Genomic DNA, 61,018 nt, shown 5'->3' with positions numbered 1-61,018 from the left:
GGCTGCAATGAAGCAAAGAGTGAAAAATTTAAAGGGGTCTGAATACTTTCCGTACCCACTGTATATATTTATTATCATGTTGCTTATCCTCAGCCATATTTCTTTCTGTATTAGGCACGTTATGCGTTCCTCCACATATGGTGAATCAGGTTAAATTTCTATGCATTTTATTTCTGCTTCCTTTACTGTGATTCAACAAAATTCTCCATTGTGGCATTACCTAATTCTTATGTACAAGCACAGGCACGTCATACATTCTATGTATTTGTTTTATTTTGTATATGTGCTATATAATATATTTTACATGATTATGGTAATATTTCCCATCCCTAAGAATTATATTATTATAACATTGTTCTATGTGTCCATTGTGACTTTGCTTTTAATCATCCCATCCTTAGTTTAATCATGTTTGCATCTAATAAAATATATACAATTTTCTTTCATGTGTGCTATTGAACGCTATTTCTCTATAGGTTATTATTATTCTTTTGAGTTTGCTCTTATTACTATATATACATATTCCATCAGTGCTATTATAATACTACTGTGACTGCATAAACATATTTTCATATGTACTATTGTTCTTCATTGGAGTATTCCTCTTGGAAAATGTAGCCGACAGGTAATTCAGGTTATAGACAATAACACACCAAAGGGTAGGCTGAAGGTCAGTCCTCCAAGAGTTATAACGTTTTTATTTCTCCATTGACCCCTTCACGCTAAGGCCATTTTCTGTTTTTCTTTTTTCGTTTTCGTTTTTTTCCTTTCCTTCTTCGAAGAGCCATAAATTCTTTATTTTTCCGTCAATATAGCCGTATGAGGACTTATTTTTTGTGGTACAAGTTGTACTTTTGAATGACACCATTCATTTTATCATGTGATTCATTGGTAAACCGGAAAAAAATTCCAAAATTTCAAATTGCAAAATTGTTTATTGTTTTATTTTTAATGGGACAAAAGGGGGGAGATTTGAACTTTTGTGCTCTTTATTTTTTTCATATTTTAAAAACATTTTTTACTTTTCCACAGTCCCCTTAGGGGAATTGAAGCTGCGATCATCTGATCGCTTGTGCTTTGTATAGAGAAAATCACAATCTCCTATGAACAACAGCTTTCACAAGAGGATCGTGATGACGGGCACGGGGGTCATCAGCAGACCCCAGGTGCCATGGCAACACATTGGCACAGCCTACAATCACATCAGGGGCACGCCGATGGGCGGGTGGAGTGACGTGCCCCTTGCCGGCTCATGTTAAATACCGATTTAGAGATTGTCAGATGGTTTAACAGGTTAACAGCCATGGGCAGAGCTCCACTCCACCAGCGGCTGTTAGACGTACATGAACCAACTTCAAAGTCAGGGAACCGGCATATGTCGGATGTCGGTAAGGGGTTAAAGGAGTTTCCACTACTAGGACAACCCCTTCTCAATCCGTATGACATAATAACACTTATACTCTCTCCCATGGATCACATGTCACGCAATCCTTGTGGCCAGTCTGCAGCCTCTTCACTCTCCCAGCCTACGAACGCATCAGATCCATACGGAGGAAGTGAAAGAGCAGCAGCTGTATGTGATTTGTCCGAAGGCGGGGAGAGTGAAGCCAGCGCTGATTGGCCAAAGGGATTACGTGACATAATAATGTCATGCAATCCCAAGGAGAGCCAGTGCCCACACCGCTACAGACTGAATCGGTCTGTAGAAAAAAAATTGCAGCATACTAGGAGTGGCTCAGAAAAACGGAGTACGTGTACCCGTTCAAGTCTATGGGTGCGTGTGAAACATTGGACTGCACTTGGATGCCATCCGAGTGCAGTCCAACATGTGCAGACTCAGACAATGGAGAACTTAATTTCTCCATACTGATACTGATCAGTCATCATGTGCTTTTAACATCCGTGGGTGGAGCGGTGCTCCGCCCATGGCAGTTAACCAGTTAAATCCTGCTGTCAATCACTGCATGCGGCGGACGGAAGCAAGTCATTCATCCTGCCCATCGCCGCCCGTCACGTGCCAATGGGTTGTCATAACATTCCGGCATTCATAGGAGATTGTAATATCTGTATACAAAACAGCTATGTACAGTACAGACCAAAAGTTTGGACACACCTTCTCATTTAAAGAATTTTCTGTATTTTCATTACTTTGAAAATTGTACATTCACACTGAAGGCATCAAAACTATGAATTAACACATGTGGAATTATATACTTAACAAAAAAGTGTGAAACAACTGAAAATATGTCTTATATTCTAGGTTCTTAAAAGTAGCCACCTTTTGCTTTGATGACTGCTTTGCACACTCTTGGCATTCTCTTGATGAGCTTCAAGAAGTAGTCACTGGAAATGGTTTTCACTTCACAGGTGTGCCCTGTCAGGTTTAATAAGTGGGATTTCTTGCCTTATAAATGGGGTTGGGACCATCAGTTGTGTTGTGCAGAAGTCAGGTGGATACACAGCTGATAGTCCTACTGAATAGACTGTTAGAATTTGTATTATGGCAAGAAAAAAGCAGCCAAATAAAGAAAAACAAGTGGCCATCATTACTTTAAGAAATGAAGGTCAGTCAGTCCGAAAAATTGGGCAAACTTTGAAAGTGTCCCCAAGTGCGGTTGCAAAAACCATCAAGCGCTACAAAGAAACTGGCTCACATGAGGACCGCCCCAGGAAAGGAAGACCAAGAGTCACCTCTGCTTCTGAGGATAAGTTTATCTAAGTCACCAGTCTCAGAAATCGCAGGTTAACAGCAGCTCAGATTAGAGACCAGGTCAATGCCACACAGAGTTCTAGCAGCAGACACATCTCTACAACAACTGTTAAGAGGAGACTTTGTGCAGCAGGCCTTCAAGTAAAATAGCAGCTTGGAAACCACTGCTAAGGACAGCCAACAAGCAGAAGAGACTTGTTTGGGCTAAAGAACACAAGGAATGGAAATCTGTGCTTTGGTCTGATGAGTCCAAATTTGAAGACTTTGGTTCCAACCACCGTGTCTTTGTGCGACGCAGAAAAGGTGAACGGATGGACTCTACATGCCTGGTTCCCACCGTGAAGCATGGAGGAGGAGGTGTGATGGTGTGGGGGTGCCTTGCTGGTGGCACTGTTGGGGATTTATTCAAAATTGAAGGCATACTGAACCAGCATGGCTACCACAGCATCTTGCAGCGGCATGCTATTCCATCCGGTTTGCATTTAGTTGGACCATCATTTATTTTTCAACAGGACAATGACCCCAAACACACCTCCAGGCTGTGTAAGGGCTATTTGACCAAGAAGGAGAGTGATGGGGTGCTACGCCAGATGACCTGGCCTCCACAGTCACCAGACCTGAACCCAATCAAGATGGTTTGGGGTGAGCTGGACCGCAGAGTGAAGGCAAAAAGGCCAACAAGTGCTAAGCATCTTTGGGAACTCCTTCAAGATTGTTAGAAGACCATTTCTGGTGACTACCTCTTGAAGCTCATCAAGAGAATGCCAAGAGTGTGCAAAGCAGTCATCAAAGCAAAAGGTGGCTACTTTGAAGAACCTAGAATATAAGACATATTTTCAGTTGTTTCACACTTTTTTGTTAAGTATATAATTCCACATGTGTTAATTCATAGTTTTGATGCCTTCAGTGTGAATGTACAATTTTCAAAGTCATGAAAGTACATAAAAATCTTTAAATGAGAAGGTGTGTCCAAACTTTTGGTCTGTACTGTATACCACGAGTGATCGGACGATCGCAGTTCAAGTGTCCTAAGGTGACTATTAAATAAAGTAAAAAAAAAAGAAAAAGTTTTTAAAAATATGAAAAAATAAAAAAACACATTAACCCCTTAACCCCCGAGGGTGGTTTGCACGTTAATGACCAGGCCAATTTTTACAATTCTGACCACTGTCACTTTATGAGGTAATTACTCTGGAACGCTTCAACAGATCCCCCTGATTCTGAGATTGTTTTTTCGTGACATATTGTACTTCATGATAGTGGTAACATTTCTTCGATATCACTTGCGTTTATTTGTGAAAAAAACGGAAATTTGGCGAAAATTTTTAAAATTTAGCAATTTTCAAAATTTGAATTTTTATGCCCTTAAATCAGAGAGATATGTCACACAAAAGAGTTAATAAATAACATCAGCACAATTTTGGAACCAACATTTTTTTTGTTAGGGAGCTATAAGGGTTAAAAGTTGACCAGCGATTTCTCATTTTTCCAACAAAATTTACAAAACCATTTTTTAGGGACCACATCACATTTGAAGTCACTTTGAGAGGTCTTTATGACAGAAAATACCCAAAAGTGACACCATTATAAAAACTGCACCCCTCAAGGTGCTCAAAACCACATTCAAGAACTTTATTAACCCTTCAGGTGCTTCACAGGAATTTTTGGAATGTGGAAGAAAAAAATGAACATTTAACTTTTTTCACAAAAATGTTACTTTAGACCCAATTTTTTTTATTTTCACAGGGGTAACAAGAAAAAATGGACCCCAAAATTTGTTGTGCAATTTCCCCTGGGCACGCAGATACCCCATATGTGGGGAAAAAACACTGTTTGGGCGCACGGCAAGGCTCGGAAGGGAAGGAGCGCCATTTGACTTTTTGATTGTAAAATTTGCTTGAATAATTAGCGGACGCCATGTTGCGTTTGGAGAGCCCCTGTGTGCCAAAACATTGGAGCTCCCCCACAAGTGACCCCATTTTGGAAACTAGACCCCCCAAGGCACCTATCTAGATGCATAGTGAGCACTTGGAACCCCCAGGTGCTTCACAAATTGATTCGTAAAAATTAAAAAGTGTTTTTTTTTTTCACTTTTTAATTTTTACGAATTAATTTGTGAAGCACCTAGGGGTTCCAAGTGCTCACTATGCATCTAGATAGGTGCCTTGGGGGGTCTAGTTTCCAAAATGGGGTCACTTGTGGGGGAGCTCCAATGTTTGGGCACACAGGGACTCTCGAAATGCAACATTGTATCCGCTAACAAATTGAATGGAAAATCGGCTCAAATTGTTAGCGGACACCATGTTGCATTTGGAGAGCTCCTGTGTGCACAAACATTGGAGCTCCCCCACAAGTGACCCCATTTTGGAAACTAGACCCCACAAGGCACCTATCTAGATGCATAGTGAGCACTTGGAACCCCCAGGTGCTTCACAAATTGATTCGTAAAAATGAAAAAGTGAAAAAAAAAACACTTTTTAATTTTTATGAATCAATTTGTGAAGCACCTGGGGGTTCCAAGTGCTCACTATGCATCTAGATAGGTGCCTTGGGGGGTCTAGTTTCCAAAATGGGGTCACTTGTGGGGGAGCTCCAATGTTTAGGCACGCAGGGGCTCTCCAAACGCAACATGGCGTCCGCTAACAATTTGAGCCGATTTTCCATTCAATTTGTTAGCGGACACCATGTCACGTTTGGAGAGCCCCTGATGTGCCTAAACAGTGGAACTCCCCCACAAGTGACCCCATTTTGGACACTATACCCCTCAAGGATTTTATTAAGGTGTATAGTGAACATTTTGAACCCAGAGGTACGACACAGAATTTGATAACATTAGGTCATCATATTGAATAAGTTGTCATTAGTCTTGAGCGCAAGTGCTCGCTACTTGAGTTTGCATCGGGTACTCAGGTATGCACCATGTACAGCGTGTGCTCGAGTGACATGCTCGAGTCCCTGCTCCACATGTTTCACGGTTATTAGACACCCAAAAAAAACATGCGGGGATCGCTCGTGCACGGCAGGCAATCCCTGCAAAGTTTTTTTGGCCGCGAAGCATATGGGGCGGAGACTCGAGCATGTCACTCAAATACCCACGATACTCAATGCATACCAGAGCACCCGATGCAAACTCAAGTAGCGAGCACTTGCGCTCAACACTAGTCGCCATATCGTCATCTTTTTTTCTTACTTTTGAAAAAAATCCCAACCACATCACCCCTAACCCCAAACCCAGCCCTAACCCTAGCCCAACCCTAACCTGAGAGTTTATTTTTTACGCCGTTCCTCATGCGGTATAAGTGATTAGACGACTTTATTCTTTGGGTCGGTGTGATTACAGCAATACGAGAATCATATAGGGTTTTTATGACTGACAGCTTTCACACACTAAAACGCATTTTTTGTAAAATCTAGTTTTTGCATTGCCATATTTTGAGAGCTATAATTTTTCCAGATTTTGGCAGACAGTCATGTGACGGCTCGTTTTTTGCGGGATGAGTTGACGTTGTTATTGGTGCCATTTTCAGGCACGTGACATTTTTTGATCGCTTTCTATTCCGATTTTTGGGAGGCAGAATAAACAAAAACCAACAATTCAGGAATTTTTGTTTTTGTTTTTTTTTATTCTGTTCCGCGTGTGGTAAAATTGATAAGGGAGCTTTATTCTTTGGGTCAGTACGTTTACAGCGGTACCACATTTATATCGTTTTTCTATGCTTTGCACTTTTACATAATAAAAGCAATTTTATAGAAAAAAATATATTTTAGCATAGCTTTATTCTGAGAGCTATAACTTTTTTATTTTTCGGCTGATGGAGCTGTATGGTGGCTTGTTTTTTGCGGGACGAGATGACATTTTCAGCAGTACCATTTTTATTTATATTTGTCATTTTTATCGCGTGTTATTCCATTTTTTGTTTGGCGGTATGGTGATAAAGCATTGTTTTTTGCTTCGTTTTTTATTTTTATTTTTTACCGTGTTCACTGAAGGGGTTAACTAGTGGGACAGTTTTATAGGTCAGGTTGTTCCGGACGCGGCGATACCAAATATGTGTACTTTTGTTGTTTTTTTTTTTTTTTATAATAATATTTATTGATGGGTACATTATATTTTTATTTTTGGTGGATTATTTTTTTTTTTTTTTTTAAATATTTTTGCAATTTTTTTTTTTTTTTTTTTCACTTTCTGATAGTTTTTATACTTTATTACTTTGTCCCACTATGGGACTTTCACTTTTCTTTCTCTAATTTGCCTGCATGGCACAGGAATGCAGCACCATCCCTGTGCCATGCAGGCTGTCAGCGCTGGACAGGGAGAAGATTGTTTGGAGATGCACTGCGCATGTCCAAAAAATCTTCCTGCTGTCTGGTGACCCGGATGTTGTCATGACGACATCGGGTCATCATGGCAACACCCTGGAAGCCACGGCAGACAGCGCTGGAAGCCGGAAGAGGAGGTGAGTATCTGCGATCACCTCCCCTTGCCACCGCAATGCTGCGATCGACTTCGAGCGCAGCATCGCGGGGGTTAATGTGCTGGGAGCAGTGCGTGACCGCTCCCTGTACATAGTACCGGGTGTCAGCTGTGACAATCAGCTGACACCCGGCGGCGATCGCGCCCGCACGATCGCCATGACGTACTAATACGGGTCTGGCTCTTAAGTCCCAGGGCACAGACGCTTATTAGTACGTCAAATGTTGTTAAGGGGTTAAAATCCCCCCCCTTTTGCCCCATTAAAAATAAAACAATTTAAAAGCACTAACAAAAAAATCCCCACATTTGGTATTGCTGCGTTCGTAAAAGTCAGATGTATGAAAACATAAAATAAATGAATCCGATCTGTAAACGTCGAAATTAGAAAAATAATCAAAATGGGAGAATTACATTTTTTTTTCCAGCTGCAACATTGCAAACAAAAATTCAATAAGAGGCAATCAAAACATTGTATATACCCCAAAATGGGATCAATAAAAATGTCAGTTCAAGGCGCAAAAAATAACCCCTCACTCAGTCCAAGATCATGAAAAAAGAAAACGTTATAGGTTTCAGAAAATGGCAACACAAGCATAATTGACCACTTAACTAAAAAGAAAACACCTACAGTACAGACCAAAAGTTTGGACACACCTCATTTAAAGATTTTTCTGTATTTTCATGACTATGAAAATTGTACATTCACACTGAAGGCATCAAAACTATGAATTAACACATGTGGAATTATATAATTAACAAAAAAGTGTGAAACAACTGAAAATATGTCTTATATTCTAGGTTCTTCAAAGTAGTCACCTTTTGCTTTGATGACTGCTTTGCACACTCTTTGCATTCTCTTGATGAGCTTCAAGTGGTAGTCACCGGAAATGGTCTTCCAACAATCTTGAAGGAGTTCCCAGAGATGCTTAGCACTTGTTGGTCCTTTTGCCTTCACTCTGCGGTCCAGCTCACCCCAAACCATCTCGATTGGGTTCAAGTCTGGTGACTGTGGAGGCCAGGTCATCTGGCGTAGCACCTCATCACTCTCCCTCTTGGTCAAATAGCCCTTACACAGCCTGGAGGTGTGTTTGGGGTCATTGTCCTGTTGAAAAATAAATGATGGTCCAACTAAACGCAAACCGGATGGAATAGCATGCCGCTGCAAGATGCTGTGGTAGCCATGCTGGTTCAGTATGCCTTCAATTTTGAATAAATCCCCAACAGTGTCACCAGCAAAGCACCCCCACACCATTACACCTCCTCCTCCATGCTTCACGGTGGGAACCAGGCATGTAGAGTCCATCCGTTCACCTTTTCTGCGTCGCACAAAGACATGGTAGTTGGAACCAAAGATCTCAAATTTGGACTCATCAGACCAAAGCACAGATTTCCACTGGTCTAATGTCCATTCCTTGTGTTCTTTAGCCCAAACAAGTCTCTTCTGCTTGTTGCCTGTCCTTAGCAGTGGTTTCCTAGCAGCTATTTTACCATGGAGGCCTGCTGCACAAAGTCTCCTCTTAACAGTTGTTGTAGAGATGTGTCTGCTGCTAGAACTCTGTGTGGCATTGACCTGGTCTCTAATCTGAGCTGCTGTTAACCTGCGATTTCTGAGGCTGGTGACTCGGATAAACTTATCCTCAGAAGCAGAGGTGACTCTTGGTCTTCCTTTCCTGGGGCGGTCCTCATGTGAGCCAGTTTCTTTGCAGCGCTTGATTGTTTTTGCAACTGCACTTGGGGACACTTTCAAAGTTTGCCCAATTTTTCGCACTGACTGACCTTCATTTCTTAAAGTAATGATGGCCACTCGTTTTCCTTACTTAGCTGCTTTTTTCTTGCCATAATGCAAATTCTAACAGTCTATTCAGTAGGACTATCAGCTGTGTATCCACCTGACTTCTGCACAACACAACCGATGGTCCCAACCCCATTTATAAGGCAAGAAATCACACTTATTAAATCTGACAGGGCACACCTGTGAAGTGAAAACCATTTCCGGTGACTACCTCTTAAAGCTCATCAAGAGAATGCCAAGAGTGTGCAAAGCAGTCATCAAAGCAAAAGGTGGCTACTTTGAAGAACCTAGAATATAAGACATATTTTCAGTTGTTTCACACTTTTTTGTTAAGTATATAATTCCACATGTGTTAATTCATAGTTTTGATGCCTTCAGTGTGAATGTACAATTTTCAAAGTCATGAAATTACAGAAAAATCTTTAAATGAGAAGGTGTGTCCAAACTTTTGGTCTGTACTGTATATATGTTTAGTATCTGCATACTCATACTGACCTGGATAATCATAATGCCAGGTCAGTTTTATCATATACCGTAGTTAATAGTTAACATGGAAAATAAAAAAAACAACAAAAATCAATTGTGGATTTTTTTTTTCCAATTTCAACACACTTGGAATTTTTTTCTCGCTTTCCATTGCGTCACATGATAAAATGAGTGCAGCATTCAAAAGTTCAGATTGTCGTGAAAAAAAAACAATCCCTCATACGACTAAGGGGACAGAAAAATAAAAAAGTTATGGCTTTTGGAATAAGAGGAAAAGCACAAGGTCATGAAGGGGTTAACATCGCCATATCAGAAATTGTGTTTTGAATGACACCATTCATTTTACTATATAATATACTGAACAATGGGAAAAAAATTCCAAGTGGTATGAGATGGGTAGCCAAACACAATTCCACCACTGTTTTTGTTTTACACAGTTCATTGTATGGTTAAAATGACCTTGAAACATGGTTCTCTAGGTCAGTAAGATTAAGGCAATAAAAAAAAACTTGCCAAGCTTTTTTTTATTTAAGTGATGAATAAAAATGTCAAAGTTTGTAATAAAAAACAAAGACAATCAAAAAAAAAAAAACAGGTAACTTTTTTTCTAATTTTCCTATCAAAGGAAGTGTGCAATAGCTTCTTTTTTTGTGTGGTTCTATTCAAGCCAATTTGGGGTAAACAAGATGTTTTACCACTTTTTAATGTATTTTTTCAGGGAGGTGTGGTGCCAGAAAAAAAAAAAACATTTTGGTATTTTGATTTTATTTTATTTTTTCATAAAATTTACTGTACAGATTAATGTTATATTTACCACCATTTTAAATAGGGGAAAACGAGGAAGAATCAAACTTTTATATCCTGTAATTACCTGTTCAATATACTATATCTGGAATATAGTGTAAATCATGGTCTCCTATGAAGCCAGCCACAGACACCACAGAGATGTTACACCCAAGAGCTGTGCAATGGAGAAGTAGAGCCTAGATACAGCACAGCTGAGCAACATAGTAATAGAGACTTGATACAGCAAAGATGAGCAACAAAGTACTAGACACTGATGGTTACTTCCTGACAGGGGCGGCACTAGGGTCAGAAAAGATCAGGGGCCCAGCCCCCGAGGCAGGTGTTTTGCAGAGCGCCCGCCACCAAACAAAATATCTAACACCACTGATAAGGCCTCTTTCACACGTCAGTGTCTCCAGTAGGAGTGGTGACAGTTTCCACACATACCGGAGACACTGACACACGCAGACCCATTCAAATCTATGGTTCTGCGCACACAGTGTGTTTCCACAGACCGTGTGTCCATGTGCTCCACTCCATTCAAGTCAATGGGTCCGTGTAAACACGTGCCACACACGGATGCCATCCGTGGGACACGCATCGGCGCGGGGGAATCAGTGTACAGTTAGTGCTGTTCCCAAGCGCCGGGTGCTGAACCCTGCCCTCATCATAGTCCCCTGCCGGCGCTGTGATCGGCACCAGCAGGGACAATGATGAGACTAGTAGTGTCTGCTCCCGCAGTGTCCACCTGTAAAAATAAGATTAAAATAAAAAATCCTTATACTCACCTGTCCTAAGTGTCCCCCGCTGTAATCCATGCGACCAATCCGCAGAGGAGGCGGGGAGAATGATCCGCTGCAGCGAGCAGGCCCCGAAGCTGCACTCAGTGAGTGACAGGACACCGCTCCTGAGCTCAGCAGAGGTCCGGGGCCCGCTCGCTGCAGCGGCTCATTCTCCCCGACTCCTCTGCGTGATCGGTCGCTTGGATTACAGCGGGGGACACTTAAGGACAGGTGAGTATATGGATTTTTTTTATTTTATTCTTAGTTTTACAGGTGGACACTGCAGGACTAGACACTACTACCCTCATCACTGTCCCTGGTGCTGATCGCAGTGCCGGCAGAGGACTATAGTGAGGGCAGCGTTCAGCACCCGGCGCTTGGGAATAGCCCTAACTCTACCGCTGATTCCCAAGCGCAGGCACATGTGCTCCTGATATGGCACACGTGCCACACACAGATACGGATATCTCCGGTACAGGTTTTTCTGGTACCGGAAATATCCGGACATGTGAAACCGGCCTAATACAGTGATAAATTTCTGAGTACAGATAATGTAGTAGATGTCACCTGCAGTCCGTTGTAACACCACAGATAATAGTGATAAATGCAATAAATGTAATATCAGAGACTAGTTTCTCACCTGCATTCTGAAATAATTAGACTATGTTCATACGCAGCGTTTTTTCAGCAGCCAAAACCTGCTCTTTTGGGAGTAAGAAGAAAACCAACTGTTTTTTTCAGCTTTTTCACTGTTTTTTTTGTGCAGATTACTTGTGTGCTTTGTCTACAGTACTTGTAAGGGCTCATACTCATCTGCGCTTAAAACGGACGAGTGCAATCCGATAAAAAATCGGATTGCACTCTGACTAGTGTTAGTCAATGATTCTGTGCTCATCTAAGATTTTTTTCTCAGCTCGGATCAGGCTGAGAATAAAATCGCAGCATGCTGCGAGTGGTCGCGTATATTGGACAAGACTCGGCAATGCAAGTCAATGGGTACAAGAAAAAAATCGCATGTCACACGGATCATGCGCGTGCCGTGTGATTTTTACGCACACATCTCATAGGAAACCCGACACTTCATCAGCTGAGTACAGTAAATTCACAGCATGAACCATCAGAATAGATTAGATATATAGAAAGAATAAAATAAAAAAATGGCGTGAGGTCACCCTATTTTTAATAACCAGCTAGGCAGAAAGCTGTGGGCTGATATTAATAGCCTAGGATGTGGCCATGGATATTGGTCTCCTTCCAGACTAAAAACATCAGCCCTCAGCCGCCCCAGAAATAGCACATCCGTCAGATGCACCAATTCTGGCTCTTAGCCTCCGCTCTTCCCACTTGCCCTTGTGCGGTGGCAAGTGGGGTAATAGTTGTGGGGTTGATGTTACTGTTTTATGTCCGCTGACATCAAGCCCAGGGGTTAGTAATGGAGAGGCGTCTATAAGACCCCTACATTACTAACCCATTACTAAAAATAAAAATAATAAACCACATTATTCCTCACCTGTCCACCAATAATCCATTTGTCCCGCGAAGAAATACCCAACTCAGCTACATCTGAATGCATAGCTGAGCGGTGGCATGATGCTACCGCTCAGCCTTGCATCCAGGAGACATTGAGCTGTGCGTGAGAACTGCTGCCTATGACCGGCGGTAACCTCAATGACATCACCACCGGTCACACACAGCAACGTTCTCACGCTCAAGTCAGTGTCTCCTGGGTGCATGGCTAAGCGGTCGCATCAAGCCACCACTCAGCTATGCATCCAGTTGTAGCTGAATTGGTCTCTTCTTCGCGGGACAAATGGACAGGTGAGGAATACTGTGGTTTATTATTTATAATTTTACATTAATAAATGGGTAAAAGAGAGTGTAAGTGTTTACTTAAAATAAAGGACTGTGTGTTTATTTCAATTAAGGGACTTTACTCTCTCTTTATAACATTTGACTATGGTGTAAGTAATGGGGGTGTCTTATAGACACCTATCCATTACTAACCACTGGGCTTGATGTCAGCGGACATAAAACAGCTGACATCAACCCCAACCCAATTACCCACTTATCACAAGAGTATCTGATGGATGCGCCATTTCTGGGACGGCTGAGGGCTGATGTTCTTGGAATGGGATGGGGCCAAAATCCATGGCCCCTTCCTAGGCTATTGATATCAGCCCGCAGCTGTCTGCCTAGCCTTTGCTGGTTATTAAAAATAAGGGGACACCATGCCATTTTTTGCGGGGTCACCCCTTGTTAATAACCAGTAAAGGCTAAGTAGACAGCTGTCAGCTGATATTAATAGCTTGAGAAGATCCATGTTTATTATCCCCTTCCCAGACTATAAACATCAGCCCCCAGCTGTCAGCTTTCTCTCAGCTGGTTAAGAATAATATGGGGAACCCCACTCCATTTTTTTATTTTAATTCTTTATTAGCTAAATACATGGACAGTAAGCTACACACGCACTGCAATGATGATATATCTCACTGACATATTTCTTTCTATGTATCTATCATCTATATACAGGTGCATCTCACTAAACTAGAATATCATCAAAAAGTTAATTTATTTTAGTTCTTCAATACAAAAAGTGAAACTCATATTATATAGAGTCATTACAAACAGAGTGATCTATTTCAAGTGTTTATTTCTGTTTATGTTGATGATTATGGCATACAGCCAATGAAAACACAAAAGTCATTATCTCAGCAAATTAAAATAATTAACAAAAACACCTGAAAAGGCTTCCTAAGCGTTTAAAAAGGTCAATTAGTCTGTTTCAGTAGGCTCCACAGTCATGGGGAAGACTGCTGACTTGATAGATGTCCAGAAGGCAGTCATTGACATGCTCCACAAGGTCCTAGAGTTCCAATTTTCATTTGGAAATCAAGGTCCCGGAGTCTGGAGGAAGAGTGGAGAGGCACACAATCCAAGCTGCTTGAGGTCTAGTGTGAAGTTTCCACAATCAGTGATGGTTTGGGGAGCCATGTCATCTGCTGGTGTAAGTCCACTGTGTTATATCAAGACCAAAGTCAGCGCAGCCGTCTACCAGGAAATTTTAGAGCACTTCATGCTTCCTTCTGCAGACAAGCTTTTTGGAGATGGAAATTTCATTCTCCAGCAGGACTTGGCACCTAGGTGTCCACACTGCCAAAAGTACCAATACCTGGTTTAAAAACAACAGTATCATTGTGCTTGATTGGCCAGAAAACTCGCCTGACCTTAACCCCATAGAGAATCTATGGAGTATTGTCAAGAGGAAGATGAGCGACACCAGACCCAACAATGCAGACGAGCTGAAGGCTACTATCAAAGCAACCTGGGCTTCCATAACACCTCAGCAGTGCCACAGGCTGATCGCCTCCATGCCACGCTGCATTGATGCAGTAATTGATGCAAAAGGAGCCCCGACCAAGTATTGAGTGCATTTACTGAACATACATTTCAGTAGGCCAACATTTCGGGTTTTAAAAACATTTTTCAAGCTGTTGTTATAAAGTATTCTAATTTACTGAGATAATGACTTTTGTGTTTTCATTGGCTGTAAGCCATAATCATCAACATTAACAGAAATAAACAATTGAAATAGATCACTCTGTAATGACTCTATATAATATGAGTTTCACTTTTTGTATTGAAGAACTGAAATAAATTAACTTTTTGATGATATTCTAATTTAGTGAGATTCACCTGTATCTATATCTGTATAAAGCTGATGTTAAAAACACATTGCATATGGATTGCATACGCATGTCATACAGATGCTAGGTGAGAAAAATCACATTATACTCGCATGACACTCGTCCTACTTTACAGGAACAACATCGGACCGATTTTATTGACGCTGATGAGTGTGAGCCCTAATAAAGTTACTTTTATTCACCAAAAACGCTTCAAAAGCGTTTGTTTTGTTCTTTACAGCATTTTTCCACTTTTTCACTGCTTTCTATGGGTAAAAAACACTGCAAAAATGCTGAAATAATTGATGCGCTGCAGATTTTAAAAACTATGCAGTTCTCAAATTCAATCAGGAAAAAAAAACCTGTGCACATGAGATTTCTGAAGTCTCATAGCTTTTGCTCGTACTGTAAAAATCAGCTTTGAATTTGCACAAATAAACACTGCAAAAAAACCTGCTGCATGTGAATATAGCCTAAATATCTAAAATGAATCTGCTACATAACCGATACAAATGGAAGCAGAGGGATCCACTGAATATTATTAGGTGCTTCCGGGTTCTATTAAGTTCAGTTTTAGGACAGAAGATAACAGTTCTGCCTGCTGCTCCTTTTCTTCCATTCTAATTATGAAAACATAGAGGAACACAGACGCACCCCACAGTAATTAATGGGGCCCTTCTGCTTCCATTTGTATCAGTTATGCAATGGATTAATCTCAAAAATTAATTCCATTTGTTTGTTTCTAAAAACGGAAAAGGCGAAAGGTGTGAAGTAGCCTAAGGCCAATCGCTGGTCTCTTAACCTGCATTAACCCTTATAAGCTTACATGGGGCTGCTGAGTTTAGATCTGGAAATCAACAAATGGTCCAAGCATTGAGCTCTATACAAGGACTGTGATATACGGCTGTCTACACCTGGCCTAGGGCACACATCCTTCTTTTACCTTTTAAGGACCCGTGCATTTTTCTTCTTTCGTTGGTTCCTCCCCTTGTTCTAAGAGCCCTTACTTTTTATTTTTAGCCATATGAGGGATTGTTTTTCAGTGTAGTTTTGAATGACACTCATTTTACCATATTATCTATTGGAAACCAGGGGAAAAAAACAAGTGAGATGAAATAGTAGAAAAAAATGCAATTCCACAATTGTTTTTGGGTTTTGTTTTTACAGTGTTCTTTCTGCTGTAAAAATGACCAGGCAATATGATTCTCCAGGTCCGTACAAATCTCCCTGAGGTACTCTTGCTGTTTGAAATTTATATTTTTATGTCAGTTTTGTTTTTAGAAAATGTCTAAATAAAAAATTATTTTAATTACTAAGTAGCATGGTATTTGCACCAAAATCCCTATTCCTATGAATTTGATCACAGGGGTTGGCATGTATTATAATATATTAAGAGGATAAACATTTTGATAGCAGTGCTTCTGTAAGGACATATCTGTCTAAAACGAGTAGGCCGGTAATTCAGGCTCTGGAATTTGAATGGATCTAAAATAACCAGGACTTTTTATAAGGCTTTTTCTTTGATGATGGAATTTCATTTTACATAGACCTGGCAAAAGTTTATTTGATAAAAAAACAAACATGCTTTAGTCACTGTCCCCAGGTCCACCATCTAGTTTCCGTCACTAATCCCAGTATTTGATATTGGCTGTAGCACTGACATAATGTTGACAGTGTGGCAGCCAATCACTAAGCTCAATGGCTCGGCCTGTGTAGGTGGAACGCCCCAATCAGAGCGACTGAGTAAAGCACGGTTTGTTTTTCTTTATAACAAACTGCCCCTTTATGTAAGCTCTGCATTCATCCATGAGTATCAGAGGACCCCACTGTGTGTCAAGAGGAAACATTGTCTACATCATTACTCCACCTGCCTGAATGGTGACACCTGATTAGAAAGGATCATCAGTTTACATGGTTTGCTCCCAACTCTGACCCTTCTATCAGCATGATGGAACAAAAATCTGGATTCATCTGACCAGGCAATGTTTCCCACTGCTTTAGTGATTCAATTTTTGTACTCTTTGATCCTTGGAGTCTCACTTTTCTGTTTCAGTTAGACTGCAATAGTGCTTGAACAGTCTGCTGGGTGTTCTGATGTTGTACTCCGCCACAATTTCCTTGACTATGCACAGCCTGGTTGTTACAAACATTCTGACATTCTCTTCAGTTGTTGTTGTTGTAGTGGGGGAAGGCTAAGGCTGTGGAGGACAAGCTGCGGGACCTGAGGAAAGGAGAGAGAAGTGCAGCCCTCTTGCGTCCCTGGTGTGTGTATCATGTCCGTGAGATGGCGTCCCTGCTGTGTGTTTCGTGTCCGTGTGATGGCGTCCCTGCTGTATCGTGTCCGTGTGATGGCATCCCTGCTGTGTGTATCGTGTCCGTGTGATGGCGTCCCTGCCGTGTGTTTCATGTCCATGTGATGGCGTACCTGGTGTGTGTTTCATGTCCATGTGATGGCGTACCTGGTGTGTGTGTGTGTGTGTGTGTGTGTGTGTGTGTGTGTGTGTGTGTGTGTGTGTGTGTGTGTGTGTCATGTCCGTGTGATGGCGTCCCTGATGTGTGATGTCCGTGTACTTGTTAAAATTAGACAATTTTGTAAAAAGGCTACTTATCTGGCTCTAGTAGTTGTCATTTCAGTTAGACCTTATTGGAGAAGGCCATGTGATAAGGCATTTTTGGTCACCCGAGGATAATTCCCCCCAGAATCGATATACTGATGCAAGCCTGCTTTTACAAAATTGCTTCATTTACGACTCCTGATGAACCTTTGATAAGGAGAACCGCGTCAAGTTGATAAATGGGTTAATTATGGTGATTTTTCTGTCTTGTTAAACAAATGAGGTTTTCTTTGGCTTATTACAACAATTATGAACAATAGGGTTTTCATTGTGTGATATGTTAAAAGACGGACAGATTTCTGTATAAAGGACCACAGATATGCTTGTTGTTCATATCAAATTAATTTTTGCTGCTGCTAATTGTTCCTACCTCATAATATTTTTGCACTTTGCACTTTTAGAAAAGCCCTAAATTTGTTTTTGTTTGTCACTATACGGTGTTATAGGGCGAGAAGAGTGAGTCATCGGTGAGCGGGTGCGCCATTGCGCAGGTTGTAGGGTGCCAACCTCCGCAGCAAGGTAGGATCAGACAGTGTCAGTATAGGGAAAGGCAATTCCCACTTTCTTTTATCTTTTTTGTATTTTTTTTCTGCACCATTAATGTCGTCAGTCTTTTATTATATTATTGCATTTTAACAAGTATATATTAAAGGTTATATTTTAATTGTTAGAAAGTACAAGTTGATTTCGGTGAATTGTGAATTACTTGCGGTACTAGTGAATAGCAGAATTTTTTGTCCACGTTTCCCAGTACACTATATAGTAAAATCAATGGTGCCATTCAAAAGTCCAACTCGTCCCGCAAAAATCAAGCTCTCATACGGCCATATTGACGGAAAAATAAAAAAAAGTTATGGCTCTTGGAAGAAGGAAAGGAAAAAAACAAAAACAAAAAATGGACCAGGTGTGAAGGGGTTAAGCATAGTGGCTGTCCAAGTTCATCTCTTCATGGCAGCACTTTCATTTCAACAGGACAATGCACCATGCTACAAGGGTTGTACAGTAATGGGCTGCTTCCAGGATGGGGGTCTCTAATCAACAGCAGCACAAATCTCTGCTAATTTTCTACAGTATCAGTATAGAGCAGTGTTTCCCAAACTCCAGTCCTCACGGCCCCCCTAGGTCATGTTTTCAGGATCTCCTTAGTATTACACAGGTGATTGAAGTATCATCAAGGCATCAGGAATTCTCTCACCTGTGCAATACTAAGAAGATCCTGAAAACATGACCTGTGGGGGGCCGTGAGGATGGGGTTTGGGAAACACTGCTCTAGATCCAGGCTGTTTAGCATTGACTACAAAGGTTAAACTGTATCTACTTCTCAATGGCGACTTTGCACCCTCTGAACGTTTTCATTTACTGGCAGCAAAGTGATCTTGAAAATTTTATGGTCCTCTTCACCAATCGTGGCCAAAATTACAGCCATCTTATGTACTGTACACTAGTCAATGTAACTGCTGATTTTATGTTCATCTAAACATCATTGTCATATACAGTCATGGCCGAAAGTGTTGGCCCCCTTGAAATTGTTCCAGAAAACAAAGTATTTCTCCCAGAAAATTATTATAATTACACATATTTTGTAATACACACAAAGGAAATAAACATGTATAGGAACAACACAAAAAAAGTAAATTGGACATAATTTCACACAAAACCCCAATTTTCAGCCGCTGCAGCCTGCTGGAAGAAATCTGAAAGACTACAGAGAATAGTCTGTATGATGAGTATATGAAATAAATATGGTGGAAAGCTGGTGACGCTCAGAATTCAACCAATGGGAACTTGAACGTAAATTCTATGAACACATAGTAGTCCTCTTACTTTTTTTATTCTTCTGTCACTTTAACCAGTTTTTTTTTTTCGTTACGAATCTTATTCTTTTTTTCCTTTCTTTCTTTAGAGGTGGGGAGAACCTGGCCTAACTGATGTTATACATGCCACAGTTTTTCACAAGTGTGATGCCCTCTGGTGCACCAGTACATAAACCTACCATAAAGTTATGATTACAACACTCCAACATAATAAGTGAGAGTGATCTTGGAGATAATACTCTGCAGTTATGAATGAAAAAACCCAATCTCTTTAAATATATTTTATTATGAATGAATCATTACCAAAGTTCACAACTGTTCCTGATACTGCTCCTCACCCATACTCTATTGCAGAGTGAGCAGACATAGTAGTACATATCTTCTTCGCTATACGGAATCCCTACTACAGGAAGACTGATGGATACCGCAACATTCAGGATCATCTTCCTCATGTCAGTAGCCCTTTCTTCCTCGGAAACGTGCTCTGTTGTCCAACTATGAGAAACAGATGAACAAGACAGTTAGAGAAACCAACCAGCTAAAAGGAAATCTGATACAGGATTCAACTACATTTATTTTGGTGGAGTCGGCAATGAGGCATCATTCCACACAGTGAGGGACCCTGAATAGGTTCAACATCTAAAGAATCATTCTTAAGGCTCTTACACATGTCAGTGTGTCCGGTATGAGTGGTGACAGTTTCCACACGTCAGTGTGCTCCAAAAGTAGACATGTCCGTTTTTTACACGCTGCACAGTCCGCAAAATGTCCCACGCTGAACACACATGGATGTCATCCGTGTGTCATCAGAGTGACACGTATCGGCGCCTAGGAATCAGTGTACAGTTAGCACTGTTCACAAGTGCCGGGTGCTGAACGCTGACCTCATCACTGTTCCTTGCTCTCGCTGTGATCAGCATGAGGAAGGGGCAATATTGGGAGTAGTAGTCTGCTCCCGCAGTGTCCATGTGTAAAAATAAGAATAAAATAATAAAATCCTTATACTCACCTGTCCGGGGATGTCCCTCGCTATAATTCTCTGACAGATGACGCTGAGAAGGGGCCGCTCCAGCGAGCGGTGCCCTGCATTGAGCGGAGCTCACCGAGTGACACGACACCGCTCCTGAGCTCAGCGCAGCTGCGGGGCCAGCTCATTCTCCCCAGCTCCTTGGCGTCAGTGGTCAGAGGATTACAGTGGGGGACATCTCCAGACATGCAAAGATAAGAATTTTATTATTTTATTCTTATTTTTACCGGTGGACACTGTGGGAGCAGACTACTACTCCCAACATTGTCCCTTGCTCGTGCTGATCACAGAGCGAGCAAGGGACAATGATGAGGGCAGCGTTCAGCACCCAGCACTTGGGAACAGCGCTAACTGTACACGGATTCCCAGAAGCCGGTACATGTGCTCCTGATGCGGCACATGGTTTCCACACGTGTGCCACACATGGACACCTCCAGGACGCGTTTTTACGGTTCCGGAAAAATCAGGACGTGTGAAACCGGCCTAAGTTTGTAAAATTCGTCTGGATGTGTTTGGAAAAAGATCTGTCAGAGCTCTAGTAAATAGCAGGAGTCACAACATCAGCGTGAACAGAGCCCTATATATATATCCCCATAGGCAACTGACCATACCTTAGTAGAGAATCTTGTAGCTTTAACAGATGCAATCGATTATATCGATTTGTGCGTGTTTCCTTGCAGAAGGTGTTTATAACATAATAATAAGTTTATGCTTTACAGGAAATGGTACAACTCTGCTGGTGAAAGCAAATCTCAAGTATGGAGACCCAGCTGCAAGTTTATAAAGTGAAAAGCAGTAAAACACACAATAGCTCATCCTACACAAAAGGTCCTACATAAACAAGGCACTTACTATTGATCTTTTACATTCAAAAAAGGTGACCTGCAGAGCCTTGCAGTGGCCTTCTCTTAGACACTCCTTGGGGGTCTTTCCTTCCTATACAAAAAAAACAACATTTATAAAGAATAATAAAAGCTCAATATCTAGAGATCAGTGAACATTACAAACACGTACAGTACAGACCAAAAGTTTGGACACACCAGCTCAGTTAAAGATTTTTCTGCATTTTCATGACTATGAAAATAGTACATTCACACTGAAGGCATCAAAACTATGAATTAACACATGCGGAATTTTATAGTTAACAAAAAAGTGTGAAACAATTGAAAATATGTCTGTCTTATATTCTAGGTTCTTCAAAGTAGTCAACTTTTGCTTTGATGACTGCTTTGCACACTCTTGGCATTCTCTTGATGAGCTTCAAGAGGTAGCCACCGGAAATGGTTTTCACTTCACAGGTGTGCCCTGTCAGGTTTAATAAGTGGGATTTCTTGCCTTATGAATAGGGTTGGGGTCATCAGTTGTGTTGTGCATAAGTCTGGTGGAAACACAGCTGATAGTCCTACTGAATAGACTGTTAGCTGCTTTTTTCTTGCCATAATACAAATTCTAAGTAAAGAAAAATGAGTGGTCATCATTACTTTAAGAAATGAAGGTCAGACAGTGCGAAAAATTGGGAAAACTTTGAAAGTGTCCCCAAGTGAAGTTGCAAAAACCATCAAGCGCTACAAAGAAACTGTCTCACATGAGGACCGCCCCAGGAAAGGAAGACCAAGAGTCACCTCTGCTTCTGAGGCTAAGTTTATCCGAGTCACCAGCCTCAGAAATCGCAGGTTAACAGCAGCTCAGATTACGGACCAGGTCAAGGCCACACAGAGTTCTAGCAGCAGACACATCTCTACAACAACTGTTAAGAGGAGACTTTGTGCAGCAGGCCTCCATGGTAAAATAGCTTCTAGGAAACCACTGCTAAGGACAGGCAACAAGCAGAAGAGACTTGTTTGGGATAAAGAACACAAGGAATGGACATTAGACCAGTGGAAATATGCTTTGGTCTGATGAGTCCAAATTTGAGATCTTTGGTTCCAACCACAGTGTCTTTGGGTGACGCAGAAAAGGTGAGCGGATGGACTCTACATGCCTGGTTCCCACCGTGAAGCATGGAAGAGGAAGTGTGATGGTGTGGGGGTGCTTTACTGGTGACACTGTTGGGGATTTATTCAAAATTGAAGGCATACTGAACCAGCATGGCTACCACAGCATCTTGCAGCGGCATGCTATTCCATCTGGTTTGCGTTTAGTTGGACCATCATTTATTTTTCAACAGGACAATGACCCCAAACACACCTCCAGGCTGTGTAAGGGCTATTTGACCAAGAAGGAGAGTGATGGGGTGCTACGCCAGATGACCTGGCCTCCACAGTCACCAGACCTGAACCCAATAGAGATGGTTTGGGGAGAGCTGGGCCGCAGAGTGAAGGCAAAAGGGCCAACAAGTGCTAAGCATCTCTGGAAACTCCTTCAAGATTGTTGGAAGACCATTTCCGGTGACTACCTCTTGAAGCTCATCAAGAGAATGCCAAGTGTGCGCAAAGCAGTCATCAAAACAAAAGGTGGCTACCTTGAAGAACCTAGAATATAAGACATATTTTCAGTTGTTTCACACTTTTTTGTTAACTATATAATTCCACATGTGTTAAATCATAGTTTTGATGCCTTCAGTGTGAATGTACAATTTTTATAGTCATGAAAATACAGAAAAATCTTTAAATGAGAAGGTGTGTCCAAACTTTTGGTCTGTACTGTATATGAATGAAAAAAAAAACCTTGAGGTTTTCGAAGCTTCTCATAGAATTAGTAAGTGAAAATCAATCATCAAATAGATGCATCTCAGATGTCACCAATGATATGCTGTTCATTTTTTTTTACTGACCCATTCACTTGAATTGGTATATTGGGTCTTCAGACAAAAGTAGGAGATATCTCAATTTTTTATTTTTATTTCAGCAAACCTGATGTGTGAGAAGACGCATAGAATGTGATGTGTCAGTAAGCGGTCAGTACACGTATGTGAAAAACTGATGTGTGAATAAGCCCTGACATAAAACATATGAGCAATATGCAATTTTGTAAAATTGTAGTAACTTCAGAAACATTTGTAAATGACTGTGGATCTATATACCCCTGTATATGGACAGAAAACAGAGGATACCACTCCACTGTTGGAACATCCCACAATCTGATGTTATCATTGGGAAGCGATCAGCACATTCATATTTCTCAGGCAATGACTGCAAATCAAATAATGAATTTAAGAGTAGGCATTAAAAACAAATGGCCGCCATGTTATATAGGCTGAAGCCAAGTAACCTCTCACCCTCGGGCGATTTTCCATTTTAGTTTTGCTTCCCCTTCTTTTAAGAGCCATAACTTTTTTATTTTTCCATCCACATAGCCGAATGAGGCAGGGCTGTGGAGTAAGTAAGCCAAACCATCGACTCAGACTCCTCAATTTCACTGACTCAGACTCCACAGCCCGGCCTCACTACTGAGCATGTACATAAAGTGCAGCACAGATTCAGCTCATCTAAAAGTCTAGAGCCTTAGATCAGGAACAGAACAGACATTTATAGGACATTTCATAACTTTCCCAAACTCTAAGGCTATGTGCACACAATGCATTTTTACTGCGTTTCCGCGGCGGTTTTTCCGTGGCGGAAAAGCTGCAAAAACGCTTAATAGGTCTGCCAGCTGTAGCAATGGTAATCCAGATGTGCTGTGCACATGATGCGGAAATTCCCGCTCCAGATTACCATTGTGGTAAAAACCGCAGCATGACCACTGTTCAGGCGTCTCCGTCGCGAATTCGCGCCCAGTGACTTGCATTGAACCACAGCAAACCTGCAGTTATAATATCTATACTTGCAAATTTGTTGCGTTTCAATTAAAGCCAACGGGCGTGAATTTGCGCCGGACACGCAGTGCGTGTGGTGCTCGGGTTGGGAGAGGAGGACTACAACTCCTCTTATGCTTCCACTGATAACAGTGGCTGGGAGGAGCAGTAGTCTGCTCTGCCCAGCCCGCGGTCAAAAAAAAAAAAGTAAAAACAAATAAAAACCTTATACTCACCTGTCCGGTGGCCCCCGGTGGCGATCCGATGCTCCCGGCGGCCAGCGGAACACTGTGGGAGCGTGCTCGCTCCCAGCGGTGTACTGAGCTGCCAGGACCTGCAGTGACGTCAGCAATCAGCTGATCACTCACGTGACGTCACCGTGGGAACCTTCAGAAGAAAGTTCCCAGGGTGATGGTGGTGAGAGCTCACCAGGGCTCATCAGCTGATCTTGCAGCAGCAGCATGTATACTGACAGGGGTGATTTTACACCCCTGTCAGTATACAGTGTCGTCTTCTACAGCAGTGACATCGGTGACTGCTGATGTCACTGCTGTAGAAGTGACTCGGATCGGCGAGGGACAATCGTTGGCAGTAGGTGGACAGCGTCATTGACGGCGGACTGGTGAGGGATATGGTTGTATGTTATTTTACGTTTTTTTTCCCAGAAGATCGATGGCTTCACGGACAGAGGATAATAAAAAAAAATCGTAGAATCGTGTTTTATTATTTAATTTAAGTACTTAATTCTGGCCGTGTTTTTTATTGAAAAAGTGGCGACCATTTTACTACACAGTTAGTAATGGGGGCGTCTTATAGACGCCCTCCATTACTAACCTAGGCTTCACGTCAGCCGCCGATACAAGGCTGACGTGAACCCCAACCCCATTCGCCACCGTTACAGGGCAGTGGGAAGAGCGGAGGCTAAGCGCCAGATTTGGCGCATCTTATGGATGCGCCATTTCTTGGACTTCTGAGGGGTGATATTAATAGCCGAGTAGGAGGCTAGTATTCATGGCCCCTTCCCTGGCTATTAATATCAGCCTGCAGCTGTCTGTTTAGCCTTTGCTGGTTAGATTTTATAGGGGGACCCCACGTCAATTTTTTTTCTGGGGTCCCCCTGTAATCTAGCTAGCAAAGGCTAAACAAACAGCTGTGTGCTGATATTAATAGCCAGGGAACATTGTTGGCTAATGGTCCCTTCCCCGGCTAATAATATCAGCCCCCAGCAGTCGACTTTCCCTCTGCTGGTTATAAAAATGACGCGAGTACCCACGCCATTTTTTTTTTTTTTAAATTGTTGGCTCTGTACCCACGATCCGGATGTAGCAGCGCTTTGGATGCATATTTTTTCTGCGTCCAAAACGTTGCATTCTATTGAACGCAGGTAAACCCGCATGTTTTCACTGAACCATGCGGATTTACCACATGCTATACATTTTAGTGGTCAAATTTCTGTTACGGAGACTAGCAACGCCGAAGGGAATTTGACATGCTGCTGTACTGAAAGACGCGCCGCATGTCAGTGTCCACGGGTGATCCACAGCCTCTGATGCACGCATAGTAGACATGGGATTTCTAGAGATCCCATCCACTACGCTGTAACATCAGGACGCTGCAGGTTTGACGCTGTATAAACATGCAGCGTCAAACCTGCAGCGGCTCCTGATCGTGGCCACGTACCCAAACTCACCCGCAGTCTGTCAATTTCTGTAGCGGACATGCTAGTCGCTGCTGCAGATTTTGACCGACTGAAGTGTCTTTATATGTGGTGGATTCACATATACCAACATCAAAAGTGCAGCATTAGAAGACCGCATTTTGGACGCAACAAAAATACACTGCGACCAAAGCGCTGCTGAGTGCTGATCGGGGGAGGGGAACGTAACGCTAATGAAACAGCTGTGAGCTGTTAATTATAGCCAGGGACCATGTTTGCAAATGGCACCTTCCCAGGCTAAAAATAGCAGCTCACAGCAGCCGCATAAATTACGTGAATAGAAATGCTAATGAAGATTGGGTGAATGGTATTAGCTGACACCTAGCTCTTTTGTTTGGTTATGACAAGGTGTCAATCAGACCTTTTCATGACCAAACCTAATTAAAGTAAAGTAGAGTGTTAATAAACACAAAGACACAGAGTAATCACTTTATTTGAAATACAACAGGCACATTCTTTAATCATTTAAATTAACCAATATACTCACCCCAGTTCTGAAGGTAATCCAAGGGTTTAAGAAAATAACTTTATTTAGCTCCAAAAAGCATTCATTGATGTACAAAAACGCTTCAAAAAACGCATAAAAAAAGCAGAATTTCCACATGCATTTTTCCTTCCAAGGAGATGCTGAAACACGCAGGAAATTTCTGCTTCAAATCATGATAGTGCGCACATAGCCTTAGGAAAACATTTACAGCACATCCTGCATTGTACTACTGTTCCCAATTTATTATATATCTTAGGAGTCGGAGTCGATCCATTTTATACCGACTCCAACTCAGACTTCACAGCCCTGGTATGAGGGCTTGTTTTTTGTGTAATGAATTGTACTTTTGAATGACATCATTCAATTTATCAAATTTATCATGTGATGCACTGGAAAGTGGGAAAAACATTCCAAGTGTGTTGAAATTGTAAAAAAAAAGTGCATTTTCACAATTGTTTTTGTTTTTTATTTTTTTTTTATTTACCATGGTTACTATATGGTAAAACTGACCTGGCAATATCATTCCCCAGGTCAGTATGAATATGCAGATACCAAACATATATTCAATCTGTTTTATTAACCCTAGCATGTGAGACGTCACAAATCTACACTTTTACGTAACGGGGGCCTTTTAGGCAAATCATATGGAGAAACTCACATAAATAACTTTTACAAGTTTATTTCAAAATTGGAAAATAAGATATGAATAATGCACAACATTTAAATCATAATTTTTTGTAGAAAACACCAAAAAACATTTTCGTTTCCAAATTTCAAACAAAGATATGAAAAACGCACAAAGGTATATAAATCTAGAGTAAACTAGCTGCAGCTACATTTCTTTTCTAACTTTTTCTTTTCAATTTTATTGGTCTTCCAAACAATTTTCACGTTATCTTTTCTGAAGAATGTTCTTTACAGACATTTTCCCCACAAGTGGTACAATATCGCTCAGTTTTCCTCTCTAAGTTTCTTGGACAAATGAAACAACGCTATAGTTTTTTTTCTCCTAGCCCTGGAATATCCTGAAATTGTACGCCACACCGTTTCATTGCTTCTTTAGTTTGCTTTGGCAAGCATTTCATGTTGTAATGCCTCACATGGTGGAGTGAAGCAAGTTCATGGCAAAGGTCCTTCAAGAATAGGTGTCTCCTGTCCTTCCTCCTTGCATGGAATTCTGGATGAGTTTCTGTATAATTAATGAATGAATTCAGGGCTGCTACATCAAGCACATTTGAAAAAAATTCCTACAGGCCAACGTCTTGTTTGCCTCTTGCATGAATCTTCTCCCACCTTTTCATCCATTTTGTCTACCTCTCCTTTAGTTTTATTGTAATACAGGATGATTTCTGGTTTCAATTTCCTGTCATTGCTGTCAATACTGCAATCATAATGAATGGTACTGAGTAATATAACGGATTTCTCCTTCTTCACTTTGTAAGATACCAGTGTGGCTTTGTTGCTGAAACCAAAGACATTATCATAAAGTGCTCGCTGTGGATTGTGTTTCATTTCTTGAGGAATTTCTCGTCAGTTTGGCTTCATAGTTCAACAAGTGTAATAGCTTTCTCAAGCAGAAAATTGCCCAGTGCAACATTGGCAAAATAATTGTCCATGGTAATGTTTCTACCTGAATTGTATATTGGTACAGCAAGTGTTTTCACAATCTCAGACCCTAGATCTTTCTGTACTGGTGCATCAGCTTCTTTGCCACAGTAGATAAGCCCATTTATGCCATAATAATTTGCAGAATCACACATCCAGAAGATTTGTATTCCATACTTAGCTGGTTTACTGGGCATGTATTGTATGAACTTGCAACATCCTCTGAAGGGTACAAGTTGCTCATCTACTGTAATATTAGTACCAGGATTGTAAAGTTTGGTGCAATTTTTGATATATATGTTACAGATATAACTGATAGGGGCTAATTTGTCTGTTTGGAACCTCGCTGCATGAGTTCGCTTATCATCAAATCGAATGTTTCTTCTAATTTCCTCATATCTGTCCACTGCCATTGTCGCTTTATAGTGTGAATCAGAAAGTGGGTCCAGAAATAATTCTCTGATTAGAACATCATACGATTTTTGACTCCCTGCCAGCAGTAAAAGTCCAATATATGCATAAAGTTCCTCTTTTGAGATATTTTTCCAGGACTTATTTTTTGCAGAAGTGAGACGTCTTGTTTCTAGGCCTTATCACTCCCTTCAAAAATCACATGACATCCTCACATGGCATGATCCATCCCCTGGTCCCTCCACCAGCAACCCTGACTACAAATAAAGAAACTTGAGACACAAACACTGCTGAGTACATGATAAAAATAGCAGGGGCCTAAAAGGCCCCCTTTCCGTACAGATGTGGTTTTCCCCAAAAAAGCATTGTTACACCAAAATGCCTATCAAAAAAAATATATGAACTGGATATTACCAACAATGACATACTTGAGGAATACCTACAGTTTCAAAATTCTAACTAAAGTAATTTTGCAGATAATAGCAAAAAAGTAAGCACCGGGGCCTAAAAGGCCCTCGATACGGATTGTAGGGTTAAAACCAATTAAACAATTAAACATCAATTAAGCATTAAATTATTAATCATTTTACATTTTGCAAATCAAGCAAAATATATTGTATTCGATTTTGAAGAAAATAACAAAATCGAAATATAGAAAAATGTCCAAATTTCAAATGGGGTCACTTTTTTTTTTAACTATCAATTCAAATTGTAATATATTGAACGATATGATGTTGTAAGATAACCGCCTAAAAGAAAATCATATGCGGAGGAAAGACGTAGTTACTTACCGATAACGGGATTTCTCAGAGCCCATGACGGCACATGGAGAGTGTGGATCCGCCCTTCAAGGACAGGAAACCTACAGATAAAAAGGGCGGCACCTCTCTCCCGCATCAGTTGTTTACAGAGCACAGAGAGGACCCCCAGGTTAGTAACACAAATTTTAAAATTTTTAAGGAGTTTACCGGACACACCTCGTGACTAAATATAGGTAATAAATAAATGTGCACACCCATGCGTGAAGGGAAGGAATGTACGGGTGCCGTCATCGGCTCTGAGAAATCCCGTTACCGGTAAGTAACTACGTCTTTCTCCTTCCCCCATGACGGCACCACGGAGAGAATTGCCGTTTAGGGAGGGACTACCGCTTCCGGAACTCTTCTACCAAAGGTAAGGTCCAAAGAAGAGGTTAGATCCAGCCGGTAGTGCTTAAAGAATGTAGAAGGGGAAGGCCAGGTTGCAGCTCTACAAAGCTGTTCAATTGAAGCACCGGCTTTCTCCGCCCAGGAGGCTGCCACTGCCCTAGTCGAGTGAGCCTTTAAATCCTCCGGGGCGGTCTCCCCCCTTGATGAGTATGCCAGGGAGATGGCATCCCTTATTCACCTTGCCAGTGTGCCCTTGGAAGCTTTCTGTCCCTTCAGAGGTCCCTGGAAGAACACAAAGAGAGACCTGTCCTTCCTATACTCCGGTGTGGCCTCTAAGTATTGGATAATGCACCTTCTGACATCTAAGGTGTGTAGGTCTTCTTCCCCCCGTTTTTAGGATTTGAGCAAAAGGAAGGGAGGGTGACCTCCTGCGATCTATGGAAATGTGATCCCACCTTAGGAAGGTATGCTGGGTCAGTCCTAAGTGTCACCCTGTCCTCTAGAATTTGCATAAAGGGGGGCCCTGCTGATAAGGCTTGTATGTCGCTAACTCTACGTGCCGATGTGAGGGCTACTAAGAGAGACGTCTTAAAAGATAGGACTTTTACAGATGCATTCACTAAAGGTTCAAAGGGATGTTTGGTTAGGGCTGAAAGAACTAAATTTAAGTCCCAAGGAGGAGTATTCCGGGAGGGAATGGGCCTAGACCTGTGTGATGCCTTGATGAACCTGGAAATCCACCTATTTCTGGCCAGGTCGCAGTTGTATAGGCTCCTAGTGCCGCAACCTGAACCTTTAGAGTGCTTGTGGCCAGACCCCGCTCCAACCCCTTTTGCAGGAACTCGAAGATGGAAGCAATGGGGGCCTCCCCTAGTACCTTCGAACAAGCAAATGAGAGGAATTTTTTCCAGGTTTTACCGTAAAGTCTGGTGGTTACGGGTTTCCTACTCTGTAGTAGAGTGGATATTAAATTCGGGGAAAACCCTCTATCCCTTAAGAGCGCTCTCTCAAAATCCAGGCTGTAAAGTGTAGATTTGCTATCTGAGGGTGGAGGACCGGTACCTGGAAAAGGAGATCCGGAATCTCCGGAAGAACCCAGGGGTCGGAGGTGGACATTATCCTCAGCCAAGAAAACCAGGGCCTCTTTGGCCAGAAGGGGGCTATCAGAATTATGTTTGCCTCGTCTTCCCTAACTTTCCTCAGAACCGCCGGAATCAGAGCGATCGGAGGAAAGGCATAGGCTAGCTGGTGGTTCAATGGAATTGAGAAGGCATCTAATGAAGCTGGGTTCCCCTTGGGGTTGATTGAGCAGAATATGTCCACTTTTTTGTTCTGCCAGTGGGCGAATAGGTCGATGAAAGGGTTCCCCCAAAACTCTGTGATTTGATTGAACACCAACTGATTCAGCTCCCATTTGCCTTATCTCAGCTGGGTCCTGCTCAGAAAGTCTGCTGTGATATTTTCTGTTCCTTTTATGTGGAGTGCAGACAGGGACTCCAGATTGTTCTCTGCTACCAGGAGGATGGATTTTGACTCCTGTGGTAGAGAATTGGACCGGGTCCCCCCTGGCGATTTAAGAATGCCACTACTACCCTGTTGTCTGAAAAAACTCTTACATGGTGTCCCCGTAGGGTGTTTAAGAATTTTGAGACAGCGAATGTTACTGCCAGAAGTTCCTTCATGTTGGAAGATACCCCTTCCAAATGCTCTGACCACACTCCCTGAGCTATTTGGTCGTTTAGGTGAGCCCCCCACGCCCTGGGGCTTGCATCTGTAGTTAGGACCTGCGACACTGAGATTGTCCATGGAACGCCTCTGGTTAAATTATCCACCTCCGTCCACCATGTTAGGGAAAGCAAGGTTTTTGATGACAAAATTAGCCGACCTTCTAAGCGCCCTTTTAGTGACTTTTCTGCCCCCAAGATTTCCCATTGCAAGTCCCTGGTGTGCAACTGAGCCCAACGGACCCCCAGGATACAGGGAGTCATGGAACCTAGGAGGGACATTGCTCCCCGCAGAGTCATAGAGGGATGGTCTATCATATTCTGGATTTTCCCTGCCGGGAGACGGCATTCCTGATTCCTCAAATCTAATAGGATACCTAGATACTCTTGTACTTGATCCGGCTACAACCTGGACTTTTTTAGGTTCAGAAGCCAGCCTAAATTCGTCAAGGAACCCATGACCCTTGCTAGATGGTCTCTGCAATGGTTGAACGAGTTGCCTACTAGCAGATCGTCCAGGTACGGGGTGATCAGGATGTTTTGCTCCCTCAGATGGGCCATTACCTCTGCCACTATTTTTGTGAAAACCCTTGGGGCTATCGCTAGACTGAAGGGAAGGGCCGTATATTGGTAGTGTTTGACTATTCCTTTTAGCGATATCGCCCTCAGGAATTTCTGGCAGTCTCTGTGTATGGGGACGTGATAATAGGTGTCCTTGAGATCCAGGACAGCCATTAAACAGTCTGGGAACAACAATTTCACTGACGATTTTATTGACTCCATCTTGAAGGTTTGCACCTTTAGAAATTTGTTCAATTTTTTCAGGTTTACAGTTGTCCTGAATGTCCCGTCTGTTTTATTCCTGAGGAACAGAGGGGAGTAGAATCCTTCGCCTTCCTCCTGTGCAGGGACTTCCTGAAGGACTGCTTTCCCTATTAGGCCTAGAATCTCTTGTTCTAGTGCTAGTTGTTCTACCCCTGATGACCTCATGGGGGTTATGACAAAGTTCGGACGGGGAATGGAGTGAACCTAGAATTTTAGTCCTGTTTTTATCAGGTCTAAAATCCAAGAGCTGTTCGATATTTTTTCCCAGGCTAGGAGGAAATTAAGAAGTCCCCCCCCACCCACCTGGGGCTGACTCTCATTGGACGGGTTTCATGTTGTCGCTGGGGGTCCTGTTAAACATAAACCCTTTGGCCTTTTTCTTCCTATCCTCCCACCTATCCTGCTCCGAAAGGACTTCCTGTATGAAGTACCGGAGAGGACTGGGAAGCGTTTCTTGTTATCCCCAGCTTTGTCAAGGATATCATCCAGAGTAGATCCGAATAGGAACTCACCCACGCAAGGAATGGAACCCAGCCTAGATTTTGTTTGGTGGTCACCCGGCCAGCATTTAAGCCAGAGGGCCCGCCTGGCTGCGTTAGAGAAGCTCGCAGCCCTGGCTGCCAGCCTGACGGAATCGGCTGATGCGTCAGCCAAAAAAGCTGCTGCGCCCTTCATTACTGGGATGGAGCCTAGTATGTTACCCTTGATGTTTTGTTTTTAAGTTGCGCCTCTAGCTGATCTAGCCAGACCATTAAAGATCTGGCTGTACATGTGGCTGCCACTGCGGGTTTTAACCCTCCTCCTGCCGCCTCCCAAGCTCCTTTCAGGAAGGAGTCCGCTTTTTTGTCCATTGGGTCTTTTAGCACCCCCATGTCTTCAAGTGGCAGGGAAATTTTTTTAGAGGCTTTAGCTATTGCTACGTCTAACTTTGGCGCCTTCCCCCAGAAGGAGCATACCGGGTCCTCAAAGGGGTATTTTCTCTTAGGTGACAACAAGCCCTTCCTTTACGGCTTTTTTCATTCCCTTTTACTCAGGGAGTGGACTTTATCATTGAGAGGGAAAGATCTCCATTTCTTTTGTTCCAGGCCACTAAACAACATATCCTGGACTGATTTCTTGGGGCGAGGATCTACCAACCCCATAGTGGACCTGACTGCCTTAATTAAATTATCCGTACACTCTATAGGGAAACAGCTACGACCCCCACCCTTAGAAGATGACGAGGACGAAGATAAGCAGGACGAATCTGAGTCTACCACCTCCCCGTCCGAACTGCTAGATCCTGATACAGGGGATAGGTTCCTGTTTTTTTCTCGTCCCCCCCCCCCCCCTCTTTCTGCAGGGACTTGAAGGTATCCTCAACCTGGGATTTAATCAGGGATCTGAGCTCTGAGGCGAACTTTGGGGTCTCCTCGCAAATTGTTTGTTCAATGCACGAGTTGCATAGTCTTTTTTGCCATGTGGTGGGCAGATCCTCTGCGCAAAGCGCGCAGGTCCTGTGTTTGGACTTGCCCGTACTCTTCCTTCCCTGATGAGAGAAGAAAAGAGAGGGGGGGGTCCCAAGTTACAAGTGAGCTTCCACGAAGACCACTTACCGACCCGTTGTAAGAGGGAATACCGGATTTGAAGAGGAACCCGTTCCAGTAGCTGGGTCTTTCCTCGAGGTTGACGCCACGCTGGAGTCCTTGTCGCGTTGCGAAGACCGGCCAGACCGCCCGCTTCCACCGTCACCTTGGCTGTGTTGGCGTGAAGGGTCACTGGGGGGGGGGGGTCCTTTCGTACGCTTCCCATGTTGCGGAGGTGGTGGTGAGTGGGGGTGCAGGGACTGCACCTCCTGTAGCTCCTGCTCGCTCATAGCCGAAGGGGGCAAGAGTGTGCCAGGAAGCACTTCCCTGGTGCATTCCCGGCAATTTAACCCCTATAGGGCTCCGCCCACCCAACTGGCTTGTCCATAGGGCTGCGCACCTTTCCAGCATGGGGGACGACCCCCCCCCCCCCCAGGGGACTCCATCCCTCCCCCCAATGCTTTCTTTTGCTGGGCATACCGTCCTCCTGGTTCCCGCGTGCGCGTTCAAACGCGCCACTCCCAGAGGGCACCGCAGCACTTCCGATGCGCGCGCCCAGACCGCCGACACCCAGTGGTGCACTGCGGCTCGCGTCAAATGAGAGGCGTCCAGTGAGCGGGCGCGCCAAAACACGCCGACTCCCCAGACACTGCGCGCGCTTCCGCAATGGCCCCCGGAAGCCCAAGCATGCACAATGATCTGGGCCCTGGAAGCCCAAGCATACACACCGATCTGGGCCCCGGAAGCCCAGGCATACTCACTGACCTGGGCCCCGACACCACTGGAGAACGCGGCGGCTCCGATCTTCTCCTGTGCTGCGTCTCCCTGCCACCCTAGAGGCCCACTGACTCCAGCGATGGCGCTACAGGATACCGCACCAGCCGAGGCAGGGAACCACCGCTGCCTGAACCGGTCTGGCCGGGCCTGGTAAGTCCATATTCTTCTATTTTTCTTTCTTTCTTTCCTTCTTGCTCTTCTTTCTGTAGGTCCCTGTCAAGGACAGGAAACAAACTGATGCGGGAGAGAGGTGCCACCCTTTTTATCTGTAGGTTTCCTGTCCTTGAAGGGCGGAACCCCTCTCTCCGTGGTGCCGTCATGGGGGGGGGGGGGGGATTCAATATTGTATCTGAAAATCCCATATAAAAAGAAGACAGAAAAGTATAGAAAAAAAGAGAGAAGAAAAGGCAAAGGGTCAAAGGTGGGGGGAGGGGGGTGAAGGTCATTATATCTGTGTGACCAATTATGGACACAATCACTGGTATCTGTTGAAACTATTAGAATAGGTTATGAAAATTAGGCGAGTCCTGGAACAAAATCCATCCGCTCCAAACCCTTCTAAAATTTATCATTGGTTCCATTACATTCTGCAGACAACTCTTCCATTCTACATAGATTCACCAAACACATATAGTTTTTTTTAATTTAAGTGGAAAAAAAAAGGTAATTTTTTTTTAAAAAAATATATATATATATTTTATTTTTAATGGGGCAAAAGGGGGTGATTTGAACTTGTTTTTTTTTTTTTTTTTTTTTTTTTTTTTAACCTTTTTACTGTTTTTGTTAGGCCCCTTAAGGGACTTGAAGCTGCGATAGTCTAATTGCTTGTGCTATGTATAGAGAAAATCATGATCTCTTATGAACGCCAGCTATAGGAGACATCTGGCGACCTTCAGCAGATCTCCAGCTGTCATGGCAACCCATCGGCACCCCGTGATCACATCATGGGCACCAGGAATGATGCACCTACTGCCAGCGCGTGTTAAATGTCGCTGTCAGAGTTTGACAGCGGCATTTAAACAGGTGGAGCTGATTAAATCAGTCATTACCTGCTGGGAAAGATGTGGGGTCAGTGTGCGTGCCCACATCAAAGTCAGGTATATGACTTTTGATGTATATGTACAGTACAGACCAAAAGTTTGGACACACCTTCTCATTTAAAGATTTTTCTGTATTTTCATGACTATGAAAATTGTACATTCACACTGAAGGCATCAAAACTATGAATTAACACATGTGGAATTATATACTTAATAAAAAAGTGTGAAACAACTGAAAATATGTCTTATATTCTAGGTTCTTCAAAGTAGCCACCTTTTGCTTTGATGACTGCTTTGCACACTCTTGGCATTCTCTTGATGAGCTTCAACAGGTAGTCACCGGAAATGGTCTTCCAACAATCTTGAAGGAGTTCCCAGAGATGCTTAGCACTTGTTGGCCCTTTTGCCTTCATTCTGAGGTCCAGCTCACCCCAAACCATCTCGATTGGGTTCAGGTCTGGTGACTGTGGAGGCCAGGTCATCTGGCGTAGCACCCCATCACTCTCCTTCTTGGTCAAATAGCCCTTACACAGCCTGGAGGTATGTTTGGGGTCATTGTCCTGTTGAAAAATAAATGATGGTCCAACTAAACGCAAACCGGATGGAATAGCATGCCGCTGAAAGATGATGTGGTAGCCATGCTGGTTCAGTATGCCTTCAATTTTGAATAAATCCCCAACAGTGTCACCAGCAAAGCACCCCCACACCATCACAACTCCTCCTCCATGGTTCACGGTGGGAACCAGGCATGTAGAGTCCATCCGTTCACCTTTTCTGCGTCGCACAAAGACACGGTGGTTGGAACCAAAGATCTCAAATTTGGACTCATCAGACCAAAGCACAGATTTCCACTGGTCTAATGTCCATTCCTTGTGTTCTTTAGCCCAAACAAGTCTCTTCTGCTTGTTGCCTGTCATTAGCAGTGGTTTCCTAGCAGTTATTTTACCATGAAGGCCTGCTGCACAAAGTCTCCTCTTAACAGTTGTTGTAGAGATGTGTCTGCTGCTAGAACTCTGTGTGGCATTGACCTGGTCTCTAATCTGAGCTGCTGTTAACCTGCAATTTCTGAGGCTGGTGACTCCGATAAACTTATCCTCAGAAGCAGAGGTGACTCTTGGTCTTCCTTTCCTGGGGCGGTCCTCATGTGAGCCACTTTCTTTGTAGCGCTTGATGGTTTTTGCAACTGCACTTGGGTACACTTTGAAAGTTTGCCCAATTTTTCAGACTGACCGACCTTAATTTCTTAAAGTAATGATGGCCACTCGTTTTTCTTTACTTAGCTGCTTTTTTCTTGCCATAATACAAATTCTAACAGTCTATTCAGTAGGACTATCAGCTGTGTATCCACCAAACATCTGCACAACACAACTGATGGTCCCAACCCCATTTATACGGCAAGAAATCCCACTTATTAAACCTGACAGGGCACACCTGTGAAGTGAAAACCATTTCTGGTGACTACCTCTTGAAGCTCATCAAGAGAATGCCAAGAGTGTGCAAAGCAGTCTTCAAAGCAAAAGGTGGCTACTTTGAAGAACCTAGAATATAAGACATATTTTCAGTTGTTTCACACTTTTTTGTTAAGTATATAATTCCACATGTGTTAATTCATAGTTTTGATGCCTTCAGTGTGAATGTACAATTTCCAAAGTCATGAAAATGCAGAAAAATCTTTAAATGAGAAGGTGTGTCCAAACTTTTGGTCTGTACTGTAAGTCAAAGGTTGTGAAATGGTTAAAGGCTTATTGCCCTTTATGGCCAAGAGAGGAATAACTGCTCCTAGATCATAAGAACCAGAAATGGGGTTAAGGAAAACAGCCATATGTTCGATACAGTGCTGGCAGCCTGTCTGATGTAATAGTATGGGTGTCACTAACAGGCTGTAAGCCAGACACTGTGCACTACATCTGTGTGACTGGTGGCCTATACCATCCTTATCCATGTGCAATTCTAATATCAAGCGACCACCCCCTCCATGAAGGGAGTATTTTGCACCTGTGCTTCCTCTGCCTTTATCAAGAGGGCCAGTGCATCCTATAGAGCATTTCTTATGTAACCTGTTGGTAAACATTGCTGCCTTTTTCAGTTTTTTTGTTTTAGCTATACAGTTTACACAGTTCGCGAGTCAAACCAATAGTAGCTCACTTAGGTACGCTGTTTCCTTCATAATGCAAACACCGTAACACAGCTGCGGTTGTCAGTTTTCGTAAACCCACCGCTGGTATCTGCGACCTAGAAGCAGTTATTCCCATCTCAGTCATGAAAGCAGAGCTGGTAAAAACCCTTCAAAAGAGTGTACATGGACCGGGGTTGTCTAGGATAAAACCCTTCAAAACTAAGAAGAAACCTTCCAAATAAACTTTCTTAAAGGGATACTCTCAAGTTAACTCACCACTCTGCAGTCTAGTTATTTCCTGGTCGGGGGTGAGTAACATTTCCTGTCAGTAGCACAGCTGTAGCAGTAGCAGAACTTGTGCAGAGCTTTATAGTTCTGCTGTAACACATTCAGCTATCAGTGGTTTGCTCTGAGTCTACATTGTTATCCCTATATTTACACAGAGATAACAAGCACACACTCAGGAAATTCAAAGCAATGACTAGGGGAACTGCTCTGGAAGCTTCCAATGGTGGAGGCTGATGGATTTGGAAGATTTATAACAGCAAAGGAATCAGGAGCTGAAAAGCTAAATGCTGTATAGAAATCAATGGGCTGGGGAGAGCTGACTGTGATCTTAGGAGTTAACTCTTCTCCTGGAATGTAACTACACACTTGACCAGGCTCCTTGAAAACAAGCTGTATACTATACAAAATAAACGCTCTCACAGTAGGAGAATGAAAGCAGGTAGAAAAAGCAAGTCAATTGCAAACTTGCATATTTTCATGCTAACTAACTAAAGCAATTTAATAACAAGAGATTAGCTCTTTGAAAAAAAGGTTCTGCTATCTCAAAGTGAAGCCATATAGCTAGGATGTGCCATCATATCATAACCTCCCAAACCCCACTAATCCTCAGAATGAAGCAGCATTCATTTCGAAGTTATTCGTGTTGCAACCAACACAAAATCAGTGCAGAGACCCCTTCAATCCAAGGATTATTAGAAATCGGAACCCCACCAATCATAAAGTAATGTGTATATATATTGTTTTGATAGCTGAAAATTAATTCAATACACAAGATGTATACAATCAGTCTAATGTCTACTATACATGGGTTCACAAACATAATGGACCTTTTAATGGGCTAATAGCAAACCCCTATAATAGTGCAAATGCTAAAATGGCAGGAGAAAACATGGTTTCAGAAGTAATACATGCAAACTATTCACCACCACACATAGCGAACAGGAGCCTACAGGTAATGAAAGCTTAAAAAAGCAGAAGGTGGAAGTGCTTCACGACCTTCACTAAGGAGGTAATTGCCAGTTTTGGTCACATTCATGGATGTAGATGTGCATGTATGGTAATTCTCTACTGACATTACAAATGCAGAACTTCTTTAATTAGTAGGAGGATATTAATTGACAGCTGCTTATAGCCAAACAGAACGAAAGATTAGGAGTGTTGAATTTCTCATCAGTGGGACAGACAGTATGTACCCCATAAACAAAAGATGTTGAGGAGATCGGCATACATTCATATATGGTCTACGGGCAGTGTGGCTTTCTAGTAAAGTGACATCATTGCGCCAGAATCTAAACATCAGAGTGGTGGGTACCAATGCAGAATTCCAAATATCACTTCCTTAAAGGGCTTGTCCGGTACTTAAAATGTTCTTTCTAAATATCTATCGTTTACAACCTGACCACTTTTGTAATTAGCTTTATTATAAAATACCCTACATTTATCCCTATCCATCCAATCCCCAAATGTGATTTTTTTACTGCACTTCCTGTAATGTTTTGTCTAAAAGGAGTCTCAAGCGAGACAACACAGGAGGCTGGGGCTGCCTCCACTCCCCGCAGCGTCCATCACCCCTCCTGAAACGGACATCACAGTGCTGCAGTTACTTACTACAGTTTCTTGCATCACCGCCATATGGTGATAGAATCTGTGGGAGAGGTGAGCGCAGCACCAGAACTCCGCTTCTACCTCCACCGCTGCATCTTCTAACTGTGAAAACAAGAAGTCGTCAGGGGAGCAGCTATAGAAGCAGAGAGTGACACCAGCGCCGCTGCACAGCTTCTAGCACTGAACCAAAACAAATCTTCAAGGGGACAGCGGTGGTGTCACTCTCTGCTTCTATCTCCGCCCCCTGGTGACATCTTCTTTCACAGTTAGAAGATGTGACAGAGTGCAGGTGCTGCACAAACCTCTCCGACAGCTTCTATCACCATTATTCCAGGACATCTTCAGAGGTAGTAACTGTAGTGCTACATCCTGATGACATCCTATTCCAGGAGGGGTGATAAAAATGCTGCAGGGAAGTGAGTACAGCTTCAGCCTCCTGTGACATCCTGTTAAGACTCTTCACAAACGAAACATCACAGAAAGAGAAGTTTAAAAAAAAACACATTTAGGGATTAGATAGATAAGGAGAAGTAAATGATATTTTATAATACAGCTAATTACAAAAGTGGTTAAGGTGTAAAAATAGATATTTAGAAAATACATTTTTTAGGTATAGGACCACCCCTTTAACACCTAATGTAGCTTAATATTACATTTTACCCTTGAGCATACATACCAAACATCTTAGAGTTCCTAAAAAGGAAATAAAGTCCCACAGCCACATAAGACTCTTATAAAATGGGATTCTGCTCAATTGGAGGGCTGTGAAGTCAGAGTCGTAGCCCATTTTGGTGGAGTCAGTATAAAAAGGACCGACTCCAACTCCTAAAATATATAATAAATTAGGTGCGGTAATTCAATGCAGTTTGTGGGGAATATTTTTTTTCATAAGAATTTGGGAAAGTTATGAAATGTCCTATAAATGCCTGTCCTATTCCTGATCTAAGGGTCTAGACTTTTAGCTGAGATGAATCTGTGCTACAGTAAATCTATCACTTAAAGGGGTTGTCTGGTACTTTTTTTTTAAGTTGCCCAATGTATTCAGCATGTCGGCATAAGTATCTCTGTAAATACCTTGTGTTGCAGATAATGCCTTTGAGTGGCGCTATCGGTGGCCGCTCACAGGCATCACGTGACCCCTGGCTGCAGCCGGCGCTGACATCCGCTGGCGTCACGACAAGTCCAGGCTGCACCCAAGGGTCCCTCTTCTGCGTTCCACAGGTGGCGGCTGGGTTGTGGGTGGGGTTACCCTGCGCGTCACACCCAGCATCCACCGCGTGCTCTCCTCACTCATTGGGAAAGCGCTTGGTGGAAGCTGGATGTGATGTGTGGGGTTAACCCCGCCCACAACCCAGCAGCCACAGCGGGGACCCAAGCGCTGAGTCAGGTGATGCCTGTGAGCGGCCACTGATAATGCCTGTGAGCGGCGCTATCAGCAACAGAAGGTGTTTACAAATATACTTATACCCACATGCTGAATACATTGGGCAATTTAAAAAAAGTACAGGACAACTTCTTTAAACATGAGCCATGTATGAGGGAGTCGGTATCATGGAAATTGAGGAGTCGGAGGTTTGGCTTACCGACTCCAGAGCCCTGGTCACTGACTGACCAACTAACCTGCACACTTACACTTGAAGGGTTTGTCTAAAGTTTGCACAAAATTGGGCCATAAATGGGTAATTCTGTTCACTCATTGGAGATACAGTAATTTTCACTTTCATTTTCTTCTCTTCGCTGTTTAAGATACATAACTTTTTATTTTTCTGTGGACATAGCTGTAAGGAGGGCTTATATTTTGAGGGAAGAGTTTTGAGTGACATAAATCATTCTACAATATAATGTAATAAAAAATGGGAAAAAAATATGAACAAGAAGTCACCAGCCGCTCATATCACAGTTGGCTTTCTATGGCATTGATATACTGCAGACATATCTAGGAAATAATTGCCTGTCATGTGACTGGGATCGCCAATGATCCTAAGGGGTATGACCTCATAGAGTCACTGTTCTGGTGAACTACCCAGCCCACATGAAAAAAAAATTGGGTTGTGCCACTATATTTTGAGATCCATAGCTTTTGTATTTTTCCGTTGATGGGCTTGTGTGAGGGCTTGTTTTTTTCTGCATGGTGCTAACACTTTTATTGGTACAAGCAACACTTTGGTCACTTTTTTTTGCATATAAGAACCTTTTAAGTTTGTCACCGCAGTAGTCACACTGACTTGGAAAATCATATTGTCTGGTCATTTTTACGGCACAGTTAACACTGTAACAGAAAACAAATAGCCAGATGACTCTTGGAAGAAGGGGTTAAAAAAAAAAAAAAAAGCATAAAAAATAAAAATTGTCAATCGGCGAGATCTTCAAGGGTTAAGCTTTTCTGACAGAGCCAGAGCAGGAAGAGGTAATGTGTGAGCAATCTGTAACTGGCAACATTGTAGATGGATGGGGTGTTGTCTGGCACTGATTATGGGGGCACTATTTAAAGGGGCACTATCTGGCATGCCACACAGCAGTGCTAGGATACAGAGCACCGCTACTGCAGCCTTACAATGTCTCCTATACCCATGGCCTGACTGATACAGCTGAGCACAGTGCTGGCACATAACTGGCATTGGGCGGCTAGTATTAGGGAGAACATACCAATACACAGGCACTGTCCAGCAGGCAGCTCTTAAGATCCTCCTTCACCCCAGCACAAGGATGTTTATCCTCCACCTTCTCCTCATAGTACTTAGGCATAGCTCCTGGTCTGGTCTGCTGCTACATTTGACACTTTCACATGGGCAGCGCCATGTTTTTTCCCAAAATGCAAAGCGAAGATTTCTGTCGCAAAAAATCCCTCCCCAGTCTAGAAAGGTCCAAAACGTCATAACCGTGCGCGAGCACACAGGGACCTCCACTTCCGAGGCCTGAAGACTACATTTCCCATGAGCCCTCTGCGGTATTCATACTTCCCGTTGTTGCTGACGTCACGGGGCGCTACGTGTTCTGGGCTGTGTTGCAGGAAGCAGTCAGGGTGCGGGGCTTTACCAGGTGAGGTGTTGGACGTGTAGCCCCCCTAGAACGTTAGGACTATGAGGGGAAGCCAGTCACATGACACAGGCAGTTCTGTCCTGGAGGTGTCTCTGTGATATGAGGGGCTGCTGACTCAGAGCAGCATGTGTATTGGTGATAGTCTGTGGTGTGTGGCAGCCACATTGGTGCAGTGACCACAAGCCTGTGCATGTGCTGTGCCAGAGTGGAGCTGAAAAGTGGCCTGTCCTAATGACTCAGTCATGTAATGCTGTGCTTGTTCTGGGGTCACCATGGCAGTGTCAGCTGACTAACATTGTGCGTGGTCTGTCACCTGCACACGGCTAATGGATCAAATATTGTATTCCTGCCAAATACATGTATGACAGAGCACAACCGTTGATCTCCAGGGGTTGGTCCTGGTGCGAATTTTGTGGTCGGACCCCCATTGATCGCACTTTTATCATCTGTCCTGTGTATAGTTGATATGTGTTTAGGAAAATCCCTTTAAGGAGGCAGTAAAGCCGCTCCATTAGTGAGCTAGACTATTTCTAGTAGCCAACTATAAGAACGAGCCAAGACCCCGGCAGACGACTCATGGTGTGATGCATTAGATACTTGGCACTCCGCAATGGCTCAGCACTAATGGCCCTGTGCATCGGAGCTACGTGAGAGCCCCTATCTGCTAGGACTATGTAACAAATGACGAGGTGCAATAAGACTTCTCTCTAAAACATGTCATTAGCCAATCAGATGATTTCCCTCGGTATTTGGGTTTATTCTGGTGTCTGTGTTCCCGCAAACTGCACACAGACCTTTATATTCTGTGGTCCTATGGTACCTGTACATTTTTTTAAATGGAGGTTCACATATGTAAAACCGAGACATTTCTTACTCTGGTTCACTTTCCAGGCAGATCTCTCCCAATTAAATGGTTGCGCCATTACTTTTATAATGATTATTATTATTTTTTATTATTATAGCGCCATTTATTCCATGGCGCTTTACATAATGACCTATTTTGGGGATAGGTCATCAATATCAGTTTGGTGGGCATCCGAAACCCGGCATGTACCCCTATCGATCAGCTTTTCTCAGTGCCGGTAGGTGCTGAATGTTACAGCACAGCTCCCTCAACTGTAGTTACTGCCAGGTACACTTCTATTCATTCCGATACAGGTGGATCTTGGCTACCCAGCAACGGGCACTACACAGTTGATGCAACTGCTACCATCTGGCTGCTCCGGCACTAAGAACAGCTGATCATGGGGGTCCTGGGTGTGAAACTCCCCACTGATCTGATATTAATGACAAAGTCCTTTAGGATAGGTCATCGATATAAATGTAATGGAGCAACCCTTTCAAGTGAATCCATTACCAGATTTTTGCTGTTATAGAGGAACAGAGCCCCTGATTCCAGCATTGTCACTTAAAGGGCTTCTTGTAGTTTTCATACATTTGTTGAAATGTCTACTGCAGCTCTGCTTGTCCTCTTGATGATAAGCTCTGTATAACCTTGCCTGCACCACTGATCGACTGCTTTATGTGTACACTGTGCATAGGCAGAAAGCTGCCAATCAGGGGTGGGTATATACAGAGCTCATGAATATGGAGGATTACATGGCAGCAAGTTTACTAGTCCTCTACTGATAAAACAGTGCTTTATCAGTAGGAGATTATCTAAAGTACAACAAGCATCTGATCAAGATACACATAGCTGGAATTGGTGGCTCTTTCCCTACACTCTGCTGTCCTCAGATGAATTTACCAATATATCTCAATTAGCCCAAAATATAACAATTCCCCGTAAGGTACAGGAATGAATAAATAACCAAAGAGAGAGTTGTGCCACGAAAAAGAGTACAACTTGATTAAAATTAAATGTTTATTAAAAAAACACATGAATACACAAAGTAATTAAAGCAGACACCAAAAGACAAACATGAACATCTTAGAAAAAAAAAAGGTGTATATGGTAGGTGAGCTAATTATAGAGGTTTGATGAGTACATGTGTACAGGAAGGCACTATCACAAATGGTCACAAAGAAATGTAATCCTAATAGCAAATTAGATAAGTGAATGTACATGAAACAAATACATTTAGTCAATAGCATTAGGTATAGTATCCCATAGGTATATAGTGGTAATTAATAGTGATATGAGGGTAAAAGCTATCGATACATATATCCAAAGGAGGAGAAAGTCAACAATGCATACCGATGATCACCTCACCTACCACAGGACCTGACGTGTTTCACCACTGCTTCGTCAGGGGTCTTTGAAGTAGCCAAAACCTGGTGACAGTCTTTTGATGGGGGTTGTCTCATTATCAATCTTCAGGAGAACACCGCTTCTTTGACTCTTGACTCCTTGTTTGCCACGGAGGCGGTTGGGCCGCTGGCACACCCTGCATTCCTTGATGCTGCAAGAGGAGGCAGCTTTGTTTTTGCAGCATTGGATGAGCACGGAGGCACAGAAGCTGTCCGGGTCTAGGGGTGCAACCAGCTTTAAGCCAGTACAAGCTGTACATCAAAGAGCTCATAAATACTGCATCCCTTGCTTGAGAGTCCATGGCTGTTACACTACAGAGGTGGCCAGTAACCTAGGCAACGAGCATTAAAAAGAGAAATCCCTCTCTTGAAAATGTAGAGGATTTTTAATAAGATGTTATTAGCAAAGTTTCTTGTTTTTTAAAAGCACTTCGTAATTTTTACCATTTAATATTAAGGGAATAACCCTTTAATTAAGTGGGTCCGAAAAAAAAGACACACTAATGGCATCCATTTTTCACAGACTGGTTGCTATGACGCACTTGAAAAACCTCTTGCTACATAATATGAGCCTGAGTCATCTGTTTTAATTAACTTCCAACATTCCTTTGCTTTTATTATGTAGGATCACACCTCATGACCTTCCACTAAGACCTGCTGGGAGTTGTTCATAATACTTGAACAGGTAAGTTACTATTATTCTTCACCTTGAGAGATTTTGTTGATACCTATAGCAAAGAGGAGTTTATATTGCAAGATACTCATGAACGAGCATTGTTAACCCCTTCACGACATTTGACGTGCCTGTACGTCATAGTCGGATCAGGGTTCCAGACCGATGATGTATAGGTAGGTCATGGTGATCGTGAGTTCACATATGGGGTTTCTGCTGTTCTGGCACCTCAGGGGCTCTGCGAATGTGACATGGCACCCTCAAACCAGTCCAGCAAAATCTGAACTCCAATATGGCGCTTCTTCCCTTCTGAGCTTTGCACTGTGCCTCAAACAGTAGTTTTCGACCTCATATGGGGTATTGGCGTACTCAGGAGAAATTTTTTTTCTCCTATTATCCTTTTTGAAAATTAAAAACTTGGGGCCAAAGCAACATTTTAGTGGAAAAACTGGTAATTTTCCATTGACTCAGCCCAATGTTATACAATTCTGTGAATCACCTGAGGGTTGAAAATGCTCACTACACCCCTATGCTCAAGAGGTGTAGTTTCCAAAATGGGGTCACTTGTGGCAGTTACTGCTGTTTTGGCATGTCAGAGGCTCTTCAAATGTGACATGGCACCCGCAATCTATTCCAGCCAAAATTACGCTGCAGAATTCAATTGGCTCTACTTTCCTTCTTAGCCCTGCTGTGTGCCCAAGCAGTAGTTCTCCACCACATGTATCTGTGTACTCGGCCGAAATTGCACAACAAACTGTATGGTCCATTTACTCCTGTTACCCTTGTAAAAATGAAAACTTTGGGGCTAAAGCAACATTTTTGTGAGAAAAGGTACAATTTTCATTTTTTTTCCTTCCACATTGCTTTAATTCCTGAATGTGGTTTTGAGCGCTTTACGGAGCGCGGTTTTTCAAATGGTGTCACTTTTGGGTATTTTCTGTCATATAGGCCCCTCAAAGTCTCTTCAAATCTGATGTGGTCCCTAAAAAAAATAAAAAATTGGTGTTGTAAATTTTGTTGGAAAAATGAGAAATTGCAGATAAACTTTTTACTCTTCTAACTTCCTAACGAAAAAAAAATGTATCAAAGATGATGCTGATGTGAAGTAGACATGTGGGAAATGTTATTTATTAACTATTCTGTGCGATATAACTGATTTAGGGGCATAAAAATTGAAAATTGTAAAAGTTTTTGCTAAAATTAAAATCACCCCCCCCCTCCCCAATAAAAAAAAAAAAATCTGTTAAACACAGAACATATCAATCTAAATTTACCACTAACATAAAGTACAATGTGTCATGAAAAAAAAACACCCATCTCAGAATCACTGGGATCCGGTAAAGCGTTCCAGAGCTATTACCTCATGAAGTGACAGTGGTCAGAATTGTAACATTTTGGGGTGGTCTGGAAGGTGAAAACAGGCTGGGGGGTGAAGGGGTTAAAAATGTTTGTTTCATGATTATCTTGTTGTGCAAACAGGCTGCCGATGAGCAAGCAAAACATTTGTTCATTGAGTGAAATGATCTTTTATGCAGCTGTGCATCTTCCTGTGTAAACAGGACTTGCACTGCCAAGAGCTATGGCAGTCTATGTGCACTGAGGGCTCTAGTATTGATCGGTCAGTGCGTATCATTTACTTTGGTCTGCTTGTGGAAACAGACATTCAAAAAGCACTGACCTGTAAATGATTTTTTTTTTTCCATTTTTCATCATTATTGCAGTTCACCCTTTACTGCTTGCTGTAAAAGTCTGGATTTGCATATGTCAGCTTTCCTATTCTCTCTGCAGGCTATATGTGAAGCCACATCATTGCCCACAAGATGCTGCCTACCACATTAGTGAATTCTCGGACACAAGGCAATGGTACACTCAGTTCTCGGGATGCAGCACGACACACAGCCGGAGCCAAGCGCTATAAGTACCTGCGGAGGCTTGTTCACTTCAGACACATGGACTTCGAATTCGCCCTCTGGCAGATGCTTTATCTTTTTACTTCTCCACAGAAAGTGTACAGAAACTTCCAATACAGGAAACAGACCAAGGACCAGTGGGCGAGAGATGACCCGGCATTCCTAGTCCTGCTAAGTATTTGGCTATGTGGTAAGTTGTATTAAGACATGGGGCTGTCTGTAATGGGATTTTGCAGTTTGTCTAAACTTCTATAGTCATCTATTAACTATTCAGTTTTAATTTAGATCGATTGTCTTACTTAGGTCTCTTTCACACGTCCGTGTTTCCAGTACGAGTGGTGTCCTTTTCCACACGTACTGGAGACACTGACACATGCAGCAGACCCATTCAAATGAATGAGTCTGTGCACATGTCAGTGTGTTTACATGGACTGTGTGTCCGTGGGCAAAACACGCTGATGTACATTTTTTGCACGCCGCACAGGCCGCAAAACGTCCCACACGTGCACACTGATTAGACAGATGATATCCATGTGTCATCAGTGTGACACATACCGGCGCCTGGGAATCAGCGGTACAGTTAGCGCTGTTCCCAGGTGCTGGATGCAGTAGACATCTCTCATCATTGTCCCCTGCTGGCGCTGAGATTAGCGCCAGCAGGGAACTATGTTGAGAGTTGTATTAAGCCCCCGCTGTCTACATAAGAGTGTAAAATTAAGAATAAAGTAAAAAAACACATTATACTCACCTTTTACAACTAATTCCCTGAAGCCATTGTCCCCTGTAAACAAACCAAAAATAAAAAAGCACAATATCCCTCCCCTGTCCGAAGAAGAAATAATCCCACACCGTAATCCATCTGTGCGACGTTTCTTCATCAGCGTGCGCGGTGGCTTGAGGCGACCGCACACACTGAGGAGCAGGGGAGAGTGACTCGATTCAGCGAGCGGGCGCCTGAACTGCGGTGACCTCACTGAGCTGATTCCCAGGCGCCGATACGTGTGATACTGATGCGGCACACGGATATCTCCAGCACTGGTTTTTCCAGAACCGGAAATATCAGGACGTGTGAAAGCGGCCTTATACACTTGTGCTCAAAAGTTTACATACCCCGGCAGAATTTTTCCTTTCTTGGCCTCATTTCAGAGAATATGAATGATGACCGAAAAACTTTTTCTCCACTCATGGTTATTGGTTGGGTGAAGCCATTTATTGTCAAACTACTGTGTTTTCTCTTTTTAAATCTTAATGACAACGAAAAACATCCAAATAACCCTGATCAAAAGTTTACATACCCCAGTTCTTAATACCGTGTATTGCCCCTTTTAACATTAATGACAGCTTGAAGTCTTTTGTGGTAGTTGTGGATGAGGTTCTTTAATTTCTCAGATGGTAAAGCTGCCCATTCTTCTTGGCAAAAAGCCTCCAGTTCCTGTAAATTCCTGGTCTCTCTAGCATGAACTGCGCGCTTGAGATCTCCCCAGAGTGGCTCAATGATATTGAGGTCAGGAGACTGAGATGGCCACTCCAGAACCTTCACTTTGTACTGCTGTAGCCAATGACAGGTTGACTTGGCCTTGTGTTTCCGATCATTGTCATGTTAGAACGTCCCAAGTACGTCCAATGGGCAGCTTCCGGGCTGATGAGTGCAATTTTCCCTACAGTATTTGCTGATAAAGTGCTGCATTCATCTTTCCTTCAACTTTTACCAAGTTTCCTGTGCCTTTGTAGCTCACACATCCCCAAAACATCAGCTATCCACCTCCATGCTTTACTTTAGGAATGGTGTTCCTTTCAGCATAGGCCTTGTTGACCTCTCTCCAAATGTAACGTTTATGGTTGTGGCCAAAAAGTTCAATTTTGGTCTTATCACTCCAAATTACCTTGTTCCAGAAGTTTTGAGGCTTGTCTCTGTGCTGTTTGGTGTATTGTAGGTCAGATACTTTGTGGTATTTGCACAGTAATGGCTTTCTTCTGGCGACTCGACCATGCAGCCCATTTTTCTTCAAGTGCCTCCTTTATTGTGCATCTTGAAACAGCCACACCGCTAGTTTTCAGAGAGTCCTGAATTTCAGCTGATGTTATTTGTGGGTTTTTCTTTGCATCTCGAACAATTTTCCTGGCAGTTGTGGCTGAAATTTTTGTTGGTCTACCTGACTGTGGTTTGGTTTTTACAGAGCCCCTGATTTTCCTTTTGTTAATCACAGTTTGAACGCTGCTGACTGGCATTATCAATTCCTTGGATATTTTTTTTGTATCCCTTTCCTGTGTCAGGCTGTGTGCTCACTATGCGTTTTTGCAAGCGTTTCCGCAGCGGCAATTCTGCCGCAGAAACGCTTAAAAAATGCTTGGTAGAAGGTCTGCAATGTTCCCCAATGATAATCCGCATGTGCTGTGCACATGCGGTGGAAATTTCCACTGCGAATTATCATTGCGGAAAAATCCGCAGCACTACCAATTATTTTGCGTAAGCACGACTTTTTTGCCGCCATTGACTTGCATTGAATCGCTTAATATCCCCATGACTACATGTGCACATGTGGATATTAAGCGATTCAATGTGCGGATGGTACCTGGGTCTGGAGAAGAGGAGACTCTCATCCAGACCCAGCTACCATAGTACCTGTAAAAAACAGAATTTAAAATAAAAAAAAAACCTTATACTCACCTTCTGATGGCCCCAGGTCTCCTTAGTGATGCTTCCTGGCTTCCCGGTGGCTCGCGATGGTCTAAAAGGACCTTCCATGACGTCATTTAGTCATGTGACGGATCACGTGAATGCTGACGTCGGCGGTCGCGTGACCTGTCACATGACTAAATGACGTCATGGAAGGTCCTTTTACAGCATCTCGAGGCATCGGATAAAGAGACCGGGGGCCATCGGAAGGTGAGTATAATGTGTTTTTTTTTTTGTTTTTTTTTTACCATTTTTATTCTTTTTTTGTAACTAACTTGGTCACACTATATAAAATGCATGCCGGTTGCATGGATTTATATAGTGTGACCAAGTTGTCAAGCACTTTCCAAGTGATGCTAAAATCGCTTGGAAATCGCTTGACAACCCGCATGCGAAATCGCATGTGAAAAACGCGTGACAAATGCTTGTCCCTGGCTGAAAAACGCATGTACAATCCGCATGTTTTTTCTGCCAGGGAGATGCAGAAACACTCAGCAAAAATCCGGAGCATTTCTGCATCATGGGCACATAGCCTTATACAGTTCAACTACCTTTTCTTGTAGATCCGTTGACAATTCTTTGGCCTTCCCCATGACTCACAATCCAGAAACATCATTGGCTGGATGAAAGATGCAAGAGTCTGTATGGATCCCAGAAACTCACTCAGCTTTTATTCACACACACTGATTACAGGTGAGGATGTTACCTTTAGTAGCCATTCAAACCCATTTGTGTCAAATTCTGTGTATATTATCAGGGTACGTGAACTTTTGATCAGGGTCATTTGGATGTTTTTGGTTGTCATTAAGATTTAAAAAGAGAAAACACAGTAGTTTGACAATAAATGGCTTCACCCAACCAATAACTATGAGTGTAGAAAAAGTTTTTTGTTATCATTCATATTCTCTGAAACAAGGCCAAGAAAGGAAAAATTCTGCCGGGTTATGTAAACTTTTGAGCACAACTGTATGTACAAATTGCTTTCCCCTTTCCGTTCACGGCCAATTTTAGTTTTCTTTTTTCCTCTACATTCTTCCAAGAGCCATATATTTTTTTTTCCATCAACAGTTTTCTTTGTAAGAAGAGTTGTAATTATTAATGACACTATTCACTTTACTCTATAATGTGCTTGTGAACAAAAGAAAAAAAATTGAAGGGCGGTGAAATGGTGACAAAAATGCAATTGTGCCAAAATGCTTTTTTACATGCTTTTTATCGCATTTTTTAGACAGGTGTGGCAACTGAAAAAGTACAATTCTGGCAGTTGTTTTTTTTTTATTTCGAGCTATACAGTGTCTACTGTACAGGTTCATTTTATATTTTAGAATTTTTATGATAGTAAATATGCTTATTTTAACCCCTTTACAGCCTGTGGCGTATTAGTACGCCACAGGCTGTAACCCCCGGTTCAGTGAAGGCTCCGGCTCTGAGCCTGCACTGAACCGGGCACATGTCAGCTGATTATTACAGCTGACATGTGCCCGCAACAGCCGCGGGTGGAATCGCGATCCACCTGCGGCTGTTAACGTGTTAAATGCCGCTGTCAATCTCTGACAGCGGCATTTAACATCGCCGCGCCGGAAGCTCGTCGGTGACCCCGTCACGTGATCGCGGGTCACCGATGCGTGGGCATGACAACCCTGGGTCTGCAGCAGACTCCAGTGGTTGTCATGAGCTGATTGGTATGAGCGCCACCTAGTGGTCGGCGCTCATATATCAGGACCATTTCTGCTACATATAGGTGATCTACTGATCACCTCTCTGTAGCAGAGGCAATCAGACAAGTGCTGCTTCTAGTCTCCTATGGAGACTATAGAAGCATGCAAAAAGTGGGAAAAAAAATGTTTTTAAAAAAATCTAACAGTTTAATTCACCCCCCTTTCGCCCCATTCAAAATAAAATAATAAAAAAAAAAAAACCTACATACACATATTTGGTGTCGCCGCGTTCAGAATCGCCCGATCTATCAATATAAAAAAAGAATTAATCCGATCGGTAAACGGCGTAACGAGAGAAAAATTCCTAACGCCAGAATTACGTTTTTTGGTCGCCGCAAAATTGCAATAAAATTCAATAATGGGCGATCAAAACATCGGATCTACCCCAAAATTGTATCAATAAAAACTTCAGCTCAGCGTGCAAAAAATAAGCCCTCACACAGCCATATTGACCAAAAAATAAAAACGCTATGGCTCTGGGAAGAAGGGGAGCAAAAAATGAAAATGCAAAAAATGGAAAATCCCAGGGTTGCGAAGGGGTTAAAGAAAAAGGGGAAAGATTTAATTTTTATATTTTAATTATTTTTATTTATTTTCACAAAGTTTTTTTGTTTTTTTTCTGTACTCACTCACTTAAGGTGACTTGTACCTGCTTGCTCTGTAAAGAAAACAACAGTCTCTTATGAAGGTCATCCACAGGCTGGCTTCACAGGAGGGGTCTTTGGCAACTTATTGACAATGTGATCTCAGTGGGAGACTGGAATTCGCATCATTAAAATGTCACTGTCAGTGATTGGCAGTAATATTTAAATGGTTAGATCGCTCAGATCGCTCCTGTTACTGGCAGATGGTGGCTGTCTAACACTGCTGGCATGTGCAGGGTTTGGTGTGAACATGGCTTTTATGCTACAGGACGTACTATTACATCTTTTTTTGTGAAGGGGTTATTCTCATTTGAATCCTTTTATGGCATGTTAACAGTATCTGAAATAAATGCCTCATAGATGCACACCCTAACTCTGATACCGTCCCCTATTGACCACTAATAGTTTATTTGTCAGTCACATGTTGCATTGAAATATATGGGAATTATGCAGTGAGCAAAGCAACCAGCATTTGGCCCAAAATTCACTTATATTTCTCTAATTGTGCACTTTTTCTTTTAGACTTGTATTTGGTGAAGATTGGGATACACAGTTTCTTATATAGATGTACATATTTCTTCTTCTTTTTGCACAGTGTCTACTTTAATGTTTGGGTTTGTTTTGCAAATGGGATTTGTTGAAACCTTAAAGCTTCTCCTCTGGATTGTGTTTATTGACTGTGTTGGTGTTGGGCTGCTGATCGCCACTCTCATGTGGTAAGTATATGACTGACTACAACGTAATAGCGTATCACGCTCCATATTGAGTTCTAAAGCCGTTACTTGATATACTATTACAGTGAGTTAGATGCCTTCAATTGACTTACATTGACATCTATGAATGCAGACAATTCATTAGTGTTTTCAGTCACATACATGTACTGACTGGGTGCATTGTTTTCCCTTGGTTCATATTTAACATTTGAGCTTTAGGTTAAAATCATAATGGCAGAATCACTTTTTCCTGTGTTTCTGGCATATTTTCAATTCAACGCTAGCTTGTTGTACTCCTGATTTGATGTCTTTAAAATATAAAACAGCAATGCACATGTCGGTAAGAGGTTAAAATAGAACTCTTTGGCCACAATGACCATAGATATGTGTGAAGAAAAAAGGGTACACCATTTCAGGAAAAGAACATCTTGCCAAGCATTAAGCATAGGGGTGGATCAATCATGCTTTGGGGTTGTGTTGCAGCCAATGGCACGAGGTACATTTCACGGGTGGAGGGAAGAATGGATTCAATGAAATTTCAACAAATTCTTGATACAAACATAACACCATCTGTAAAAAAGCTGAAGTTGAAAAGAGGATGGCTTCCACAAATGGATAATGATCCTAAACACACGTCAAATCCACAATAGACTACCTCAAAAGGCGCATGCTGGAGGTTTTACACTGGCCCTCACAGTCCCCTGATCTGAACATTATTGAAAATCAGTGGCTAAACCAATAGCAGTGCATGTAAGACGACCCAGGAATCTCACAGAACTGGAAGAATTTTCCAAGAAAGAATGGATGAAAATCCCTCAAACAAGAATTGAAAGACCCTTGTCTTGCTACAAAAAGCATTTACAAGCTGTGATACTTTCAAAAGGGGGAGCTACTAGGTACTAACCATGCAGGGTGCCCAAACTTTTGCATCAGCCCATTTTCCTTTTTGGAATATTTAAAATGTAAAAGATGAAAATATATATTTTTTTTGCCTAAAATACAAAGGAAATGGGTCATCTTTAACTTTTAGGCCTTTTTAACTTGCTTAGCTGTTCACAATAACAGTAATTTTGACCAGTGGTGCCCAAACTTTTACATGCCACTGTATGAGGAAATTTAACAAATTTAATACAAAACTTAAAACTCTGCCAGTCCGAATTACTGTTTCTAGTCTTGCCTCGAAAAAATCTATAAATTTCTACAGAAAGTGTAACATAATTTAAAATATTTTAGTGGTCTTTAAAAAAAAGAAAATAATGGGAAAAATAGTATTTCCTAATTTTCCTTAAATTTTCCCCTGATAGCACCAATAAAAGAAAGGATTCTAAAAATTACATAAAAATTAAGCCTCATGTTTCGATTTAAAAAAAGAGGATAAACTTGTTTGAATATCCAAATGAGAACATTTGAAAATGTGCCTGGTCAGGAACAAGGGGAAATGGCCCAGCCCTGAAATGGTTAAGCCTATGTTCAAACAAGCGCACATAAATCAGTGCACGACAAATAACTAAAATATAAAAACACTTTCTTGTATCCTCTGTTTAAAACAATTACTAATGTTGTAGTAAAATGTTAATGGGAAAGGCACAAAATAATATCTGGAAAAGAGAAAAGATCTTAAGATGCAATGAGTAAACACTGCAATACCGTCAATTACCACAAGATGGCAGTATAGGGCAGCAAAAGGCCAACATGGGCACAAAATCTACTCTAGAGGAGTAAGGTCAACAGTACAGAGAAAAAATGGCTTTTTAGTTTAAGTACTGTATCCTCCATCCGTTATAACCTGATGAAGCGTTCTCTGTTTAATAGTTAATACTTCTATTACTTTACATATTAATAAAATATCTGGATTTAACACCCGATTTCAGCAGTACATGTTCATGAACACCAAATATTCTCTTTCCCCTTGTCTGAAAATGTAACTAAATCCACAAGTCATACCAAATGCAGCGTGGTGAATTTTATTTATTGATCTCCCACAGAAAGTGCAGATTTTGTACAGTTCAAGCAAATGGAGATCAAGGGTGACATTCATTTAAAATCAACTTGTAACACTTCTAAGCTCTTTCATTAGGAGGCTGGGGGAAATGTCTGGTCACATGTTTCTCCACCAGCTGTAATTTTGAGGCTGGGGAGGGGGGTGACAACACTAAAGTGCAGGAGGAGAATCCGTAATATTTTTATATTAGTAAGTGCCCAAAAAATGTCTTCAACATATATGTTAAAATAAAGACAAAGGAGTCAATTCCTTTACGGTGCTAAAGTTGTTGCTCAAAGTGGAACTTCCCGTGTTGTTCTTTATAGCAGTGATGTGTTTGGAGGGGGCTGTCTGTCTCCCGTTAAGTACCTAAACCAGCCCCCTTCTCTATCACAGATGTGTATTTGAAAATGAAAGCAAATGATTTTTTCTTTAGTTAGGAAACTCCTATAAGCCAACATTAAAGAATTAGGGTTTATGCATAGAAAGTGTGCTTGTCATACACCTAACATTTATCTGTTCTGTTTCAGGTTTATTTCTAACAAGTACCTGGTAAAACATCAGGGACGGGATTATGATGTGGAATGGGGTTATGCATTTGATGTCCACTTGAATGCATTCTATCCACTTCTGGTCATCCTGCATTTTATCCAGTTGTTTTTTATCAAATGTAAGGAAATTACCTTTGAGATGTGTTTTTCTATCTCTGATTATTGATGTTACACACACTTTACACAGCATGGTTATCTTTTCATTCTGGAGAGTATCAAAACCACATCTGTGATGTCTTTGTGAAAAAAAACTAATTTTCTTTAATTTCCATGCCTACTTGTATTATTACCCCTGGACTATCCTTCTATTTTCTCACTGTATTCTGCTTCTAACCTGTTGGTTTATTGATTCTTTCTACTTTATTTTGCAGACGTGGTCTTGTCAGGCTGGGTTATTGGATACTTTGTTGGGAACACATTCTGGTTGATCGCAATCGGTTATTACATCTATATAACATTCCTTGGATATAGCGGTATGTAATGGGGTTCGGTTTTAGTTTTACTGTGTGCAATTATTAAAATGGTCGTTGTGTAAAATTATCTTTCGGTTGCATTCAGACCTCCATGAAAAATCAATCCATGTGTCTGATTTGTGATATGTAGATCATAGCCTATTGTGATCCGTTTTATGGGACAAACTTGTCGATTAAAGTCTATATGGATCTGTTAAAAATGGAAGACATTCTTTTTACTTCACTTTTTCATCCGTAGTTCATCTTTTTTCAATTGATCCATTGCTGCGAGTCAGTGGATAAAAAAATAAAAAAAATAAAAAGTTGACAGTTTACTTAAATTTTTTTTTTTTTTTTTTAAAAAAAGGGATGAGAAAAAAACGGATGCAGCACTAATGCAAAGCGGATGGCTTATGGGAGAAAAAAATGGTCCATTCTTTTTGGAGGCAAGGATGTGTGAGCATAGCCTTTAAAATATGCCCTATTGAAAAGTAAACAGACCCCATTATAGATCAAGGGATACATATGATAGTTTTTGTGTCTGTCATGCGACAAATACAGTTTGCAACAAAACTGATGGTGGTTCTGGTATCATATTCCTGTATGGATAGTGGCCCTGGTGACATGTGCCTTTTCAGTGGTTCTAGTGACATATTCATGTAGTGATGGTTATTCTGGTGCTGTATTCGTACTACTGATGGCTCTAGTGATATATTCATGTAGTGATGATGGTTCTGGTGCTGTATTCATCGCCAGGATTAGAGGAGTGGCTGGGTAACTATAGGGCTGGGTAACTGTTAATGCTGCACTGTGTGGCAGTGTCTGTGACCAAGTCATCGTCTAGGTAAGAAGATGAATATATAAACTTATTAAGGTGACTATCACAAACAAAACTTAATACAAATGATTTATCTTTATTGTATTATTGTAGTATTAGTTACATTATTAAAGCCAATTAGGAATACGGAGAGTAGTCATATTAACAAATCAAAAGAGGAGTATACATAATTATTGTTCATGAGTGATAATAAAGCTCATATCAGGGGCTCCACTGGTGATAAATGTGCCGAAGATGTTAAGAAGAGCCTCCTCAATTGTACATAAGTTATATAAAGAATAGATGCATACATGCAAAGTCTTAAAAATGATATAGTCCATGAGGAAAAGCAAAAAACTATAGGTGCTGAGTGCTTAACTATATAGAGCCCCATACCAAAGATTCAAGGAGTACACGGATATGCCGGGTGTGCCACAACGGCAGCTTAGTAATAAATCACTGACTCAGGCAAGGTAGGTAGAGTATATTATAATGACCTGAGCAAAAGGTGGATCGTACTCCCCTTGGTATTATCCCATAGGGTACGATACATATGGTACATTTGAGGGGGGCAGAAACAAAACATACATAAATCAGGTCATTTTTATTATACTCGCCTTGACTGTGAGTCTTCTGTGCTCGGTTTGATGTCGAATATGATCCATATACAGTGATTTATTACTAAGCTATTGTAGTAGCACATATATCATTGTACTCCTTGCATCTTTTGTACTCCCAGATCTCCTGTCGTCTTTTGGGTCATGTGACTTTTATTCAGACTTGCTTGCCCACACTGGGGGGGGGGGGTGAGCCGGAAGTCTCTCTTACGGTGTTGAAGCCTCGTTCTGAGACGCCGCAGGATTACATTGTAAAAGCCACATCTGGCTCACACATACCCCAGTGTCATCCAGCAAGTCTGAATAGAAGTCACATGGCCCAAAAGAGGATCGGAGCGGCACTGGAAACAGTGGAAGACAGCAATCAGTGAGTATATTACCACACTTGCACTACATTACCTGTGTAACATTTAAACAGATTTAGGGAATAAAAAGTTTTATGGGACTGCTTCTTTAAGGTCTCATCCTCATATGACAGATATTTGACAAAGTTTCGTATTTGTCCTACCCATATGAATGGGGCTAGAACCATGAATGGGGGTAGGCCAACATTTCGGATTTTAAAAACCATTTTTCAAGCTGCTGTTATACAGTATTCTAATTTACTGAGATAATGACTTTTGTGTTGTGTCATCAACATTAACAGAAATAAACACTTGAAATAGATCACTCTGTTTGTAATGACTCTATATAATATGAGTTTCATTTTTTGGATTGAAGAACTGAAATAAATTAACTTTTTGATGATATTCTAATTTAGTGAGAAGCACCTGTGTGTGTGTGTGTGTGTATGTATATATAATCAATATGTAAAGACTTTTGCTTATGTTGAGAATTGTCCTGTTAAGTACACTGTTCTGTTTTCTCTCCTCAGCGCTGCCATTTTTGAAAAACACAGTCATATTACTTTATCCATTTGCAGCTTTGATATTACTATATGTCTTGTCTTTGGCTCTGGGATGGAACTTCACAGCCATGCTCTATGCTTTCTACAAGTACAGAGTGAACTGAAGATTGGGTGGCTTTATTGTTAATTTTGTATAAATTGTATATATCCTTTTTTGTGTGTGGTAGAATATAGTTAAAGTCTCTTTTAAAAAAAATAATTTGTTTTCTCCTTTCTTTGTAGAAAAGGTAATAAAATATTATTTTTTACATGTAGGCCTTTGGATCTTTTGAAAGGAATAAACTGAAAGGTCTGCACCGATTGTTGTCCAATTTGTTGTGTTTCACTGATTCTGGAACAGTTTTTTTCCTTTGTATGAGGGCATCATTTTGGAAAAGAGGGTTGCAAAAAAATGAAACTGTTCCAAAATCAGTATAACAGCAGCAATTGGAGGACATACTCAGTAGTAATAATAATAATAATTAATAAAAAATAAAAAGAACAGATCTCCTTTACATTATGATTCACAGCCCACAAGATGCACACACCTTCATACTACATCAACATACCTGCTATCTTTATAACCTTTATACTATGTCACAGACCTCATACGCTGTGTTGTTTATTTCATTATGCGATTTGCATTCATTTTACAAACAGAAAAACCCCTGATGATAGACAAAATGCAGATTTATTTATTTTTTTAAAATAAAGAATGGTAATGAAATTGCAAGGTAGACGTATCTGCATATATTTCCATGTTATGTTATCCTACAAGTCTCATTAAAGGAAAACCGTAATCAGAAAATGCCCTATTGTTTTTTTACATTTATGGCAATGTTTTTTTTCCATATCACAATCTGTATAAAAAAATAAAACATGGCTATCTTCAATTTTCATACTTACCACTGGGGGTTTATTTAGATTCTAACCCTGTCGTTTCAGAAATACATGCACATTAGCCACAATGAACAGACTCTGACCCTATTTTTTTCTGTAGAAGCATCTAATGAGCGTGTGCAAAGGATATTGTGAAAGTGGGGGGAGGTGGTGAGCAGGGACAACTGTGTCATCACCTATTATGATTGGTGGATCCTGTGTGTACAGGTGTTATCTGCCATTCCAATGATCAGAAACCACTGTAAACTTTTCCTGAAAGGATAGAAAGTATGATTTTATTTTTAAAAAGCCCCAGTGGCCAGAGTAAATATTACAAAAAATGTTTTTATAAAGATTGAGATATTGACAAAAAAAAAAACCTTTCCTGTTTTTATTTTTTAATACATGTAACACAAAAATATGATTTAAACAATGTCATTCTCTGAGGATAGCTTCCCTTTAAAGGCCTGGACATTGGCTACTGCCACCCACTGCAGGTGGCGATAAATCAGACAGAACATCTGCCTCTTGGAGAGCTAATTTGTAAGTATTTAGGTGCGTGTATGAAACTCATATCCTTTTGAGACATTACATTAGTAATTAATCCAATTAACTTGCCATTGAAGTAAAGCATGAATTGTGAAACTGCTAGTCTCACTCCTGAAGGCTATTCTAATATCAGGGCTAAGGCAAGACAGCAGTAAGAAGGACCTCTCTTCCCACAGAGGCAGTCTTCGACTTTCACCTCTTGGTGAAAGCATCCAGATCTGGGTTATTCCTAGAAAAAAGAAGATCCTCTAGGAGACATGAGGCTGTGTCTTTAAGTAGCAGAATATTTTGGCACATGGTGGGAAAAGCTTAAAAGAAGCAGATGTGCTTTGCTTGGAGGAGGAAACTAAGGCTGGTGAAGAGAACACTTGAAAGGCAAGCAATAAGCGTGAGAGGTGGCCAAGAGGATGAAGAGAGCGGAAGATGAAGTGTGGTTGGTACCTGAGGGAATAAGACAGGCACTGTCATGTATGGTGTGTCATCTGTGGAAAAGATATACATATAATATACACTGCTCCAAAAAATAAAGGGAACACTTAAACAACAGAATATAACTCCAAGTAAATCAAACTTCTGTGAAATCAAACTGTCCACTGATTGACAATCAATTTCACATGCTGTTATGCAAATGGAATAGACAATAGATGGAAATTATTGGCAATTATCAAGACACCCTCAATAAAGGAGTGGTTCTGCTGGTGGGGACCACAGACCACATCTCTGTACCAATGCTTTCTGGCTGATGTTTTGGTCACTTTTGAATGTTTGTTATGCTTTCACACTCGTGGTAGCATGAGATGGACTCTACAACCCACAGAAGTTGCTCAGGTAGTGCAGCTCATCCAGGATGGCACATCAGTGCAAGCTGTGGCAAGAAGGTTTGCTGTGTCTGTCAGCGTAGTGGCCAGAGACTGGAGGCGCTACCAGGAGACGTGGAGGGGGCCGTAGGAGGGCAACAACCCAGCAGCAGGACCGCTACCTCCGCCTTTGTACAAGGAGGAACAGGAGGAGCCCTGCAAAATGACCTCCAGCAGGCTACAAATGTGCATGTGTCTGCACAAACGGTTAGAAACCGACTCCATGAGGGTGGTATGAGGGCCCGACGTCCACAGATTGGGGACAGCCCAACACTGTGCAGGACGCTTGGCATTTGCCACAGAATACCAGGATTGACAAAGTCGCCACTGGCGCCCTGTTCTCTTCACAGATGATAGCAAGTTCACACTGAGCACATGTGACAGACGTGACAGAGTCTGGAGACACCGTGGAGAGCGATCTGTTGCCTGCAACATCCTTCAGCATGACTGGTTTGGCAGTGGGTCAGTAATGGTGTGGGGTGGCATTTCTTTGGAGGGCCGCACAGCCCTCCATGTGCTCGCCACAGGTAGCCTGACTGCTATTAAGTACCGAGATGAGATCCTCAGACCCCTTGTGAGACCATATGCTGGTGCG

General features: G+C 42.0%; 2 protein-coding genes across 2 annotated transcripts; one reads left to right on the top strand and one right to left on the bottom strand.

Moving 5' to 3' along the window:
- Positions 1–19,412: 19,412 nt before the first annotated feature.
- Positions 19,413–42,092, bottom strand: COA5 (cytochrome c oxidase assembly factor 5). Its single transcript, XM_073664892.1, has 3 exons — positions 41,857–42,092; positions 21,022–21,105; positions 19,413–19,637 (listed from the first exon to the last, which is right to left on the bottom strand). Exons 1-3 carry the CDS (start codon positions 41,953–41,955, stop codon positions 19,596–19,598), a joined length of 225 nt encoding a protein of 74 aa, XP_073520993.1. The 5' UTR covers positions 41,956–42,092; the 3' UTR covers positions 19,413–19,595.
- A 9-nt stretch (positions 42,093–42,101) lies between these two features.
- On the top strand, positions 42,102–58,409 carry UNC50 (unc-50 inner nuclear membrane RNA binding protein). The gene is made up of 7 exons (XM_073664891.1): positions 42,102–42,249; positions 45,125–45,184; positions 46,961–47,272; positions 52,717–52,837; positions 55,346–55,485; positions 55,738–55,839; positions 58,127–58,409. Exons 3-7 carry the CDS (start codon positions 46,993–46,995, stop codon positions 58,261–58,263), a joined length of 780 nt encoding a protein of 259 aa, XP_073520992.1. The 5' UTR covers positions 42,102–42,249; positions 45,125–45,184; positions 46,961–46,992; the 3' UTR covers positions 58,264–58,409.
- Positions 58,410–61,018: the final 2,609 nt, after the last annotated feature.

Source organism: Phyllobates terribilis, unplaced genomic scaffold (genome assembly GCF_046119375.1).
Source record: "Phyllobates terribilis strain yellow unplaced genomic scaffold, ASM4611937v1 Scaffold_2__4_contigs__length_985480577, whole genome shotgun sequence".
Classification (NCBI taxonomy): Eukaryota; Metazoa; Chordata; class Amphibia; order Anura; family Dendrobatidae; genus Phyllobates; species Phyllobates terribilis.
Note: the sequence above shows the minus strand (reverse complement) of the source record. Positions and strands in the feature narration are given on the sequence as shown.

What these genes read in the sequence shown, in the direction of transcription:
- COA5 (XM_073664892.1), bottom strand. Translation starts at nt 41,955, where the DNA reads ATGCCTAAGTACTATGAGGAGAAGGTGGAGGATAAACATCCTTGTGCT. An exon ending in TGGACAGTGCCTGTGTATTG is followed by an intron (nt 21,106 to 41,856) that starts GTATGTTCTCCC and finishes TTTTTTGTATAG; the next exon opens with GAAGGAAAGACCCCCAAGGA. An exon ending in TTGAATGTAAAAGATCAATA is followed by an intron (nt 19,638 to 21,021) that starts GTAAGTGCCTTG and finishes TGTTTCTCATAG; the next exon opens with TTGGACAACAGAGCACGTTT.
- UNC50 (XM_073664891.1), top strand. Translation starts at nt 46,993, where the DNA reads ATGCTGCCTACCACATTAGTGAATTCTCGGACACAAGGCAATGGTACA. An exon ending in CTGATCGCCACTCTCATGTG is followed by an intron (nt 52,838 to 55,345) that starts GTAAGTATATGA and finishes GTTCTGTTTCAG; the next exon opens with GTTTATTTCTAACAAGTACC. An exon ending in CCAGTTGTTTTTTATCAAAT is followed by an intron (nt 55,486 to 55,737) that starts GTAAGGAAATTA and finishes TTTATTTTGCAG; the next exon opens with ACGTGGTCTTGTCAGGCTGG.